The 70,897-nt window shown below is 45.0% G+C and overlaps 5 protein-coding genes across 10 annotated transcripts; 2 read left to right on the forward strand and 3 right to left on the reverse strand.

Annotated features, from left to right (window-relative positions):
* Positions 1–3,521: 3,521 nt before the first annotated feature.
* LOC117859492 (uncharacterized) lies at positions 3,522–8,387 on the forward strand. 3 transcript variants are annotated; one of them, XM_072294577.1, is made up of 5 exons: positions 3,522–3,865; positions 4,406–4,457; positions 6,001–6,050; positions 6,168–6,220; positions 7,573–8,387. In XM_072294577.1, the coding sequence occupies exons 1-5, from the start codon at positions 3,697–3,699 to the stop codon at positions 7,951–7,953; spliced, it is 705 nt and encodes a 234-aa protein (XP_072150678.1). In that variant the 5' UTR covers positions 3,522–3,696; the 3' UTR covers positions 7,954–8,387. The 3 variants fall into 3 exon arrangements, with proteins under 3 accessions (XP_072150678.1, XP_072150679.1, XP_034598501.1); XM_072294578.1 differs by having other exon boundaries at positions 4,409–4,457; XM_034742610.2 differs by lacking the exon at positions 4,406–4,457 and having other exon boundaries at positions 3,526–3,865.
* Positions 8,388–12,239: 3,852 nt separating this feature from the next.
* On the reverse strand, positions 12,240–13,794 carry LOC117861765 (uncharacterized). Its single transcript, XM_072294526.1, has one exon. The coding sequence runs from the start codon at positions 13,314–13,316 to the stop codon at positions 12,477–12,479; it is 840 nt and encodes a 279-aa protein (XP_072150627.1). The 5' UTR covers positions 13,317–13,794; the 3' UTR covers positions 12,240–12,476.
* Positions 13,795–24,235: 10,441 nt separating this feature from the next.
* LOC117860969 (uncharacterized) lies at positions 24,236–30,606 on the reverse strand. Of its 4 annotated transcripts, XR_011898436.1 has the most exons (6): positions 30,326–30,606; positions 29,986–30,217; positions 28,878–29,173; positions 28,163–28,285; positions 27,276–27,343; positions 24,236–25,150 (listed from the first exon to the last, which is right to left on the reverse strand). XR_011898436.1 is itself a non-coding variant. In XM_072294391.1 (4 exons), the coding sequence occupies exon 3, from the start codon at positions 29,143–29,145 to the stop codon at positions 28,879–28,881; it is 267 nt and encodes an 88-aa protein (XP_072150492.1). In that variant the 5' UTR covers positions 29,146–29,173; positions 29,986–30,208; positions 30,326–30,606; the 3' UTR covers positions 27,884–28,285; position 28,878. The 4 variants fall into 4 exon arrangements, 2 of the variants coding, with proteins under 2 accessions (XP_072150492.1, XP_072150491.1); XR_004641617.2 differs by lacking the exon at positions 27,276–27,343; XM_072294391.1 differs by lacking the exons at positions 24,236–25,150; positions 27,276–27,343 and having other exon boundaries at positions 27,884–28,285; positions 29,986–30,208.
* A 1,265-nt stretch (positions 30,607–31,871) lies between these two features.
* On the reverse strand, positions 31,872–39,477 carry LOC117860968 (stromal cell-derived factor 2-like protein). Its single transcript, XM_034744415.2, has 6 exons — positions 39,023–39,477; positions 38,696–38,836; positions 32,920–33,060; positions 32,498–32,547; positions 32,270–32,399; positions 31,872–32,155 (listed from the first exon to the last, which is right to left on the reverse strand). The coding sequence occupies exons 1-6, from the start codon at positions 39,128–39,130 to the stop codon at positions 32,072–32,074; spliced, it is 654 nt and encodes a 217-aa protein (XP_034600306.1). The 5' UTR covers positions 39,131–39,477; the 3' UTR covers positions 31,872–32,071.
* Positions 34,383–37,068, forward strand: LOC140223048 (uncharacterized). The gene has a single exon (XM_072294388.1). It carries the CDS (start codon positions 34,397–34,399, stop codon positions 36,923–36,925), a length of 2,529 nt encoding a protein of 842 aa, XP_072150489.1. The 5' UTR covers positions 34,383–34,396; the 3' UTR covers positions 36,926–37,068.
* Positions 39,478–70,897: the final 31,420 nt, after the last annotated feature.

A 70,897-nucleotide genomic window follows, 5' to 3' on the forward strand; every position in this document is an offset into this window, starting at 1 on the left:
TGTCATTCAACACTTGCCGTTATATGATGGTAAGTTTGATCCTAAAGCTTACATTGATTGGGAGATAAAAGTAGATAATGAATTTGATGAGCATGACCTGTCCGAGAAACAAAAGATTTATATTGCCTCTAATATTTTGACTGAATTTGCCTTACTACAATGGAAACACAATTGTAGGCGTAAGAAAGTTCTAGAATCTTGGGAAGACTTTAAATTTCTTTTTAGAGATGTATTCATTCCTGAGTATTATGCTAATTATTTGCTTGCTAAATTAGACAACTTGAGGCAAGGTAGTAGGACTGTGAAAGAATACTTCCATGATTTTAAAATTTGTATCATGTATGGTAGATTAGATGAATGCATGGAAGATGTGATGAGTAGGTTCATGAGAGGGCTCAATTCTGAAATTCGAACTTTGTTAATTAGCAAATCATGCATGCATATTGCTCAATTGTATTGTCTTGCTCTCAATGCTGAAAAGGAGATTCTTTTATCTGTGAATACTTGCAATAATGATATGACCCATAATGTCCAAAATTTGTCCACCCTGCATGCTAATGAAGAGCAACAAATAGTGGAACCCATTGTTGATTTTCCTTTGTTTCAAAATGAATTACTTGCTGTTCCTTGTGATAAAGAAGACTTGTGTGATGATGATTCTTTTACTCCTATGCCACAAGTAACGAATAAGTGTGATACTTTTCGTTTGGAAACATATAAATATGCTGAAGAAAAGCTTTTTCATCCTATTAGTTGTGCACAAGATGAACTGAATTTGCTATCCTCTTTAAATACTTTGGGTTATATTGAATTTTATATTCTATGTAATCTAAATTGTCTACAAGAGAAACTTAAATTTGATTCTGGTTTGCCAAGTTTTAATCATTGTTCGCTTCATCCAATTGGCAAATACAATAACAAAGGTGAATATTTGGTGCATAAAGTTTATATTTGCTCTAATCTGAAAGATCCTTTTGGGCAACAATACCATGATCAAATAGAGGGCTGCACTAACACTAATAATGTCTTGCAAAATTTTTCTAGTTTTTCCCATATGCAACAGGGTAAGGCCAAAGAAGGGGAACATTACTAGTTGTGGCCATGCAGCATGGCCGTCGCTCCGTGCTCCAACATCAAAGCAAGCACCTTAGAATGCCATTGGAGCAAGTCGAGGACGACTTGCAGCCAAGAATGGGAGAATGATAAGGACATAACCTGCTCGGATACAACCATATTAGTAACTTTTGATTCACAGGTGAAACAATTCTTTACCATGATTGTATTTGATACATTTGATGAATCGATGTTGCACCATGATGTGTGTTCGTTGTCAATTTCAGAAATACATACATAGATCAAAAATAGTGCTAAACATACATGGAAGGCATGGAGGACCAAAGAAGTTGATTGGGGCCAAGTCCAAGTATTCCCAACGTCCTCCACCAGGCCACCACGTCACTTTTGGCCCAAGGAAAGAAAGAGATCCAATCCAACACGTTTTGGTGCTGGATTCGGACTGCAGCTCTGGACCAACTTACAACGGCCGCCACGACCTCATCCGGACTCCGTTTTGGGCGTTCAAGTACTCCTTGGAATCCTTATGAAGTCTATTTTCATATGGATCTGGACTCATATCCATATCTATTCTGAGACGGCCGCAATCATCGAAATACTACCGAGAGATTTTCTGTCCAGAGGTGCTACGTCGTCTTATTTTGGTCCAATGGGTCGTGTATCAAGTTGGGTCCATTAGGGACATGTCCTAGGGTTGGAGCACGACCCCAACACCCCCCTGGTCATCCTCCTAGGTATTAATAAGGATTAGAGCCGCCACAAACAGATTGGGTTTTGTTTAGATCAAGTTTAGCTCTCGCTACTTGCTTGTAAGCACGCGTGCTGTATCAGCCGCCTGTCTTGCTGTCTTCGGAACACCACCTTATTGAGATTGAGTTGGAAACCTTCATCTTCATCTAGTAAATTCAATACTTGTTATACTTGTTCTTGCTAGTTCTTCGATTGCTTGCAGGACGAGTGCCGTAGTGGCCGGGTGACGCGCTCCACAAGATCGCGGCAGCCATTGGAGGTGGTGTATCGGTTGCTAAGGTGCAGCTTGGAAGGCTGTAGTCGGGCCGTGAACGTCATCTCCATCGACCAATCGAGTTATCCCACGCCTCTCATCGAAAGATCAGGAATCAACCCTAGCGGGTACATATCAAATTGTGCATCAATCAACTCCTAGACGTAATGCAGGTATATATAAATAACTAATAATTTGAACTCATGAATATAACTTCTGAAATTAATAGGTTTAGATAATCCGGGGCTTGTCTTGGGCTACTGAGATGTTAGCTTCTTCAGCAGGCCCTTCAACTTCTAGAGCTCCTTGAACTCCTGGTGATCTTCAGTTGATAATTCCAAGTACTCGACTTCCGAAGCTTCGGATTCTTTGATATGATGCAAGTCAGATATTAGAGTATACAAAATTTTAGAACACTAACTATACAACTTATCTTCGTAATAAAGTTGCAAACAAACACAAACTACCCCTTTTTAAAGGAGTAGTCCTTATTTTCCGTAATTTTAAACTAACCTTAATTATTTTAATTTATTATAAAAGGCTATTAAATAATTACTAATATCAAAATCCTAATTCATAATTATTATTTATTTTTAATTAATAAATCATTATTTAGAATTTTAATTATTTTTGAATTATTAAGTAATTAGTTAAGTACCTTAAAATAATGAAATAAATAAATACCTAAAATTTTATTATTTTTCCTAGGATTTAAGAATTTAAATGCATAAAAGAAAATAAAACAATCCTAAATAAATTTGTTTCACTATTTTTTGACATTTCTACAAATTATACTGAATTAAATGCAAAAACATAATTGAATCTAATTTCCAAAATTCTAAAACCATTTATTCCCGAAAACCCTGGAAAATTTAAACCTACCACCCTACTCTGCCCCTTCTCTCCAACTAGTGGGCCCAGGTCAAAGCACAATACCCCCGGTCAAGACAGTGGGTATCTTGCCGATGGCGAGGTTTCTAACCTCGCTCTTGCACATCGACTGGTGCGGTTATTGGCCAAGTTTGGACTCCGGAAGATGGCGAACGCCAAGGCGGAGCTCGGCGGCGTTAGGTTAGCAGCTACGCTTGACTAAATGATGACGACTCGACTCAAACAAGAGGTAGTAGAAGCTTCGCCTCGACTCAAACAAGAGATACTAAAAGCTTCACCTCGACTCACAATGCATAGTGCACTCCAAAACAGAGCTCTCCGTAGCTAGAGCAAAGCTCCTCGACTATGGCGGACGCAACGAAGTCCTCATACCACGCTTACAACTATGGCAAGTCACTCTTTGACCATATTTGCGGAATGAAAAACACACTTTTTATTTTCTTTTTCCTTATGAGGGCAGTTGTGTGATGGGTGAGGATGACTCGGAGAAATGCATTTCCACATCGAAGCGTCGATGTGTGCCGTCAACATTGCAATCGACGGCCAGGGTAATCTAGCGCGATCCCTCAAAGCTGCCTTTGGCCGCGCCGGGCCCACTACACGGCTCGAAGCGATGCTTCTTCCGGCGCTGCGGCTTCGCCGCCGGCCCCCGGTCGCGTCCCTCCGCCGCCTCCTCTCCTCCACCACCTCCTCCGCCGCCGCTGGCGGCGAGGGTGATCCCCCCGTTGATGCCGAAGCGGCGACCGCGGCCAAGGCTAAGGCCCGCGCGGAGGCGGCGGCGCGGGCTCGGATGGAGGCGTACAAGCAAGTCCAAAACTTCGACTGGAGCAGCGGCGCCGACTGGAAGACCGCCGCCAACATCCTCTTCACCGTGCCCCCCAAGCGCAAGGAATTCGGGTGAGCGGCGATCTTCCTCTCTTAGGGTTTATTATAGGTTTATTGTCGGTAGCAATTACATTGCAAGGCGAGATGAGACGGACTGGGGGTAGGGTTGGGGCAACGAGATGAGATGGATCGTGACTAGTCTCATTTCGCCTGAAATGTTTCAGTTTGCCTTGCTTTTGACTTAATATCCTGAGTTCCTGACAGCTACAGCATTGGTAGAGGAGTTTTCACAACTCTCATTTAGTTTTGCATGTATATGTTTCTCGGGGAATTTCCTTTAAATAGTCCTCCAGAGCTCCCAACGCAGCAAATTATCCGGAAATGGGGAAAATGCAAGCACTCTATGAGGAATCCAGTCAGAAATAATATCCAGACACCTAGCGCTTGCATCCAAGTTGTATGCTTCTTTGATACAAAATCACTGGAATCTTTTATTCTTGCTATGAAGCAACCGAATAGATGTTGATGTGATCTACAGTTTCAGACTTTCTACATAGAACAAAATACACCTCAGTGCCAGTTACTTTCTTTTTCCTGTTTTTAATTGTTCAGCAGATTGGATCTTGTATTGCAATGCCTGGCACACAAAAATCTTCATTTTCGGGTGAGCATCAAGCGACGGCCATCTTCCTCTCTTAGGGTTTATGGGTTTATTGATGGTAACAGTTATATTTCAAGGCGAGATGAGATCGAATGTGAATAGCCTCATTTTGCCAGAAATGTTTCAGCTTGCATTGCTTTTGCTTCATGATGCGGCTTATGATCCTGACAACTATAGCATTGGCAGCGGAGCTGCCACAATTTTACCATTTAGTTTTGCATGTATAGGTTTGTTATGGAATTTCTTTTCAGTAGTCCAGAAGCAGCTTCCACAACTACTATAATAAATGACTAAAATGCATGTAGAGGTTTATTTGGCAAACTTTTTAATCGCTTTTTTTGCTACGAATGTGCCAAATAGCCCTGGAAAGCACTTCAAAACTGAATAACGCCCAAAGAAAATTGACCCCAGATCTATGAGGAATCCAATCAGAAATAATACTATCTAGAGGCCTAGGGGTTGCATCCAAATCACTCGCTTATTTGATGCAAGGCCACTGGATCTTGCCATGATGCACTAAAATAGATGTGATCTACAGTTTCAGGCTTGCCACATATTCCCTGTCCTAAAATAAGGCATTCTTGTACCTGGAGTCCTAGACGAGTACTTGTCCAGGTACATCGCTAGAATGCCTTATATTTCAGGATGAAGGGAACACAAATTCACCCTACAGCTGGTTACTTTCTTTTTCCTTTTCTTTTTGTTGAGCAGAAGATTGGTCTTATCTGCAATTCCTGCCACAGGAAAAATATGCACTTCCAAAGAGTTCCAAATTCTCTGTGCATTCTAGCTTGAAACACTGTACCTATATGTAAAGACACCTATGTGCTGTCTGCACTTGCCCAGAGCCCATTGAACCGTTGTCTTTCTAGAACCATTGAACCCTTGACATCATCCTGAGCTAACATGGTACAAAGTTCAACACATTCATTTATTTCCACAGTCCAAAGAATTTTTGTGGCCAAAAGGTGCGCAGAACTCAATGTCTCATTCCCCCTGTAAGAGGTACATCATGTAGTCAAATATCAGCACAAGACCTTGTCTACCTGCTATTGTGAACCACATCTGCTACCTGGCCCATCATAAGGATCAGTGGCATAAATGGAATCCCCATTTGGCATGTATTTGTTCCTCAACAACTGATACCATGGGTGCTGAAAGTACTTTCCATTCTCCAGAAGGAGTTCATTCAGAAGCTAATATTTAGCATACCTAGGTGGCTGGGTCCCCTAAATCTATTGTTTGGCGTATGGCCACCCATTTTACTATATGGTATTTGAATGTCACTTACTCTTCAAAGGAGCCTGGATCTTATTGTGTCCAGTTTCTGTTGATCTCCTACTTGGTTCTCACGGGGGGTATATATATCTTATTTATTTACCATGATACTCCTATTTAACATGTACCTATAAGAAACTCAATCTGTAGAATTTGCGTTGGTTGTAAGTTTTGGAGACTACTTCCATTAGAAAGAAATTCCATCTAACATTAAAAAGAAATTCCAGTGACAAGCTTCGCTGATTCTATCTTTCGCATTCTGTTTCAGGCTTGATTTCCACCTTGTGCAGCTCTTCTTTGTCTGCATGCCCTCACTAGGTTTGTTCCATGAGAGAACTCCATTCCTTTTCTGAAATATGATTGGACTTTGGAATGCCAACTGCAAATCTTAGTTTTTTGGGACTCTTACATTGTGGTTTTTGATTTGCTGTGCAGCTGTCTATTTAGTGGCCCAATATGCACGGAGAGAGATCAAAACGATGGAGGCGGTAATATACTGTGATCTCTTATGCAGAATTTCGAATGGAATAAAATATTTAAGTTGGTACAATACAAAGGAGGACAGAAATATGAATTACTTATGTATCATAGGCTGAACATTATGTTGCCCCTCCTGTTCCCGCTAAAAAGACTTGTGTTGCAACTTGTTCCACAGATCAAATGCTCCTTAACTGATGCATTTAGCAGCAACTGTGGTAGTTGAAACTGAAAGAGCTTATTTGTTTGGCATTACCGCCTATTTCGTTGAGTTTAGCCAAGGTCATTCAGGGGGCGTTTGGATGCCACGGGCTAAACTTTAGCCCTGTCACATCACACGTTCGGATGCTAATTAGGAGGATTAAATATGAGCTAATTATAAAACTAATAGCAGAACCCCTAGGCTAAATCGCGAGACGAATCTATTAAGCCTAATTAATCCATCATTAGCAAATGGTTACTGTAGCACCACATTGTCAAATCATGGACTAATTAGGCTTAATAGATTCGTCTCGCGATTAAGCCTAGGGGTTGTGCAATTAGTTTTGTAATTAGACTATGTTTAATACTCCTAATTAGTGTCCAAACATCCGATGTGACAGGGGCTAAAATTTAGCCCCTCCTGGCCAAACACCCCTACTTGAAAAGGCATACTTCAGTTGGTTATGTTTGTGGTGCCAATTTTGACAAAGCTATCATGGAGTCTATGCTACAGTCTTGAACTGTGCAGTTTGTGAAGACAGTTTAAATGGTTAGTTGATGCACTTTAATTGTTTAAATTTTGGAGTGCTACATATGATGGTCATCCATGGCAGCCATACTGGCCAATGGTGTACTTAAAAAATGACAAACATGTGCCATCAGGTTATCAGAAGCACATTTATTCAGTTGCATCTGCTATTGATCATTTACGTTGGTGAAACAGCAACTAGATAGTCTATTTTGGATTTCACTTTCATGGCAGTATTGCCAGTATAGTTATATAAACACAGAACAACTTTTGTTACAAGAATGACACTATTTCCTGTTTCTTAAAATTTCTTTAATGGATGTCTCAAAATTGTTGATAGATTGAATTTTTGAGGTTTCTTATTTGCTCGAGCTTGGGTAATTTCTTACTACAGTTGCATCTTCAAGGATACATGTTTGCTTGAAATACTTTCTATGTTTGCAATCAAATTATTCCAATTATCAAAGCTTGGGTTAATTATTAGTTAGTTAATGCTCATGGGAAGTTTAAAAGAAATATTCATTTTTCAGATGGGCTAACTCCGAAATATTATTATAGCACTTGAAGTTTCCTATGACAGAAGGCTTATTCACTAAACTGAATCTGACTGAAATATCACGTTTCATAATTCAGGAAGCAGAAGAGAAAAGGAAAAAAGATGAGGAACTTGAGAAACAAAAGCAGCTCGAGGAGGAATCTGCTAAGGAGGATGCTGACTCAAAGCTTTCAAAGGTATTAGACAGGCTAGATACACTAGAGGGGGTCGTTAAGGAAATTGTGGATGACAAAAACAAAGTTCCTTCTGCTGATATACAAACCAAAGAAGGGGTTGTGAAGAAAGATGAAGTATCTCCAAGCAAGGCTTCCGATTTGAAAAGCAGTGCAAGTGATACTCAGCCAGTTACAGTCAAGAGTAAGGACAGCAATTGTGCTGCAAATGCTTCAGCAAATACCGCACAACCAAACAGTAAGGGGAATGGAGATAAGGCATCTCCTGCTGACTCCAAGAGTTGATAAATCATGTTTTTTTCTTGGATTTATTGGAGCAGTCACTGTTGTAGGCATCAGTCAAATGCTGACCCCCCCCCCCCCCCCAAAAAAAAAAAAATGAATCAGTGAATAGTACGACCAAGCAGAGAAAGAGCAAGTGATAATGTGGTTACATGGTTCTTGTTGGCAGGGAGTCATTTGAGGTTTCTAGCAAGACGGGTGTTTAGCTATGTAGTTTTGTCCTCACGGCTAGGTGAATGAATATATGTAATTGCAAAATCAGGGGTTTCACACCTGTTGTATGGTGGTCTTTCGAAAATTGCAGCGGGCATTTGTAGCTTGTAGCACCTTTTTGATGATTGAGGTCTGTTGGTCTTGGCCTTGACAGATCTTTCTGCTTACTTTCTGCACTAACTAGGAAGAAGCAAATATACCTGTCTGGTTGACTGGTTCTGCAACTCGTGACATGAAAATTCATTGAAATTGTCCTTGCCAGAAACGGTTATAAGAACAAACATTGCCTCTTGGCAACTCTTGGCTAGTAACAAGGAGAACTTACTAGTAAGAACAAACATTATAGACCGCAGATTCTTACTATTTTTGCACTTGTATTGTATATAATTGTATATAGCTTAGGCCAAATGGTCCAATCCCCCCATTTTGTTTTCTTTTTATATCATTCTCAGCAATTGGCGATGCACAGGGTAGAGGAGGAAGGAGCGGGACCTATAAGGAGTTGGCTAGTAACAAAAATGGCGATAATATTGATATACTTCTCAAATGTTGGGCATTTTACAATTATATCATATCGATAAAGTATAGAAACATTCGATTGCATAGATCTTAAAAAGATTAGCTAATTAAAGTCGCTAGTGCTTTTTTTAGGGCTTAAAGTCGCTAGTGCTAAGAAAACGGCATTTAATTAATCGAGCCCCCTTCATCCTTTCACGGATCCTAGTTTTGTAAATATTTGGTGGAAACATTTCAAAATGTATACCAGTCCTTGATTTTGTTAGTAGATTACCATATAATATTCTTTATTTTCTGAAATTATGTCTAGGGCAAGTCCAGTGATGAGAACAAAAAAGAACACTAGTGGGTGGCTGGTTGGATCACTAGTTCACCGGCCGGGTCAAATAAGAAGTACTTAATTGATATGTAATCCAAAGTAGAATCAACAAAAATTAGTGTTGAATAAAATAATATCCTACTTGAATTACAAACTTTTCATGTTCCACTCGGAACCTAGTTCCATTCTCCGTCTCAAATAATAATTTTGTAATTTGCAAAAGCTAATAAGTGATCCAATTCTGTGGTAAAATCACCGTTCAACCGGGTTTTGATGGTTTCAGCTCAGTTTAATAACATGGCGGATCTTTTAATTGAACCGGGTCGGTTTTTTCATACTACGTTGCTAGGCAGATGGCAGTTAATAAGGTCCCTTGATCCTTCCATGGAGCCGAGTTTTGGAATCAGTTACTCCCTCCGTTTCAAATTAAGTCGTTTTGCATGCATATTTTACTATGTATTTCGATATAGTATTTATGTAGATGCATAGCAAAAATTTATGTACCTTAAAAAAAGTTGAAATGACCCGTAATTTATGACGGAGGGAGTAGTAGAAACAAATTCAGTAATCATAGTATTGTCCTTCCATTTTTGGTAGAAAATACCAAAGTATTTCTTTTTATTTTCTGAATTTATGTTGAGGAGGCGGTACGAGAGGAAATAACCCATGGCCGGTCACACGTGTTACCAATGCATCGCATTTTGTAGTTTCTGTGAGAACAAAAAGAAAAGAAAAGAAAAGAAATCGTGGCTGCACACACCATTGATGGTGCCGTGTCTTGAAAAGTTCAGCCCCCACGCTAGCCTGCGATCCTTTAGCATGTGTTTGGATTGGAGACAATGTAGGACGAGATAATCTCGTTCCAGTTTTGTGGGATGGGACGGTCCCATCTAGTGTTTGGTTGAAATGGAATGGGATGGTCCCGTCTTGTGTTTGGTTAGAGAGGTTGACGTGGTGATACGGATGATATTTTTAACACCGTTAGCTACAGTATTTTGTGGGTCCCATATGTCATCCTCTATCCATTCTATTTCTTTTTTCTTTTTTCTTTTCCCCTTATCTTCTCTGGTTCTACCCGTCGGCTGCTGCCCAACCTCCTCCGATCTTCTCCCGCCGGCCGAGGGCTCCAGCCGCGCCGTCGACCTTGAGCCCGACCCCGCCGCCCCTCGGGACGGCTTCGCCCGCGCCGCCTCAGCCCGCGGCGGCCCTAGCCGCACGGCTTCCTCCCCGGGATTCCTCCACCCCGCGTCGCCTCTGGTCGTGCCGCCTCCACCCGCGGCGGCCCTGGCCGCACGGCCTCCGCCCCGGGATGGCTCCGCCCTGCGCCGCCTCTGGCCGCACCGCCTCCGGCCGCCCTGGGATGGCTCTGCCCTGCGCCGCCTCCAGCCACCCGCGGTATGCTCCGCGCCGCCCCCGAGATGCCTCCACCCGCGGCGGCCCCGGCCGCACCGCCTCCGCCCGCCCTGGTCCTGGCCGCCCCTACCAGCTCCCGTTCGCGAGCCTTTCAACGGCGTGAATAGGGAAACGAGGGATGACCCCGTCCGCCACTTTTGGTGGGACGGGAACGTCCCGCATTTGGAGGGTATATTCCCTCCCGGGGATGTTCCAATCCCACATGTTTGTCAACCAAACATTATGACGAAGTGGGATCGTCCTATCCCATCCCACTTCGTCCCTGGAACCAAACCAAACGCATACTTATTTTCTACGTAGGTCATTTCCTCTCTCACTATTCTCTCCTTGACTTCAAGACCAGGGTCCGAGAGACTTGACACAGTGACAAAGAGACCGTTCCCTCCCTTGCCATGACTTGCCATCACACCTGTCAGTCTCAGCTCTGTCAAACCTTTCCTGCTGCAGAGTCACAAACCAGAGCCTCTGCGGCTCTGCCCCAAGTCGAGAACCTGAAGAAAGCTCCCGTGCAAGGAATTGAAGTCGAAGGCACGTTCCAATCACATCCAATACTTAGATACTAATTAGTATAATTAGGAGTATTAAATATATGTTAATTATAAAACCAATCTAATTAGTATAATTAGGAGTATTAAATATATGTTAATTATAAAACCAATAGCATAAATGAAGGCTAGTTTGTAAGACGAATCTATTAAGTCTAATTAGTCTATGATTTGATCATATGATGCTACAGTAAATATGTGCTAATCATGAATTAATTAGGCTTAACGAATTAGCCACGGCTTATGCAATTAGTTTTATAATTAATTCACGTTTAGTCTTTCTAATTAGTATTTAAATATTTAATATGATCCGAACTAAAAATTAGTCCATGGATCCATCCACGCGTTCACAATCTGAATAAGGCAACAGGAGGAGCACCGATTAGATGAGGTGGCAGCGCCGCAAGCAAGTACGCTCGCGAAGCGCAGAAAAGGAAGCCTAGCTAACTTCCTATGAAGTATGAACTCGCATGGAGGCTGCAGCCAACTGCAGGGGAGAGGGTAATTCAGATCCAATTTATTTGCCATCTGGGATTTCAAACTTGATTCACATTATTAACTGCCGTGATCTGATCTGTACAGTATAAATTGCCCATCCATCCTCTACGGGAACAGCCAGGAAGATGCTGTGTATATATGGCATTTGACTGGGATCGGCAATGCGTATATATGGGATGCGTGTATATATGGCATTTGACTGGGATCTGCAATGCGTATATATGGGATGCTGGATTTGGCGTGAATTAAGTTCGTGCATTAAGGACGTTAACAACGTCGACCTGTATGGAAGACAGTGTTTTAATCTCGGCGACGTTTCAGGTTTTCGAATGTTGGGGCTTTGCTGTTTCAAACCTCCAACAGGAAATGGAAGGGTTTTAGAGCCCGCTTTGAATGCCTGCTTGTTTAATTTGATTGGTGTTGTTGATTCAGTTTCCATGTAAATCTTGAAATAGTTTCCATAGCTGACTGGAAACTGAAAGAGAGAATATTTGAAGCAGGGAATTGAGATCACTAGTAGTCCAAAACAAAACTGGTAGTAATAAATAACAATCAATATTCCAGATAGGAACCTACTGTCATTCCATTTAACTCGGTTTTTATTTTGTTCTACTTATCTATGACTCAGATTCGAAGCTCTATATCATATAACTCATAACATTCTTCTAAATATTTCAATTCAGTTGACTTTTATCAAAGAACAACAAGAAATGGACAAGCACACGCCAAAAAAGAACAAACACGAAATGGAAGCTAGTCCATCCAGATAGATGACAAAATTAAACTGGCATGAAAGACAGATTTTTTTAATCAGTTCCATCAAGGAACAATGCGAGTTTAAGATGGACTACATGATTACATCTACAAATCCTGGCTTAAACCCTAATCAGCTGACCATGCTGACTTAATCTGAAAGAAAATGAATCGCTAACAGCAGCAGCTACACGACAGAACATTCGCCCTCCTCGTCAACATGAGCTTCATCAACGAAGCAAGCTAATGGAAAAATGAAAACTATGCAGCTAGAGCCTCAGGTTCAGGTCTATCTTGCAACTCTGCGCCTCCTCCTGCTGCGACGTCGTCGCTTCACGAGCGACGCCGTTGTCGCCGCCGGCCGAGGCACCGTTGGCGACGCCGGCCCACCGGAGCCCGGCCATTCCGGAGTCGAGGACGGCCGGGGAAGGGGCCCTGGACGAGGCGCTGTAGCCGTACCCGTGAGGAGCGTAGACGGGGCGTTCGGCGCCGGCGTGGCGGGCGAGCCCCGCCATGGACGGCTGGGCGTGCGCGGCCCACCCGTGGTGCACGCCGCCGTAGAACGGCGCCGCAGCCGCGGAGCCCCTGCCGAGCCCGACGAACGACGACGACAGCCTGCCGCCGCCGGCGGGGTATGGCCAGGCGTGCGGGAAGCGGAGGTGGTGCGGCGGAAGGAAGGGATCAGCGCCACCGTACAGCCCGCGCCCCGCCGCGGCGGCGCCGCGCTTGGCGAGCGAGCGCTCGCGCTTGTGCGCGTTCTGGTGGCCGCCCAGCGCCTGCGAGGTGTAGAACTTCCGCTGACAGTAGTTGCACTTGAACGAGCGCTTCTTCTCGCCGCCAGTAGACGCCATCGCCGTCGCGGGCGCTTTCTCCTCCTCCGCCACCACTGCCTTCTCCTTCCCCTTGCCCGGCGCCACCGCCTGCGCCTCCACGACCTTCATTTCCGGCGCCGGCACCTCCGAGCCGAGCGCGCCGAGAAGGTCGAGCTCCTTCGCCGGCGCCTCATCCTCCTTCTCCGGCACCTGCACCTCCTCTCCTTCCTCCACGACCTGCAACCCGGTTCCCTCGACCTCCATGGACGCGGTCCGGGAGCTCGATCCCTTGTCCATGGATCTCGTTTCTTTCACTTTGCACTGGTGTGGAGTTCTTGGCCGGGGTTAGGTGCCTACTTATACAAGAAGGGAGGGGTAAATGTGGAGATAATCTCAGAGGAATGCAAGTTCACCTGCCAAATTTAGAGATCACGCGTGATCACAGGGTGTTAATGTGGTGGAGATCACGGCCTTAATGCTTAGTAATCATCCATCTGATCTCTCTTGATCTCGCTGTGTATCTTGCCTCCATCTCTATCCTTCCCTGCCACCCGGCTGTTGATGAATGCAGGATGTGAAGTGAATGCTTGCCTCTTTCAGGCTTGAATGTAGAGGTTACCAAATGCCAAAGCCGTTGCAGGTTTTGAAATGGATATGCATGCCTTGACGTCTCATGTCAGGGTGCAGGGGCGCAGTTGGCAATGGCGCCTTCTTGTCAGCTTCGTCTCTGGGCACATGAACTGCTTTTTTTTTTCTAGAGGATTGATTGAGCGAATGAAATCGACTGGCCAGGTGCGCAGATTGACTAGATGAGATATGATGTGGATGTGGATTTACAAAGTTCTCAAGTAGTTTCATGTGGCCTTGTATCAAAGCATATATATTCCGTAGCACCATCAGTACCATGAAAGGAAATGTTTGTTCCCCCTTGTGAGTCTTCTAGTTTGCAAAGCGTCCAGTTATACTATGTACTTCTAAACCGGTTATCATAAATCTTGTAGATGAAAAAAAGGCTACGCAATTAACCACATCAAAGTATGGGTCAATTGGTTGAGGTTTGGGATCATAGATGGAACTCTATTTTATTGTACTTCAAACACTATTTGGACTAAATCTTCATATATATACATGTTATACTTAATATTGTTTTGGTGACTTTTTTATAATATGAGGCACACAAAATTTCTCAAACACGTGCACATTTGCAGAATGCACATTGCCTTTTTTTTATATGACAATGACTTGTTGGTAAACTCGTTTGCGCATTAGAACTAATTAAGGTTTGATAATATATGAATTAATTTTAATCTACTCTTGATATAGCATTCATATTCTTTGATTTCCATGAGGTGCTCACATATATATTCTCATGAATGTACCCTGTAAGCCATAGGAAGAAGCCACATTCTTTCAAGAATCTCCAAATCTGGCGTCCTAAATATTGGGATGAGAATGCATTTGTGAAGACTTCATTGTGTAAATCAAACAAATAATCAAATAGGTGTTCAAAACTTGTCGTGCATGGCTTGGTACATCCCCCGTTAATTGATTTCCTATTTAAAAGTAATAACATATGTAGTTTGAATAAATCAGATTATATGAACCACACCTTGTCTACCTTTATCGAGCTAAAGGTTACATCAGGTTATTTCATAAGGAAATGAATGCTTCTGATGCATGTATTTGCACATCTATCTTGTGCATTATTTCCTAATGCGATGATCAAGATGTTGTTTTCAAGAACTTTTGTGAAGTAGTATAAGTGATAAATGAAGCGGTAAGAATATAATAGCCGTTAGGTTTCCTTGAGAGTATGTGGGGCTTCTTGTACTTGTGTCAACACTCACAAAAGCATTGCTCAAACAATAGAGATTCCATCAAAACAAGCTATTTCTTTGCTGCTCAATGTCATTATGCGTGTTATTCGTTTATGTGTGTGTAAATCTATTGCACATGTTGTTTCCTCATATTACATATAAATTTAATTCAACTCACGTCGGATATATTTCAAAAGGATCTCAGCCTCAGCATACGTTTTCAATTATTTAAATACTAAAGTTTAGTTGATGACATCAATACATAAGCTTTCATTTTCAATTTAGGCAGTGCAATGATCTATTTTCTTACATTATTTTAGTACTATGCTGTATTAAATCACTTGATGATGAGATCTTCCACGTAGTGAGCTAGAGACTTGATTAGGAACACTTGATGCCCTAATTATATTTAATAATAGAAATTATATACACATACATGTTAGGGAAGATATGCTTGCAAAATTTAATTGGACAACTTACCTAATAGTTAAATATGTAGCAAAGTGTTATAAATATACATATAAATGTTGGCCAATTGATATTTTTCTATGTATTTTCCATGTTTATTGTCCCTTTAATTTAGCAACATATTTTATGTTATACTATTATTGGTTAACGATGTTAATTATTTGGTACGAGAATCTTCTATGTAGCAAGTTGTAGACATCCATTTCAAATGCTTAACTTCCTAACTATGATAAGGCATGTTATATGTGGTGCATCAGCATTTTGAATTTGAGGGTCTAACTTATTGGCACTTAAAATGTGTAGGCATGATTTAGATATGTAGCTCAGCATCCTTTTATATTTCGTCACGTGTGCAAAATTATTCACATTCGTGTGTAGTAACAAATCCTATATTTGAATATACAGACTGAAAGCACCTTTGATGTCACGTAGAGGGGTGACTAGACAGTTCTCAAATTTTACACAAAAATTTACAGCAGAATTAGTAACTTAAGGTAACTCTGGAGATTTTTTGGATTCTCTGCTACTTTCGGATATTCCGTAGAAATCTACAAAGTATCAGAAGATAATAAAGACTCACAACACACTTATGCCAAACTCAAGCCAATAGTGGATCGACGAATTACCATACACTAGTGAGTTGTTTCCAAGCTATTTCAGTAGATACTTGCAGCGCAAACCTTCTTAAGAGGTAGATCGAGATGAAACCTAGAAATGAGCTAGGACAAGCAACAACTAGTGAAATCAACAAATCAAGCACAAGAGATGCAAGGATTTGTTTACAAGAGACACAAGGATTTATTTACGAAATTCAGATTCCTACATCTTTGTTGGATTCTTCCAAAGAAGCCAGGTTGCTATCAACCCTTTCCCCACTTCACAAACTACCTGTGGCACACGACAAGCTTGGGCGCACACCAGGCAACGCGTACCCATCTAGGAGGCTTGGGTGCACAAAGATTTCTCACTATGAACTCGAATGCTCAAGGAAGATTTGCTCACTTTCACTCAATGTTTCAAAATCTCAATCCAAATCTCTTCTCAAATCCCTTGCAAACCTAGAGATAGGAGGGCTCAAAAGGGCTGTGGAGATGTGTTTTTCATGTGGGGAACTAGCAGCCATAAATGAGATAGGGTGAGGGGTATAAATACCTAGCTCCAAAAACTAGCCATTGGTCTGTTAAGTTCTAGAATCTTTGGAAACTTCGAAACTCCAAATCTAGCCATTAGGTTCAAAAATGTCCCAAAACTTCGCAAAAACCTCTGCAATCTCCGGAGATTTTCCTTCTCTCGAATATCTACAGAATCTCCACAAAATTCTCGAAATTCTCCACAACCTACGGATTTCTCTGCAGAATTCACTGGAGTTTCCACATGTCCACTAGACAGAACAAGTCACCTAAGAGAAAAGACCGTAACATTTTACTTCGAACTCCGAATTCAATGATCTTAGACTCTACGGAAATATTATTCTGAGGACTATCCAATCCAACTGAAAAAAACCCAAATATCACTCAGTGCAAGTGTTGTGAATAGTGTTCCTCTTATGTTAGCACTTAAAAAGTTAGGTTTGAGCACCAACACATAAGCGAAGCTATCCACATCTTATTCCTCTTAATGGTACGGAATTAGCTATAATCAAGATCATAGAATAAATACAATACCAACCACTTGAGTTTGAATACCTTCACCCATCATCCTTTTCTTCAATATCACACTTTGAGGAGGATTGCAAGCATTTCTTCCTCTCTTTCTTGAGCATTATCCTCCTTGAGCTAGTGACTTCAAGGTTCCTCAACATATACGATCGATAGTCAACTTGGCATCCTCAAGTCACTTCAATATTATGATTCAACAATGATTTGATACTTTGAATTGCTTAACTCCTCATGGCTTGATTAGTTCCTCAAAGTTCTCCTAAGTACTAGCTTCTTAACCCTAGAAAAAAGTCATTGCCTCCAATCACCGCTTGCCCTTTACCCTTCCTTAGTACCTCGTAGCTAAGTCCTTTGCATCAACAATGAATACCCATTGAAATCCATTTCTTCAATAAATTGATCCATATCCCAACTTTGTGATCAAGCAAGCATACTAACTTCTCTTAAAAGATTAAGCTTGTGGTCACATTTCTTCCTTCTTGGTCAAAATACCAATACATTTCCAATCTTTTCTTGTTCATGAAAGCAAGCCACCATTGAGACCAAATAATAGTTGTTGCAACTTTGCTTCTTTTGCCCTTTTCAATTTACTTTCCCTTTTTTCGATTAGAGGTATGATATGAGTTTTATATGGTCATTTACAATGAAACCTATCCACAGCTCATCAAACTCCATTAGTCCTTTAAGTATTTTATCATTCTACCACCAAAACCCACTAGGGGGCCTACATGTAAACTAAACTTTTTCGAGTTGTTTGAATTTGACTAAAACCTCTTCCATTCTTTGAGAAGGTTTCGTAATTATTTAATTCTTAAATAAATTTGGTTCTCATGGTTCCATGATTACTCCATGCACGGAGGTGTTGCAACACCCACACGCTGAACACCATGTATGAGAAATTAAATGTGATTTTAGATTTTTAGGAGATAGTTTTTTCATAGTAGACATAGGGGCTTCTTGGCCCTCTCAAGACTTGCCTCGCCTCGCCTCATCTGCTGGCACGAACGTTGTGTTTGTTAGTCCAAGCGAGCGGATTCGGCTTTCTTGTTCTAGCAAGACAAATCTCACCCACCCAAGCTCCAAGAGAATCTCTCTCCGAATCCAAATGCCTTGTCTCGCTCGCTATATATCCTAGCTTGGCAACGGAACATAGTGCTCATCAAAGAAACCAAACACATGCATAATATGTAAACGTACAACCTACTGGAATATATAATAGTCTAAGAATAACTATTTGAGGAATTATGGTTAGTTAAATGACAAATAATACCGTGATTATTTAATTATAGAATATAAAAAAAACTTAAGGTCCTAGATGAATCTTACAATAAAAGGTTGAATTGTTACATAAGTTTATTAAGTACTCTAGAATTCCAACTTCCAAGTGATTCTATAGGTTTCATGTGACCTAAAGAAATTACACTTCTTGAGCTCATAAAATTGTATTGGTTTGTACTTTGTAAATAATAATTCTTGATTTTCCTTAGCATTGGGGATTTTTTTAGTAACCTAGAAATATTCCTATATTAGGTGAAATTTTTGTTGCTAGGTTATATTTAGGAACATTTAGTAGCATCTTAAATGTTGTAGAACAAAGTCATTTAGTATATAGTGGTAGGACTATTAGTAGTATTATTATTAGTTATATATATAGTTGTAGCAAAAGTTAGTATAGTAGTAATAGTAGTGGACTAGTGGGAATAGTAGCTTTGTTAGTAATGGTATAGTTGTACTAGTTCTATAGTAGATAGTTGATGTACTGTGGTAGTACTACTATTATTATTGTCTTGTATAAGTAGAGGCAGTAGTAGAGTATAATAGGTGGGGGTACTATACTTTGTTTCACAATAGATTATGACTGCTACCTTTAATCATAAACGTATGATGCTCCATAATATATGCAGTCAAACTTTTAAAATTTGACTACTGAGTAAAACTAATTGGATTTATCATATGAAAATAGTATAGTTTGATTTGTTATGAATTTTTTTCAAAAAATAAATATTTTTGCAAAAATATTATCATCATATTATATAAAGATTTCTTTTGTCAAAAGGTTGCATATTGAAGGCCACATTAATATCTAAGGTGTTAACATTTAAAATGGAGGACGTATTAAGTAAAGAAGCCATCATTGTTTCACATTCTTTAGGAGTACAGTACAAACTATATATGAACTATATTTGGTGGAATCTTTTTGCAGATTATATTGTAACACCCCTGGTGTTAATTACAGTCATTAACAATAAAATAAAGAAAATAAATGTAATCTAATAATTTATGTTAGCATGTGAGCACACGTGGCCACGAGTCGTTTGAAATAAGATTATTGAAGGGTTTAAGTTATTGTTGTTAGCAAGTAAATATTATAAAAAACATAAACATAAAAATTTTGCTCAAAATAGTTTCAATGTTTTATGACTCTTTCTTTTATTTTCTCATGAGCAAGTTGAATATGAAAACCAATTGAAACCCCACATTTAAACATGTGTGCTTGAAAATGTTAAGTATTGTTATGCTTCCATTTAGCTACATTTAGATGCTGTTTAAAATTAATTTTCTCTAAACACTCAACTTTTGCACAATATAAAAGTTGTACTTTGAAGTATACACTTTAACACATGTATGTTTTTCAAGTACAAATATGATGTTTAGATATTCAAAAGCATGGTCAAATCCCGGTCAAACCATGTTTCAAACTAACCCTGATTTTGCTTGTCTCTCTGTTGACCGGCATTACTCGCTAGTAAACACCCATACCATGCCCATGCCCTTGCCACGCCGCCGGCATCGCATCGCCACTGCTCGCCGTCCTTGCCGGTCCTCACTCCATTGCTCGACGTGCATGTCCGACGACTTCCTCGGCCTTATCCTCTCCAAGCCAGCCGGTCTCCGCCAACTCCCCTGCTCTCTTCTTCCTCTCTGTGTCTTTCTTCTTCCTCCCGCACAAGAAGAACCGAACGAGCTCCTCCCACCCGCCGGCCAAATCCACCGCCCCTGCCCCGCCATTTCCAAATCACCACCGCCCAAACCTGCCTCACCTGCCCAGCTAGCTCCTCCACCTCTCCTTGCCCTACGCCATGGCCTCTGGCGCCAGAGATTGAAGCCCCTGCGCTCGCCATTGCCACTCCACCACAGAGCTCCACCCGCCGGCGAAATCCACCACCTCCGCTCCACCTGAGCCCAATAACTGCCGCCCACAGCACCTCAATATCCTGCGTGACCCCCCAAAATACTCTCGACGCGCGTTGGCCAACACCCGGCCGTGAATCGCAAATTCCCCAGCCGCCCAAGCCGCCAAACCGCCATGGCCGCCCTTGCCTCCAACCACCTTCTTCGCCACCCAACCATACAAATCAAACTTCATTGAGATCCTGCTGCCTAAGCTCTCTCCGCTTCAACTTCGTAGCTAAGTTTCCATGGTCGTTCACGCGCTCACCGGCGGTGTTGCGTCGCCGCTTGCCGTGGGCAAGCTTAGGGCTAGGGTTTCGGGAGAAGAGTAGAGGGGAAGGTGCGCGAGGGTGTGGGGAAGCTCTTGGGGGAGTCGTTGAGGAGGGAGATAGAGCCGTCGCGCCGTCGCCAGCGCTATGCGTGCGCACGGGCGAACAACGAACTAGAGGAGGAAGAAAGGGGCGAGGGTCATTTTGTGAAGAGAATAGAAGTCCAAGTTATGTAGAAAAGTCTGGGTTTATGTGCAAGGTGGGTTTTCTTCTAGGGGGGCTAAGCGCAAGTTTTGGGGGGCTGGTTGTGAAAGTAAGGGCAGATCTGTTAGGAAAGAAACTTTCCAGAGGCCTCTGTGTAAAACTAGTTTGGTTGTTTTTCTTTTAAATCGGCTGAAACTTTAGAAATGTGTATAAAATTGTATAAAAAGTATAAAAATACAATTAGTTTTTTCTAGTGTTCTGGTGAGGTATAGTTTCATATAAAAACGACTTTGAGCATGTCACTGTTGTTGTTTTGGTTCTTTAATTTATCTTGTGCTAGACTTGTTTAATGCCTAGTAAATTATAGGTTGCTCCAAAAATTGAGAAACTAATTTGTTTAGCTTCCTTGAGTCGTGTATGCGTCAGATATGTAACTTAAATATGTGAAATATGTTGTTATCATACTGTTTTGGAGCTATCTCTTGTTTGTTGTCTGAATCTTTCTATTTGCATAGTAATTAGCAGAAAAATGGTAACATAATGAAACCACTTTGGTTAGGCTATGTTTTTCTGTATAGAAACTCTGAAAAATGATATCCATGCTTTTCTAGATGATTTACATGCCTTTTGTGAATTAATATGTTTTATGGTAGCTTATCTTGCTTAATTGATATCTCAATAATGGAAATTGATTTTCGGATAAAACCAACTCTCATGACCTTGTATTATTGCCCTCTATCAGAGCATTTTTTTAATTCATAATTGTCGCTCAAACCTTGAAATTAATCTTGCAATTCACGCTTGCTAATGAATTAATCAATTAAATGATCTTCTAAATAATCCTATATGGTTGGTTGCTGTTATTAGCTTAGTTTGCTAATCGTACATGTCTCAGGAACCTTTCTACTCAATTTCTTAACACCAACCATGTTCCTTGTATGGATTGTTATATGTTTTTATGCGCTATTCTTGATTTCAAATTGATGTACGATTGAGTTGCTGCATTTCCTGACATTTCATCACATCCTTGTATGCATATAGATTCCGCTGCATGCGAGCTTGTGGATATGAAACATGCGTAGTCGCGAAGACCAGCAGGAGAATCCAAAAGACCCGGCCCAAGGTCAGAAGGGCCCAAGACCTAGTTGACACTAACTCTACCACTTGGGAGGCAAGCCCCGGAGCATGACCCTTACTTTTAAAACTATACAATGTCCTTATTTATGTATCTATGCATTTAGGTTCCTTGTATGAAACCTTAGATGCATGATCCATAGGTTCCCATGAGTATACTAGTATGTGTAGGTTGCTAGTACTGCCATGCTTAATTAGGATTCGGTTGAAGTCAAGTGATTTCCGGTCACTCGCAAGATATAGATCTTTTACTAGTGATGGTTAAATCTGAAATGAATGGTTCACATGAGAAGTTAAGAATGAATCATTGAGAAAAGAAAAATGGAGACCGGGCGGAGATGAGTTTGGTTAAGGATATGAAATGGATGGAAAGTAAGCCTTCGCTTGTGTCGCTTAAGGCCCGTCCGTTTGTAGCACTGTTGATCGAGTTTGAACTGTACTATCCACATACCGAAAGTAGGGGGTATTGAAACTAGTAAAGCTTAGTACCTTATTGCGTGATTGTAGATTGAGTTGGTTCTGTTTCCTATTCATATGCTAGTCAGTAACTCATGTCTGATCCGGGAAGGTACCGGTCAAGATTAGTACTCGAGGGTCGCAGGGGTTCTCAAATGCTATCGCTCTCTAAGAGAACCGTTTGCCATAGACGGCTTGATGGGGCATGCATATGCCTTATGTATAGATCCACCTTGTAAGGTTAATAAATCGAATCGATTCGTCACCGCTCTTGGTTAAGAGAACCTTGATCACTAAGTCATATCATAGTAAGAAGTGGAATGAAAAGAAGTATGAATGTGGTTGATGTTGTTGTCTAATCAATTATTTTTCTACACTGAAAAGTTTTGAATATCTTGCTCACTTAGAATGGTTAAGTTCAACTTTAAATTAGATGCTAAAACTTGAAAGTAGAGATCCACTCTTAGCAAACCCCTTAGCCAAAAGTCTTGCATACTAGGAGTCGGCTAAGTATATACTATAGTCGGGTAAGTCTTGTGGAGTATTAGTATACTTAGGGTTGTTGTTGTGACCCCTTTTTCAGGAGGTGTCGCTTCTCCGTGATGTCATATTGGTGGGCTCGATGTGATGTCTTTTTCTCAGCATTGCTAGCACTTGTAAATAGGCGATTAGCTTTTGTTTTTGAAACTTTAATTCCTCTGTACTTTAAAATCTATATATTATTTATGTATTTGAACTCTTTTTTAAACTTCCATATCACCCTTTGTGTTGTATCCTTAATTTGTGTAAACTCTGCCATGTTTGTACTATCTGCGCTCACCTTCGCGTGAGACTTGTGGTGTATTGTTCCGATTAAGATATTCAGTGGTTTAAATGGGCTTGCTAGATTTGCGCATTGATCAGTTAACCATTAAGAGACTTGTGGTGTATTGTTTCGATCGAGATATTCAGTGGTTGCTTCGGACTTGACCCGACAGACTGCTAGATTACACTGTTTTAAGTGCATATTGATCAAATTAACCATTAAGAGGATGGTTAACGCAGTTAAGCCGGTTTAATTTGAGCGGCCATATATATATATATATATATATAATACAATTAATTTACTAGAATGTTTATGAAGAATGCAATCAATGAGCTAGTAAACGATGTAGAATTTGTATTGTATTATAAACATAGAAATATTTTTGGTAACAAAAGATTGTGATTCGCATAGTTGACAGTTATAGATTCTTATAAATCTTAGTATTAATTAGATGATTTCCCTCGTTTTTTAGATACCATCATCAAAGTATGAAATATTAATAGCGGTTAATGTTTTGAGCTATAATTATCATATTTGGTACCTTGCTTATTGAGTAGTTAGCTATGGCGTGTTATTTCAATTTGACTACTAGTTACATTTGGGTCATTGAGTAGGTACCTAATCTTGTCGGCCCCTTTTTGGCACATACTCCATCAATGCCCAAGTTCAGTGAACATTGCTATAGAGTCCTGTTACTGTTGTCTGTCGATGATGAAGTTTCCGTCCAGTGTCCGCTTTTTCTTTAATTTGTTGCCAACATGCTGCATGCCCCTCTAGAGTTCGTGTTGCTTCATCCATATTTGCTTCCGTGTTTCACTATAGAGAATAACAACGTAATTTATTCAATATAATTTTTTTCATCTTGTTGAGGACTGCACGACATTATGAGCATTTCGTTGCCTCCTCTTTAATTTGAGAATAACTTTATACCCTTATTTCAGGCTGAAATGGACCATGCTAGTTCATGCTACGGCGACTGAGCTCCACCATAAGCCAACTCTTGGGCAGCCAGGCCTTGCTGACAGCTATCAAAATCAGAGTGATTCACTGATGGAGAATTCTGGAGACACCTCTGTTTGGTGTTTGCTTATCCGCAAGACAATAATGATAGAGTATCCGCGAAAAAAAAAAGACGGTTAGGATAGAGTACTCTTGGCCTTTGCTCATTGTCGTGCACCAGCATGGTGCATATTCATGTACGTTTTGGACTCATTCACATGTAGAGGTATTTCCGTAGCATGAAAGATCTCATATTTGATTAAAAAAATGCATTAACTGTCCCAACAAATTAGCCAATTTACACAAAGTGATTCTGATTAACAGAAGATTGAATTCCATGGGGGGAAACAGAATTTAAACGGAAAGAATGATAAACCAGATCCTTGCCAAATGCACCTATATCGGAGCAATTGTTATCTCTAATTTTTCATTGTCTCTCCATACAGGGAGAAGATTGTGTCAAGCTCAATGCTTTGCAAGTTTGCATGATGTGACCACCTGTGATCCGCAAAAGCTTGGTACACATAATCCTGTTTCTTTGGCGCTACTTTGATGATATGACCAAACTCAGGGTCGCACACAGCATACCGTCACCATGGAGCAGTGCTGCATTGTTCCCTCAACTACTTATTCTGTTGAGCAGCTGGCTTTGGATTTGTAGTCCACTAGGGGCTCCACATGTCTTAAGAAAGACTTAAGGCTGCAAACAAAAGATGGTTTGTGATAAGGCCAAGAGGGAGATCACTCAAGGCCATTTGCCTGCTCAAGCCCTACACATGCATCATATATCCACATCTCGTCTCATCATCCATAGTGGAATGATTGACCAGGCCTTCAAAAGCCAGAGAAACAAGAGAATGTGAGGAACTTGGGATGTCCAGAACCACAGGATCTTCTAGGAAAATGTTGGGCCTTTTTCCTGTTCTAAAAGAAAGCAGTGACTTCTTTTCTCACTCTTTCTCCTATCACCGAGACATTCCTATCAGGAACAGATGGGCATAACAAAATCAAATATCCAACAGCAATGGAGATTCGACACGGCATCAACAAGGTAAAGGTATCTAGATTGACAGGGCATGAAACGATACATATCCAGTACCAACAACCATGATGTCATATTGAAAGAAAAGAGCCGTTTTGCCATAGCAACCTGCAACATCAAAACAGCACCAATCTGAGACTTCAAGGGGTGACAAAGCATGTAATAGAGCCATTATCTCCAATCACCGAAAAGCATAAACCTGTCCCTCACGTAAAGAAAAGGACAAGACACACTCACAAAGAACAGATGATTTCAATTTGACAACCAGAACAAAAGGAGGAACCATTCACAAATAAAAATGACAACCAATAAATGGATCTAGTTTGGAAAGGAGGAACCATTCACAAATAAAAATGACAACCAATAAATGGATCTAGTTTGGAAAGTTACTGTCAGACCTCAGAAATACTGTTCAGTCTTTAGATGATGTGCAGAACAGGATGCTAGAATGCAACAAGCATCAACAACATGCAGGAAGTGACTCAAGGTACAAATCAATCAGTTTCACAATAGAGATAAGCATCTCTTTTCCATGTGTTTGGAAGATCCTGTATGCTATACCCCAAACTCAGCACATATATTCAGTTGCCGTTGCCTCAGAATTGCTATGCTTGAGCTGCTTCTAAGAAACAAGCAACGTCCAAATGTCCTATGAACTTTACAAATTGACTAAATCGCATACATAGGCAAAAATCAAGGAAAAAGGTTAGTCAGCTATGGATTTAGGCTACTTCTGATGGAGATAAGATCAGCAGGAACTTAAATAGCATTGTAGCAAATTATTTGGACATGGGAATGACAACAGAAGTGTCCAAACTCCGTCTGAGCTCTGCCTTCCAGTCCCAAACGGATGGCCAGTCCGAGGTGACCAATCGTGTCCTCGGCGTCTACCTCCGTTGCTTGGCAGGACCCCGTCCGCGCAGCTGGCTCTGTTGGCTTCCCTGGGCCGAGTACTGCTACAACACTTCCTACCAGTCCGCGCTCCAGACCACGCCGTTCAGGGTGGTCTATGGCCGCGATCCGCCGGCACTGGTGATGTATCAGCTGGGGCTGGCCTGGGTCGCCGTGCTGGACAAGCAGTTGTTGCAGCGGGACGAGTTCATGGCGGACATCCGCGAGCAGCTTCTCCAGGCGCAAGACTACATGAAGGCCGTGCACGACAAAGCCCACCGCGACTTGGAGTTTGACATGGGTGAATGGGCATGGCTGCGGCTTCACCAGCGCTCCGCGGCGGCCATCACAGACAAGACCAATGCCAAGCTAGCGCCACGCTACGGCCCGTTCCAGATCATCGAGAGGATTGGCCCTGTTGCCTATTGGCTTCGGCTTCCCCAGAAGGCCCGCATTCACGACATGTTCCATGTCTTCCTGAAAAAGCATCATGGCGACCCGCCAGCTGAGATCGTCACCCTTCCTTGCATGGCTCATGGCCGGACTGTACCCACTCCTGAGGCAGTGTCGCGCGCGCGGCCAACAGCAGACTCTTGGGACCTCCTGGTCTAGTGGGTCGGCTGTGGCCCTGCTGATGCTACTTGGAAGCCACTGACCCAGTTCAAGGAGAGGTACCCTGAGTTCCAGCTCGAGGACAAGCTTTTTTGTCAGGGTGGCGGAAGTGTTGTGGACACCTTCTTTGGGAGGAAGTTCCACCGCAAGAAGGCCCAGGCGTCAGCTAGCAATTAGGAGATTTGGTTTGTTTCAGATTTGGCTTAGATTCAGTTTGTTAGCTCCGGCTTAGGATTTGTTAGACCGGCTAGATATTATCAATAAGTTGTTAGGGAGCTTAGAGCTCTATGTGTACTAGGACCCCGGGTTCATCTGGGGGTCAAGCAGAAGATAAACCTCTAAGCTCAGAGCCTCCTAGGGAGGGCGAGCAGGTTGTTTATCCATCTGCTAATCGTGTGCTTAGCCAATAAACTAGCCATATCAGCAGCTAGCAAAGCTAGGGAAAATCTTGCCTTTAAAAAAAAGCTAGGGACAATATTTACTAATTCATTAAACAATTTTAGCACCATTTTATAAACTAAGCTAACAGCTTTTTTTTCCGAAAAACATATATATTCAATGATTGCACCTGAATCCTTGGATCACACAGGCCCAGTATGAGGTAAACATTTTTCAGTAACATGTCTAAGACATTTGTTTAGAAGAAAGTGTCATTGCCACCATCATCAAAGGTACATGTATAGTAAAAATGGAGTACATGAGCATTCTGACCACATAATTAAGTATGCACCTTTTTAGGAGAAAAGCAGGGATATGACCACATAGTAGTTTATGGTAGACCAATTTGATGTTGGATCACTAGCAATTGACAAATAATAAATAAAATAAAACTGCTGCAGTATTAAAACCAAGGTATACAGACACCTACTTGTACGTTGTGTCCATAAATTAATCTCTCAAATAACCATTAAACAATCACAAAGTTCAAATGGAGAGTACTAAATCTGATTTATGTATCTAGCATACTACACTTTATTGCTAATATGCTGTTACAAAGTTCAAATGGAGTATGTTTCACTTTCATGCATTTCCTTGTGATGCTGCTATTAAAGAGAAATTGCCTCCATGGTTTAACCCAACTCAATGCTTTCTATCTTCCAACACAAGTCAGAATTCCCATGCACCTATTCGTATCAGGAAATTGAAAGAATGTCCTTCTCAAATGTGGGATTAAAACATGGAAATGAATACCAAAGATGCTGTATATAGCATGTCCAATATAATATTTAGCTGTCTGGATTGTGAACTCAGTAATATTAACAGCAGTACATTAAAGCAAGGTCATTACTTGTAACAGTTGCGTTGCTGGTGAGAAACAACATAAGTGAAGAATTGCGCTAAAATATACTACATATCATGTTGAATACGGCAGAAAATTCCATTAAATAATTACTACAGCATGTCTTCTGAGTTGAGTTGAATCACATGCTTAAGATCAGGCACAAACAATTTCAGAATTCAGACCATTCACAAAGAATTTTATTGCTAATCTCTGGTTACACCAAAAAACAGTAAAATTGGTATTACTATCAGAATAACCAGGCAGGTACTACAAGATTTATCTTGAGATTCCCCTAGGTTAATTAAAGGACCCCAGAAAGTCACTGCAGAAAAAACCTTTGATGTATGGTCATATTTATGTTACTTTGACATCATCAATGGCAGGTCCTTGAGGTTTCCTAATCCTCCCATTAGAAACGCCCATATCATGAGGATGCTTTGTTCTGGTAATGAAGAGGCCTGTAAATTGCCACAAGAAATGATGTCACAGAAGTGCTAGAAGAAGAAAATTTGCTGAACATCCATATATTGTTACTAACCTAGATAATAATAATAATATACAGCTATCAGATTATGGTACTTTAGATTATGAACAGTAGTAGAAGGCACAAACCTTAACCTTTTTCAGACTAAAAGTGAAGCATGTAAAATAGCTGTCAGATAGTTACATATAAAATTAAACACATGTTCTTGCCATAGCCATAAAAAAAAGCATGTGGCTGCTATCCTCAACAGGTAATCCAATCTTAGCATTTTCTAAATAAACCGTGATTTCAGGTCATAGTTACTTAACAGTTTACAAGATCACTTCCTGTTTCAACATTCATAAGTGGAAAACAGTAAGTACTTTGTGAATAGCTATCAGCGTTGTTCTAAAGGAAGAACTGGTTCAGAAGACCACTTAAAGTTTAAAATGGTAAGTACTTTGTGGGTAAATGTCATAATTGTTCTAAAGGGAAACCAACTGGTACTTCTCATATTTATAGCTACAAAAGATTTCTTAAGCATTTACAGTACTGAAAAATTGCATGGTTAGTAAAAGACTATATACCTCATTTCTTTACTTCAAGGGTAGCAAGTCCAGTAATATCAGGATTCTTGAGCTGCTCAAGCTGCCTCTTCCCTCTCCTCAGCAAGTACTCTATGTATACAAAGTTCCTACGGTCAACATTCCTTGCGTTGTCACGGAACTCTGCCGAGACAACAGACTCGATCCTGCGCCGCTCTTCTGGGGCCTTTAGACGTGCTGTCCGAAGGAATCCCCTGTACAGTGCCAAGACCTGCTTCTGAATACCAGATATCTTTGGACGGGATGCCATCTCATCCTTGTGAAGCAATCATCAAAGCCTGATACAAATACAGATTGAGTTATTCCATATGCTCTCATGATGGAGAGACACTAGAAGAATTTTCAATGGGTCAAGCATCAAGCATTGCTCTTCTTCAGCTTCTCTAACATAAACCAGGGATGGAGACAGTTGGGGGCAGGCAGGGGCCATGGCCCCCCCATACTTGATGAAACTCCATGTATACATACATGTAACTCCATAGTTAACTTGTACTCCCTCTGTCCCAAATTACTATTCGTTTTGGCTTTTCTAAATACATAACTTTTACTACGTATCTAGACATAGTATATATCTATGTGCATATCAAAAGCTATGTACCTAGAAAAGCCAAAACGAATAGTAATTTGGGACGGAGGAAGTATAAACTAAAGATTATGCTTAAGATCTGTGCTAATGGCCCCCCAATTGTTTCATCCTAGCTCCATCCATGACATAAACCACCTGGAATGCATCAAAATTAACTACCACAGCAAACAAACCATAGCAACAGCAGCTTTTACCTACAACCAGGAGATACTTAACGGCCTAACGGAGCATGGAAATTACAAAAAATAAATAAATAAACTACAGCCCCACTGGCCCCCACCTTAATTATTGGGTACCAGGAACTAATGTCAGTCTTGGGGCATTGACAAAGAATGGCCTAATCAAACTACGGGTAGATGGATTGGATAGGGAGATCAGTACGCAGCAATGAATCAATAGCTAACTGAAGGGAGAATAAAGATTAGGATCTAACAGCAATAAGAGGTCCCTAAGAACAGTACGAACTCTTGGTACAATACATCACAGCAATCTAGGGATACTTACCAGGAAAAGGAAGAAATCAATCCACGACCGGGTGGATCGCCACTGGCCTGCAAGGTACCGGCGGATGAGCGGCGCTGAAGCAGCAGCTGCGGGCGTAGGCTCCGGCGGGTGGAGGACTGGAGGTACGGACCGACGGAGGGGGATTCGGCTGCGTCGCGTCGTGTTGTTGGTGGGACTTGGACTTGGGCAACGGGGAGGGTCCTTTGGTTTGGCTTCTACAAGACTACAAGTGCTTTTGTTTAAAAAAAAGTCAAAAGTCAATAAAAAAATATCCTATCTTTAAAGTCTACGAGAGAAATCAGCTTTGCCTAGTTCATTTTTCGCAGCAGGTTTTTCTTACTTTTTACAGCTGCCGAGATATTTTCTCATCGAAGCTACCCGCCTAGCAGGTTATGGTACCAATTCGTTTTCTTTTTTCCTCGATCCTTCCCGCCTCACTGCTCTCCTCTCGAGGCATGGCAAGGGTTTCGCCTCTCGCCGGTGGCGCCCTCAACCGAGCTCCAGCGGCACTCCTCTTCCATCTCCGGTGGGGCCCTCCTCCCTCCTTCTTCAGCGCGGCGCCTTGACGGGCATCCCTGCCGGACCGGCAGCAGACACCCGTAGATCCACCCCCAACTGTCTGGACTTGGGAATGGTAGGCTCTTGACTGGCATGCTTCTTCATAGTGCTTAGCCCATGAAAGTTGACACTTTGGGATACGGGAGTGACTTGACGCTACACAACTACCCTATTTCCCATGTAGAAATGCAAAAATAATCACACAAAGTGATTTGAAGTTCAACATTCTCTTCATAATTTTATTTTGTTCCAAAAATCCATTTCCTATTCAATTTCGATAAAAACACCTCAGTACCCATGCTTAAGCGATGGAAATTTTTTTGTTTTATAAATTGCAAACCGTCAATGTAGTCTTTACCAAAATTATATGTTCTAAGAGTACAGTCTTGATACTCCATCTGTCCATATACTTATATGATGTTTAAGATAGGCTGTTTGTCCTAAGTGTGTCATATATTTACATGACGGAGGTAGTACTTTTGAAGGTTCTGCGTATAGAACTGATGAGAGTTTAAATGTTACCAAAATGAATTTAGCTATTTGCAAAAAAGAATTCAATGCAACATGATGAATAAGTTGAACAAGGTTGACTCTGCTAGCTTGGCTTGCGGTGTGGTGATTCGCCACGAAAACAAGTTAGAGGGTGTTTGGTTACTTTTGCTTATTTTTAGCACGTGTCACATCGAATGTTTAGATACTAATTAGGAGTATTAAACGTAGACTATTTACAGAACCCATTACATAAGTGAGGGCTAAACAACGAGACGAATCTATTAAGCCTAATTAATCCATTATTAGCAAATATTTACTGTAGCAACACATTGTCAAATCATGGACTAATTAGGCTTAATAGATTCGTCTCACCATTTAGCCTCCACTTATGTAATAGATTTTGTAAATAGTCTATGTTTAATACTCCTAATTAGTATCTAAACATTTGATGTGACAGGTGCTTAAAAATAAGCAAGTGAACCAAACCAGGCCTTAATTCAGGTGTGCACCGAGGGTTTCACAACAGAATTGGCAGGGATGGGCATTGGCAACAAAATGAATCTTGTTTATACAATTTTACCATTGACACGTGTCCACGTCCAAGAAGAATTTTTTAATTCTTTTAATCCATTATATCATTAAGCATCCTAACATTCAGGCAGAAACTGAAGCGCAGGATGGAAATTTTGCTTTGGGTACGACACCCTCACACCCAAGTACCCAACCAAACAGGCTTCACATACATTTGTACTACATTTCCAATCTCGCTGTAAATTCAAGCACACCTAAACCGATCAGCAGCCACCAGCCAACATAGCCAGGTAGAACTTCTATACTGGGACCGAAGCCGAATCATCTTTATACTGAGGAGCAAATCAGATGCACTGTGTTTTGATCTCTGAATACACAGCAATGTTACAGACAGCACAAGTAGATTACAGTAAAATGTTCTAACGGTTACAACACTGTGCAGTGAATCAGCCTAAGCACCATAGAAACTTCTTTTAACAATGGCATTTCTCATCTAGCAGTAGAGCTATTTGCGCTGGATTACCGGGAGGTAGACACCCTCAGCTGCCAGCCAGAGGTTGTCTGGGCGCTTGTCGCCAACACCGCATACCTGCAAAAGCAGAAACAGATAATCCAGTTAGCTTTACATAATTCTGGTAGCAAAACAGAGCTCTCGATCACAAATGGATGAAAGAAAACATGAGAACAACTCAGATGAACCCACCTCTTGCTGCCCACCGGCAATTCGTGTGTACTTCCTGTCGTGGCTGTGCAGATAACCACCAGTATCAACATGTCGTAACCGAATTCTCTGGTCTTGCCGCCATGTTTTCCCGCTGCCCTCAATCTCGAGCCTAATAAATTATTTGGTAATAAGAGACATGAGTTCAGCTAGGTCAAGGAAAGATATGACAATAGCTTGCTGAACTACATTTCTAACAGAAGTGCTAACCTCCAGTAGTCTCCAGTATCAGATTCATTCTCTCCACCAAAGCAGCTGACCTGAGAGTACAGGTACATACATTTAACATTATGTCTTGAACACATAAAGAAGTAATCTCAGGTAGCAACACAATTTTACTCAGAAAAAAGGTTTAGTTGGCAAAAGTAGCCATGAATTCTGTGCATAAGTTCTCATAAGAGGCAACAAGAAGCAAGTACTACAATCATATTAATGGGAAAATTTCAAAATAGGGGGAAGATATCACAAAATTCCTTTAGTTCCCAAAAACACCTTTTTGCAAATTATTCTATTTCACAAGGGATGAAAGAACAACTCTGACAGTTTCTATAACATTAACATGCGAACTGTATTTCGCAGAAACCACCTTTTCTATAGAGCACAAAAGTACAAGAAAGTAATTAGTTGCTGACCTCCAGATTTCCTGTTATGGGGGAAGCATGCAGATGGCTGTGCAACCACTTTCGAGTTCTCATATGTTGAAGCCTTATTATAGTTCCATGTGCAATTGGATCACCTTGTTTCCCCGAAGAACCTGGTTGAGGTCTCACTATCTGCATAACAAGATGTGCCATAAAAGTTGTCAAGAAAAAGGCTTGGATCAGAACCTTTAACCATGAGTTACCTATGTTCAACCATGAAGCAACTGGAGAAAAGTAATAGTGTAAGGCAGATATCAGAAGCATGTCACTATATGTTCTATTGTCATTTCATATGCATATTTTCTTTAAGTTGCCATTAAGAGCAGACGAGGAAGGTGTCGATACTCTACTTTCAATACTATTATCCAAATGGGCGTTTTTCAAAATGCAGAACACAAGACACAATAATTTTCAACACAAAAGTCACAGTGAATAAAACAGTCCGCGCATAACTAAGCAAGATGTCCCACCCCAGCTAGCATCACAATCACAGATAAGATGTGGTGGCAGTGGCGGGCCCACTTAGATTCAATGGTATTCAATTGAATACCCATTATTTTTGCAAAAAAATTTCATATATATAGTGTATTTTAGGTATATGTATGAAAAAAACAAAAATACAAAAGCTAGCATACACATTTCACTCGAAAAGGCCGACCGGAGGCCAACTTCGCTCTCCCTCAACTGGCCCAACTGGCCCATCCGGCCTGCCCACGCCCCCAGTCCCCCACCGGCCACCGGCCCACCCCCACCGAAGCACATTCACGCGCACGGCTCCAGGAGTCCCTGCTCCAGGCGCGCAAACCCTAGGCCCTAGCGAGTAGCGGCGGCGGCGGCGGTGGCGGCGGCGGACCGGCGGTGGCGGCGCCCGGCGGTAGGCCGTGGCTGGCGCTGGCGGGCTAGCCGCTAGGAGGGCAGCGGCCGGCGGGCGGCCTGCGGCAGTGCGGCCGGCGCGCGATTGGCGCCGAGCGGCGAGCGGAGGCGCCGCCCGCGGGGCGCGGCTGCCGACGGGCCGGCGGCGGCGGGCGCGCAGGCGCTGCTCACTGCTGCGGCTGCTGGTGGGCGAAGGGGCGGGCTGGCGGCTGCGCCCGGCGGGCGGCGGCTACTGGACGGCAGCGCCGCCGCAGCGGGCGCCGGGCGGCCTGTGCGGCTGCGCCCTGCCGGCTGCCGCCCTGCGGCCCGCACGCGCGGTTGGGCGCCGCGACGGCCGACGACGGGCCGCCGGGCGCCGGCGGCCGGCGGCGGGCGCGCCAGCGCCACCAGCAGACTGTGCGCCAGTGCCAGTGATTGCCTATTTGCCTACTGTCTACGGAATACTGATTGCTAATTTGCTATTCCTGATTGTTTCTGAAAATCGAGGTGAGCATTTTCAATTGTTTGTCAAATTAGGATAGCACATCAACTTGCAAAATGTGGATGCTCATGAATTTAGTTCAATGTGAAATTGTGTAACTTTTAGGTTTGAGCCATGAAGAGGAAGGGTAGTGCCGCTACTGATTTGAGGATTTTCATGGCAAGAGCTGCTGCAAAGAAGAGACAACCTGAACCGGAGAATGTTAATCAATCTTGCAATGAAAGCCAAATGCAACTAGTGTTATTCCAAGGGCAGAGTGGTAGTGAAACAAGCACGGTACCACATGAACCAGTGAGATACAACCAGCCTCCAGAAAACGGTACAACAGAAGATGGTGAATCCATACCTGTGGAAGAAAATGATTCTAGTGATGAAGACAAGAATGATTATGGCATTGAGCATGATCCTAGATTGAGGGCTCCGATCTCAAGCTATGATGTCAATGACCAAGATTCAGTTAGAAGGGCATACATTGCATTGGGGCCATGTCAACCAAAGATGAAGAGGGATGCTTTTCCGCAACATGATTGTGGAGGTATGCGTCGCTTCCAACATAAGTGGTTTGCTGAATTTAAGTGGATTGAGTACAGTGTGGATAAAGATGCTGCATTTTGCTTTGTTTGCTATTTGTTCAAAGATAACTGCAAATTTCCTGGTGGAGATGCTTTTGTTGTTGAAGGGTTTAGAAATTGGAATATGAAAAAGAGAATTCATAGGCATGTTGGTGCTATCGATAGTGCTCATAGTGAAGCTGAAGAGAAATATAGATTGTTCACGAGACCTAAGGCATCAATCCATGAATCTGTTGCATCAAACACTGCACAATTCAAGGCTAAGTATCTAGCTCGCTTGACATGGTCACTTAAGTGCATAAGATTTCTGTTGCGTCAAGGGTTGGCTTTTAGGGGTCATGATGAAACAAAGGATTCACTCAACAAGGGGAATTTTCGGGAACTTTTAGCATGGCTAGCAGGAAACTTTGAAGAGGTTAATCTGGTGGTACTAGAGAATGCACCACAAAACTGTCAGATGATAGATCACAAGATCCAGAAACAACTCATTGATGCTTGTGCTCATGAAACAACTAAATTTATCATTGACGAACTTGGTAATGAGTGTTTTGCAATTCTTGCTGATGAGTCAAGTGATGCATACCTACTGGAACAATTGGCTCTTTGTTTGCGTTTTGTCAATAAAAAAGGAGAACCAGTTGAGCGGTTTCTAGGTCTTGTCCAAGTTGAAGATACTACATCATTGACTCTTAAAGAAGCAATTCAATCCTTGCTTATCAAATATCAATTGCCCCTATCCAAGGTACGTGGTCAAGGGTACGATGGAGCTAGTAATATGAAGGGTCATGTTAATGGTTTGAAGAAACTAATTATGGATGAGTCACCTTCTGCTTATTATGTTCATTGCTTCGCCCATCAACTTCAACTAACACTTGTAGCAGTTGCTAAGGAGAATACTGATTGTGATTGGTTCTTTGGGCAACTTGCTTATTTGTTGAATGTTCTAGGGATGTCTTGTAAAAAGATCCGCATGCTTCGCATTGCTCAAGCTGAATACATGATTGAAGCATTGAATTTGGGTGAAATTGAAACCGGGCAAAGATTGAATCAAGAGATGGGCTTAGCAAGGCCAGGTGATACACGATGGGGATCTCACTACAGAACTGTAATGCATGTTATGTTCTTGTATCCTTCAATCAAGAAAGTTCTCTTTAGGATTGGGAATGAAAGTAAAGGGGCTGAGGCTAATGGAGCTCAAACTATGCTCACAGTATTTAAGTCCTTTGAGTTTGTTTTCCTGCTACACTTGATGAATGAAATATTTGAATACACAAATGACTTGTGCAATGCTTTGCAAAAGAGGGAGCAAGATATCGTAAATGCAATGGATCTTCTGGAGTTCACAAAGGTAGAACTGGATGTTTTGAGACAAGATTCTGGATGGCAAGAATTTCTTACCAAGGTCACTTCTTTTTGTGAGAAGCACAATGTTAAAGTTGTTGACATGAATGGGAAGTATATTCCTATGCAAAGATCAAGGCAATTCTACAGAGGTGCCATTAATTATCACCGGTTTCATGCTGATATGTTTTTGGGTGTCATTGATAGACAAGTTCAGGAGCTCAATAATAGGTTTGATGAGGTAAACACAAATCTACTTAGATGCATGGCATCATTCAGTCCAGCAAATTCCTTTTCTGCTTTTAATGTTGAGAACTTGGTTAAGCTTGCTGGGTTCTATCCACATGACTTTGAATTTCAAGAAATACATCAGCTTCATTTTCAGTTGCACCACTATATCAATGATGTCAGAAATGATGAAAACTTCAAAAATTTGAGAAGTCTAGCAGAGTTGTCTATGATGCTAGTTAAACAAGGAAAGGTTTCTCGGTATGAAATTGTTTATAAACTTCTCAAATTGGTGCTTGTTCTCCCTGTTGCAACTGCTGGTGTTGAGAGGGTCTTTTCTATAATGAATTTGATAAAGAACAAGAGAAGAAGTAAGATGAGGCAGAAATATTTGAATGGTTGCTTGGTCACATTGATTGAAAGGGAATTCTTCATGCAAGCTAAGGATATGGACATCATCGCTCATTTTCAAAGCATGGCAGAACGGAAAGTTATCCTATAGCTTGTAAGTAGTAATCTTTGTTACTATTTTGCTGTTTTAGCCTCTATTTATTTCACATGTTGCCACTTTGATATGTTGATCATTAGTAGCTGGACAATTTCAATTTGTGATCAATTTTATTAATCAATGATGCTACCATTTAATTCTGTGTTATAAAACTATAATTTATTCTGTTAAATTTTTTTTCTTGCCATCTCCAATTTTGAATACCCATAGTCCAGATCCTGCGCCCGCCTCTGTGTGGTGGGTTGAAATCATCTCACAGTTGCCAGTAAACAGAGAATAGAATGACAGAATGGACTGATTTATTGCTCGTCAAACCATGGATCAACACCTCTCTTTTATATGGGAATTGCTTAACATGATGGCTAGCTGAATATACCAGGTTTTCAACTGTCCACTTCATGTTATAAGAGACTCCCTAAGAGATCTGACTTCTTATTTCTCTACTAAAGCAACCATGACCAATAATCAGACTCTGCCAAGTACTAAAACTGGTCTGGTTGTCAGACTGCTACAGCATTGCTTCTTTTCCTCTGATAGCAGTCTCCCACATGGCCCCACATGACAGTTAGGTTAAGTTGTCGCTTGGGCCTGGTTTGGTTCCGGTTGCTTATTTTTAGCACCCGTCACATCGAATATTTAGATACTAATTAGGAGTAGTAAACGTAGACTATTTACAAAACCCATTACATAAGTGAAGGCTAAACGGCGAGACGACTCTATTAAGCCTAATTAGTCCATGATTTGACAATGTGTTGCTACAGTAAACATTTGCTAATGATGGATTAATTAGGTTTAATAGATTCATCTCGCCGTTTAGCATCTACTTATGTAATGAGTTTTGTAAATAGTCTACGTTTAATACTCCTAATTAGTATCTAAACATTCGATGCGACACGTGCTAAAAATAAGCAAAGGGAACCAAACGCCCCCTTAGTTTTAAGCTCTGAAATACGAGTTTTCCTGTATGGGGTAAATCATTGAGCCTGAAATTCTAGCACCATCGCTACAGAATTCTGGCCACTGATTGGCTTAAAACTGGAACCATACTGGAAGTTAGACTGCATTTTCAGAAAGCTTGCTTGATGTTTTGGAAACTGTAATGGTTAATGTTTCTGTACAGGATCTCCTCAATCATTTTTTTAGTGCGATTTGCTGTTTTCTGAAACATACTCTGAGCTGGTTAGGCCTTCCTGGTGAGTGGTGACTCTTAGCCTAGAGCATACATTCTCTCCTTTATTTTGAAAACTAGTATTTTCTAGATATTTAAATTTACAAAGAAAATAATTGAGTAAACTTTGACCCTAGCATACATACCGTGCTGAAGATTGAAGCTAATGTCTATTTTTCAAATAAACTTTGAAAAAGGCAAAAACGTGTGACAGTTTGAGAGAATCCGGAGACTCGACAACTCAATCGAATCCCAAATGTTTCTTGGTCAAATAATATCACAAATGAATGTAAGAATGGTTTGGCAGATTCAAAGTGGCCTGCTTTCTTATGATAACTAAGTTGAGTAGCACGGGCATTGGAATGTATTTTTGAATGGATATTGATATGATATGTTAGAAACGTGACTTGTGCATAGGAAAAGTGCTTAAGAAAATAAATCAACTTACAGATGAACACACAATTAAATTACCATATGAGAAATTCATCATAAACACAAATTAAGATGACAAAGTAAATTTAGTGCAAGGGGATCAGCTGCTAGTGCTAAGCACATGATCAAATTGATCTAGTGAAACAAACTGGAGAGACACGTACCCAATAGCTATTGGCGTCGTCGACGTTGGGAAAGCTGGTGACCGACTGCTGGCCGCTGCCAGATCCATAGGGAACGTCGTGAGAATGTAGCCGAAACTTGGTCCTCTCATGCATCAACTTGATCACTGAACCGTAGGTAATCTGTCGACAAATAAATAGGAGAAGCAATCGTATCACTGCTCCAATCAACCAAGCACGGCAATGGTGAGAAAAATAATTAAGCACCAATCCCCCAAATCCGAAACGTGGAACACTAACCCAACAACCTAAACCCCACTCGAACACAAATAGAAAAACGCAGGACATGAACTGCGAAGGGCCTCGCACCTCAACGACCGTATCCGGGTCGGCGGCGTAGGACTGCGCCGGCGCGGCCTCGGGGAGGTCGAGGCCGAGATAGAGCAGGAGCGCGAGCGCGAACGACGCGGCGGCCATCGCCAGCAGCAGCGCGAGGAACCAGGTCTTCTGCCAGAAGGGCAAGGCCTCCTGCCCCCCCGGGCCCGCGTCCGCCTCGCCGCGGCGCCTGATCCGCTCGCGCGTGAGGGCGCCGGCGAGGCTGGCAGTCGCGGCCCCCGACGTATTCGGCTGGTTGTCGGCGGAGGCGGCGCGGCGGCGGGAGAGACCCTGGGGCGGCTGGGGCGTGGACGGCGCCACCGCGGCGGGGTCGTGGCCTCGAGGAGGCTTGGCTTCTGGAAGGTTCGCTTCGGGTCTCTCTGCTTTAACGCGCTCTGGGCTGCTCTGAGCTCGCGAGAGGGGGAAGTGGGGAAGGCGAATGCTCCGCGTTTGAAAGTGGGGACTGGGGAGGAAAACTCTGGCCAGTGGCCACGACGACGAGCGACGCGTGAAGCACAAAGCGCCAATGACATGTCGGGTTGTCGGGGTAGCGGGACCTACTGATCATTGTGATGGGCTTGGAGTAGCCGCGGCGGGGAGGAGTGTTTTTCGCGGCCACGTCTTGAGAGGGGGTGCCCGGCGAATGAGGAGGTGCCAGCGTGGCTGGCGTGCTGACCTGGCGCGACGTTACTGGTTGTGGACCCTGTGCCCTCGTGGCAACGGCTTTGACGGGTTTGAGTGGGTCTTCTGTGCTTGTCTACTCCGCCGGTCGTGCAAAACTGGTCCGACATGCTTGCATCTTTGACGAAAAAAATGCCATGTATCTCATTCTCATAGGCTAAGGAGGTGTTTGAAACATTTAATAGTGTTAAATCGGATATTCGATGCTAATTAAGAGAACTAAACCTGAGCTATTTATAAAACTAATTGCAGAACCCTGTGCTAATTAGCGAGACGAATCTATTAAGCCTAATTAATCCATCATTAACAAATGGTTACTGTAGCACCACATTGTCAAATTATGGACTAATTAGGCTTAATAGATTCGTCTCGCGAATTACACTTCATCTGTGCAATTAGTTTTATAATTAATCTATGTTTAATACTTCTAATTAGCATCTAAACTTCCGATGTGACGGGTGTTAAACTTTAATGGGCTGGAGCCAAACAGGTCCTAAGGCTTGGTTTGGTTCCTCTTGCTTATTTTTAGCACCCATCACATCGAATATTTAGATACTAATTAGGAGTATTAAACGTATACTATTTAAAAAAACCCATTACATAAGTGGAGGCTAAACAACAAGACGAACCTATTAAGCCTAATTAATCCATGATTTGACAATGTGTTGCTACAGTAAACATTTGCTAATGACGGATTAATTAGGCTTAATAGATTCGTCTCACCGTTTAGCCTCCACTTATGTAATGGGTTTTGTAAATAATTTACGTTTAATACTCCTAATTAGTATGTAAACATTTGATGTGACACGTGCTAAAAATAAGCAAAGGAACCAAACGCCCCCTAAGTGTTTGGATATTAGCGGCTAAACTTTAGCAGTGTCACATCGAATGTTTGGATGCTAATTAGGAGGACTAAACATGAGCTAATTACAAAACTAATTGCACAGATGGAATCTAATTCGCGAGACGAATCTATTAAGCCTAATTAATCCATCATTAGCAAATGGTTACTATAGCACCACATTGTCAAATCATGGACTAATTAGGCTTAATAGATTCGTCACGCGAATTAGAATCCATCTGTGCAATTAGTTTTGTAATTAGTCTATATTTAATACTCCTAATTAGTATCCAAACATCCGATATGATGGGTGCTAAACTTTAGCACCCTGGAGCCAAACAGGCCCTAAACTTTCAATTAAGGCCCTGTTTGGGAGGAAGGGGCTGGGCTAAACTTTTGCCCCCCCAAATAAAGTGCTAAACTTTAGCCCTTTGGGTGTTTGGGTGAGGGGAACTTTAGCACATGTGTTGACAAAAGACTCATTTACCTCTGCTTTCTCTCATCTCCTTTACCCCTCCTATACTCTTCCTTCTCAACTTCTTCGTGCTCCTCATCCCCAACTCCTCCGCCGCTCCTGCTGGCGAAGTGCGGCTCCCTGGCACCCGATGTACTTGTTGTGGCCGCTGCAACGCCGTCACCAAGCTCGCGGACGCTGACCCGGCCGCCGCCGCCGAGCTCCGCTTCCTCGGGTCACGCTCCAAGACCGAGCATGGGGAGTGAGGATCCGGACGGCCGCCCTAGATCCGTAGTCACGTTCGCCAGGAAGAACGACCTATCGGAGTATCTCATGTAGCAGCCGGTGTCGACGGCGCGTCCATCGGAGTTGGGCGGGCACCCATCGATGTTCCCCACCACCACCATGAGGCACTGCGCAGCCGCGTACACGCCGTTTGCAGAGCCGTGTGTTGCCCAGGAGGCGCGCGACAGTGGCATCGAAGTAGGCAACGCAGTCATGGCCCGCAACGTACGGGCGTCACTGCACCATGGCGAACACCGGGGCGGCGGCGCACGGCTCTGCGGGGGAGAGGTGAAGCCAGAAATCGTAGAGCTCCTCCTTGCGGAGGTGAAGCGGGCAGTGCCAGAAGAGGAGGAGCCGAGGCCCGTCCGTTGCGACGGCGGGCACGGCGGCGGGGCTGGCGGAGGCCGCGGGGGTGGGCGGAGGCAGTGAGGATTTTTTGCGGGAGGCGCGTGGAGGAGAGAGAGGAGGGGGCAAGGGAGGAAATTGGTCCGGGGGACCACTTTTAGCTCCCTTTTGTCCATTTTAGCACCCCTTGGAGGGGCTAATGGATTTGGGGGGGCTAAAGTTTAGCCCCCCTGTTTTAGCCCTCCTATTTGAAGGAAGGGGCTAAAATGTAGCTAAAATGGAGGGGCTACAGCCCCCCTTCCAAACAGCCCCTAAGACGAGCAAATTTTAGAACACTCGAACTCAAGGTCCTGCTATTGTTGTTGTTATCTTACCCTATCCAGTTTATAATGGTTCATAACAATTTCAAAAAAAAGTATAAGGTATAAGACATATATGCAACTCCAAACTTGTAACATCCCGTTTTTTGAACATTTAAAAATACGAATATTTTAAATTTTTTCTTTAAATTAAACATATTCTCTTTCCTCAATAATTCAAAACCATTTTACAAATAAAATCTGCATAAAATACTGGCACGTGTGTTGCATTTGATTGCTCTAACTTCCTCTCTTTCTCAACCATAAGAATATTTTCTTCCTTTAAAAACCTCAAAATATTATTTAAATCTTATTCAAATATTAATTTCCAATTCAAATCCACGAACCTATCTATAACAAACCCTCTTGCCACCAATTTCTTAAGATCTCCTAAACCCTAGGAATGAAATTCCCATAATAATCCTTTTCTGAGAATCATGAAATTAATATTCTATTTGAATTTGAACATTAATTCCACATCCAACCTTTTTAAGGGGTCACTATTCAATCTTAGACACATTCAAGCACCTTAACTCCCAAATCCTCCCAAAATATTCCATTTTTATATCCAACTCAAGCTCACACCTCAAACTTCCTTCAAATTTGAAACCCTTCCCAAACAAATCAAAAACCTTTTTCAGCATTCACAGGCTGCAAACCTCCCTTCTGGCCCGTTTCTTCCTTTCGGCCCAGCTTGTCCCACCTTCCTCTCCTGCCAGCCCAGCCTCCTCTCCCTCTCCTAGCCTAGCTCCTCCTTGGCCTGGCCCATTCTACCACCTACGGCCTGCTCCCTCTCCAGTCCAGTTTGCACACCAACCGGCCTACGTGGCCCAGCTTGGCTCGCTCAGACAGCACTGCCGCCGCCGGCACCCTTTCCCCCCACGACTCGCGCAGGCTGGATTCGGACTCTAGGACAATACCAACTTGTGATGGTCACCACGGTTGCATACAGACTTGGATTGGGACATTCAAGTACTTCATGGATTTGTTATGAAGTCTATTTTCATATGGATCTAGATTTAAGTCCATATCTTGTCTGAGACGGTCGCAATGACCAATTTACTACCAAGAGGTTTTCTGGTGCTGCGTCACCTTATTTTGGCCCAATGGGCCGTGTATCAAGTTGGGTCCATTAGGGATATGTCCTAGGGTTGGAGCACGACCCCAAGACCCCCGTGGTCATCCTCCTAGGTATTAATAAGGATTAGAGCCGCCACAAACAGATTGGGTTTTGTTTAGATCAAGTTTAGCTCTCGCTACTTGCTTGTAAGCGCGCGTGCTGGATCAGCCGTCCGTCTTCCTGTCTTCAGAACCCCACCTTATTGAGATTGAGTTGGAAATCTTCATCTTCATCTAGTAAATTCAGTACTTGTTATACTTGTTCTTGCTAGTTCTTCGATTGCTTGCAGGACAAGTGCCCTAGTGGCCGGGTGACGCGCTCCACACGATCGCAACAGCCATTGGAGGTGGTGTATCGATTGCTAAGGTGCAGCTTGGAAGGCTGTAGTCGGGCCGTGAACGTCGTCTCCATCGACCAATCGAGTTATCCCACGCCTCTCATCGAAAGATCGGGAATCAACCCTAGCGGGTTCATATCACCCCCCACCGCCGCATCCACTGCCGCGCCACCCTCTCGCTCCACCGCGCTGCCGCCGCTACCCAATCCACCTCCCGTTGCTGCTTTCGCACCCAAGCACCCTATCCCCTCTCCCTTATCCTCCACCGCCACCTTACCACGCTGCCGCACTGCCACCCTACCTGACACCACTGCCGGCTGCCACCTGCCATTAATGGCGTGGCAGAACAGCTCCCCCTGCCATCCTTGGCCGCCAAGCAACGGTCACCTACAACAACGCCAGTTCGTCGCCCCTGGCCGGCCTGCTCTAACACTGCGACTTGCCATCCCCTTCCGCCGGCCTCCTTGCCTCACCCTTGCCACCGCCTTGCGCCACGCTGCCAACCTGCTGCCATGCGCCGCACCAATGCTCACCCCCTTCTGTCGACATGCGTGCACCTGCTACCAGTACATGTGCCTGCCCCCGCCAGTGCCCTTCTTCCCCTTCTTTTTCTTAGCCGCGAAGGCAAGCGTCTAGATGCATCACCCCCTCCTCTTTCACCGGCCATCCTCATCCGCAATCGAGCGACATCGTGCCACCCTCTCTCCCCCTTATAAATACCCTTCTCCCTGCTCCACCAAAGCTCGCACCTCCTCTCCTTCTCCCTAGGTGGGATGGCGTGCCTAGCGCACCAAAGTTCTGCTTTCCCAGATGCCACCCGACCACAAACTGAGCTCCAAGAGCTAGAGGTCCTGCCTCCCCTAGCCAATTGTTGATGACAGTTAACACGCCAATTTGTGAACCACAAGTGTACGGATCAGTTGTACCTCTTTCCTTAGACTAATCCCCCAAGGTTTATCAATCCGTGGAACAAGTGGATTTGCATGCTGTTGGCGCTAGAAATCAGCTGATTGAATCCCCAGTGTCGGACACACGACCCGGGAGAATCTGCTTAACTCCTGTTCGGGTGATCGCCCTGGTGCGGTTCGCGCGGCGTGCCAGCCAATCTGACCTGCTGATTGGCAAGGAAAGAAACGTGTCAGATCCTAGAGGTTGCAATCGGCTAAGGTTCCGATCTCGAAAAAGCTTATCAGGAAATCGACCGATTTGCTGTAATAAAGAAATCGGCTATAATGCAGCCGATCACTGGGCAGCGTTAATAAAGAAGACTGCTAGAGTAATCTAAACAACACTTACAGTAACAACACTAGGAATAGATCTAAATCGGCTATGCGTAAAATAACAGATTGAATAACAAAGCACAAGAAAGCCGAAAGCTCCAATTCCTAGCTGGATAACTGGTGATAAAACTAGAACGACAGGTAAAACCTAGAATTCTAATGAATATCGATAACTAGTGAATAAATCTAAACGAAATGACAGCGATGCGCCCGAAGTTAAAGCTTAGATATTACTCAATAAACGGAACTTACAGAAATCGGCCGGAGATCAAGTTGATGTAGCCCCGCCAACCCGTATGAACTCGTGAAAAGAGGAAAAGTACTGGCGAAGTCGCCTGCTTGAAAGTAAGTACGAGGAAATAGTAGTTTGTTGTATTGATTTGATGATGATTACAGATCTACAAGGGTGGCTATTTATAGCCTTTTACAAACGACTCCTTAACCGACTAGAACTCTATCTCTAATTTTAAACGAAAACGAATATTTACAAGTACGATTCATACTGGAGTTAATCATTATGCTTTCACGGGCTGACTCCCTTTTTATCTTCATAATCCACTTTAAGCCCATACCGGCCCAATTGCTCCAGCCTCCTAATCGGCCGATTTCTACCAACTCCAATCGGCAAGGGACAGCCGATTACGGCCCACATGTAGGGGGCTCCGACTACTCCGACCTTGGGACCTAAGGTTGGGCGAGGCGGAATTCCTCCCTCGGATGGTCGGGCGCATCCGACCCCAGGACTCAGGGGTCAGGCGAGGCGGAGTTGCACCCTTAAAGGGTAATCGGCCGATTTGCTGTAATAAAGAAATCGGATATAATGCAGCCGATCACTGGGCAGCGTTAATAAAGAAGACTGCTGGAGTAATCTAAACAACGCTTAGAGTAACAACACTAGGAATAGATCTAAATCGGCTATGTGTAAAATAACAGATTGAATAACAAAGCACAAGAAAGCCGAAAGCTCCAATTCCTAGCTGGATAACTGGTGATAAAACTAGAACAACAGGTAAAACCTAGAATTCTAATGAATATCGATAACTAGTGAATAAATCTAAACGAAATGACAGCGATGCGCCCGAAGTTAAAGCTTAGATATTACTCAATAAACGGAACTTACAGAAATCGACCGGAGATCAAGTTGATGCAGCCCCGCCAACCCGTATGAACTCGTGAAAAGAGGAAAAGTACTGGCGAAGTCGCCTGCTTGAAAGTAAGTATGAGGAAATAGTAGTTTGTTGTATTGATTTGATGATGATTACAGATCTACAAGGGTGGCTATTTATAGCCTTTTACAATGACTCCTTAACCGACTAGAACTCTATCTCTAATTTTAAACGAAAACGAATATGTACAAGTACGATTCGTACTAGAGTTGATCATTATGCTTTCACGGGCTGACTCCCTTTTTATCTTCATAATCCACTTTAAGCCCATACCGGTCCAATTGCTCCAGCCTCCTAATCGGCCGATTTCTACCAACTCCAATCGGCAAGGGACAGCTGATTACGGCCCACATGTCGGGGGCTCCAACTACTCCGACCCTGGGACCTAAGGTTGGGCGAGGCGGAATTCCTCCCTCGGATGGTTGGGCGCATCTGACCCCAGGACTCAGGGGTCGGGCGAGGCGGAGTTGCACCCTTAAAGGGTAATCGGCCGATTTGCTGTAATAAAGAAATCGGCTATAATGCAGCCGATCACTGGGCAAGGTTAATAAAGAAGACTGCTGGAGTAATCTAAACAATGCTTATAGTAACAACACTAGGAATAGATCTAAATCGGCTATGCGTAAAATAACAGATTGAATAACAAAGCACAAGAAAGCCGAAAGCTCCAATTCCTAGCTGGATAACTGGTGATAAAACTAGAACAACAGGTAAAACCTAGAATTCTAATGAATATCGATAACTAGTGAATAAATCTAAACGAAATGACAGCGATGCGCCCGAAGTTAAAGCTTAGATATTACTCAATAAATGGAACTTACAGAAATCGGCCGGAGATCAAGTTGATGCAGCCCCGCCAACCCGTATGAACTCGTGAAAAGAGGAAAAGTACTGGCGAAGTCGCCTGCTTGAAAGTAAGTATGAGGAAATAGTAGTTTGTTGTATTGATTTGATGATGATTACAGATCTACAAGGGTGGCTATTTATAGCCTTTTACAAACGACTCCTTAACCAACTAGAACTCTATCTCATATTTTAAACGAAAACGAGGCAAGGGACAGCCGATTACGGCCCACATGTAGGGGGCTCCGACTACTCCGACCCTAGGACCTAAGGTTGGGCGAGGCGGAATTCCTCCCTCGGATGGTCGGGCGCATCCGACCCCAGGACTCAGGGGTCGGGCGAGGCGGAGTTGCACCCTTAAAGGGTAATCGGCCGATCCTTGACTATAGCACCAATCGGCCGATTTCCAATCGTGACCTCTGTGTCTTGCCGCATCTCCTGATTTCTTCCTTTCCTAACACCGATTTCATACGTGTCAAAATCTGGCGTCAACACATGCCCCCCAGTTTCGGAGTAAAACATAGTCTTTACTTCAAAATTCTTTTCAACTTCCCTTCCGAAACAAACGGTCTCCAGCCTGATGATTGCAATCTTTTCGAAACGGGCGCCCACGACAACCACTCCTCCTGAAAAAATCGAAACGTCGGCGCGGTAAAAATTCCGCTTTTACCCCTTCTCAGACCACCTTTAAATATCAGCACGTCCCGTACTCCCCTTACGAGCTCACGTCTTCCTTCTTTAGCGCACGGGCTTTCTTCTTCCTCTGGCACCTTCCTTAGCTTCCAGCTTTTTTCCCGGCGTCTCCTTCCATCTACATTCCCCCCTACTTATCCAATGGCGGCACCTTCAGGCACTTCACCACCGCCCGAAGCCCCGGAGATGGCCCCACCGACGAAAGTTCCAGCGGCAACGGCGACGGCTCCATCGATGGGAGAAGGAGCTCCATCAGCGGGAGTTGGGGCTTCAACCGAAATCCCATCGGTGGCTTCAGCATCTGCAGCTCCATCGGCGATCCCGCCAACTACGATGAGCTTCATCCCAGAGGTCATTACCGAAACTTTCCTTAATAATGCATTTACTTTTAGATCCGTTCTTACTCCCGCATCCTCTTTTTTCTTTTTAGGCGGTTAGGCATCAAATTACCATTCGTCTCACAGAAATTCCCGGCCTTATCTGTCTTGGTCCTATGGGAAACCCGGATCCAACTGGCCTAATCAATCTGGAAACCCATAGGATCCCTTTTAAGCAATCAACCATGGACTTAGATCACTCGTCAGGTACCTTCAGGTCATGGTCGAATGAAACCCCCGGCTGGAGAGAATGGTACCAACGGATAGCCTCCTCCAAGAGAGTCCAATGGGATGAGCGCAAAATCGGCCAGTGCATCAACCTGTCTTTATCCCAAATGGAAAGAAACGAGCCATTAGTGATAGCAGCCTCTTATTTCTGGTTCGACGCTCTAAATGCATTCTTCTTCGGTCACGGACCTATGACTCCTACCTTGGCTGATGTGGTCATGTTGACCGGCCTTGACATCTCCTCCCCAGATATCCCTTTTCGCCTTTTGGCCACGACATCTCATCGGCTGGACACAAAGGGAATCGGCAGATGGAAGGGATTCATTAGATGCAATAGAAGGGCCTTCCTGATGATGTGGCTAGAAAAACATTTTTTCTGTGGGAGAGCAGCCGGTCCATCCACCAACACACAGGCTCTGGCCGAGGCATTATCGACAGGGGCCTCTGTTCCCCTTGGAAAGCACCTACTGGGAGCAGCCTATCATATGTTCCACCAAATCGGCGTTAAATTATCCCAAGGGGAGCCGATTGGAAACCCTGGTGGGCCCTGGTGGTTTATCAACTTGTGGCTTAACCTGTACATGAGCAAGATCTCTCAGCAGCGAGTGGAGCACATGACATTCCCCAACATTGAATCGGTAGAGAACCCCACTGTCCGATGCCGATGTACATCTTTCGGCGAAGCGGCATCGGCCTTTTCCGGCTGCTCATATTCTGCTACCAAGGTGGCCGAATACTTCAGGTGCTTTTATAATGGCTTTAGCGAAGACGTAACCAGCTGGTTTCCTTATCAGAGGGAGGACCCAATCTTTGAACTCCCTTCTTGTTTCAACTCAACCACTGGCCGATTCGATGAAGACCTCACAGATGAACTAATCAAACTGGGGATCTTACCGGCAAACTTTTTCTCGGGGAAAGATTCCCTTACTTATGAGTTCTACAATCCTTCCGTTGCAGCGAATTGCCGATTTATGCATACTTCGCCGGCCGAGCAAAGTTCAGAGATGAACTCACCAAGGGTCTTGACTATAACCGGCTGCGAGATCGGATTCCAGACTCTAGTACCATAGATCTGAATGGTTGGATAGTAGCCCCTTTCGTCGTTCAGCAATTCAAGCTATGGTGGGCCTAATGGAAACAATACCTGTTCTGCGCTTCTGCATCGATATACTGCAACCTCCTGGATCCAGCCAACATCGATCCGAACGTTGAGGTACTCTTCTTTTCCCTAGCCAATTTTCATTTCCCCTTATTTTTTACACATATATACTAACTCTTGCTGTTGACTCAGTCTGAAAGCTGTGCTCCCCCAAAACGCAGCCGGAGTGGTCGGCCGATAGAGGACCGTTATCCATACATAAGATTCCCCTTCATCGGCTATCATGCCCCTTCTGTAGACGACATCGCCGGTCGAGTAAAACAGGCGCAGAAGAAAGTCGTCAAGAAAACCAGCCGCCGAGTGCGTGCTCGTACAGAATCGGCCGATCCACCCATGATTACATCGGCAGAAACTTCGACCGTGTCGACCCTTCCGACTGCTGAAGAGGTAGACATTCAAGTCGCCACAGAAGCTGGAGCAGCCGCCACGTCATTATTGGTGGAGGCCATGCAGGTAAACTCACTGTCCGATCTCCTCGATTGCTATTTCCATACTGACTCCTCTTATATTAGGCTGCACAGACTACCCTTGTGAACCCTCAGCAATTGGCAGTAACCCAAGCAGCTAATGAAATGCTAGCGCTCCCTCCTGCTGAGGTATACAATCCTTCCACCCGATCTTCTAGTATTTGGATGACGCTCTTACTAACTTTGACACAGGTTACCGGTACGCTAAGCGCATTGCCTGATCAACCATTGGCCACCCTTCAAGAAGCTGGCTCGAGCAGAGCGCCGATTGTCGTTGAGTCCTCTTCTTCTGACGAGCCAATGGTGCTAGTCCTAGAGTCGAGGGTGATGGTCTCGCAAACGCAGATGGAAGAAATCCGTCTTAAAGAGGTAAGAGATCTCCCACCCTTGATTGGCCAATTTGCCACTACCATCGGCTGACTTGTTCTCTTTTCATTTACCCTTTTACAGGAACAGGACACCCCTAATAACAGCCTCTTCTCATTTGCGGTCGCACTTTCTGATGACGAGGAAGTTGCTTCCCGTCAGGTCACTTTGAGCTCCGTCCCTGACGACGTCCGTGCCAAGCTTGAAAGAGTACGATCCCTTCTTCAAGAGGACATCGGCTGATTGGTAGAAGATTCCTTGCTGATTCGGCAGCTCTTTGGTGACGTCAGCGGGCGAGTACCAGAGGAGGCAGAAGAAGCCTTGGCGCCGGCCGCGTATATTGAGTCAATGCGGATTCCGGTCTTCAGGGCGCTTCGTCAGATGGCCGATCGCGCCAAACTGACTAAGACTCGTGAAGAAGAAGATTCATACAAGCGTCAGGCTCAAGAGGTACATCAATAGATTCATTTTCTGAAGGACTCCCGCCCCGGACTCGTTGGCACGATAGACCGCCTCAAACACCGAAGAGTAGAACTTGCTAAGGAGATGGAGCAGGTGACCAAGGAAATAGCCGCCGAAGAGAAGAGGCTTCAGGAGCTCCCCTCCGTCATCGCCGATTTAAAGCGGGAAAGGCAGCATCTGGCTCACGAAGCCCTTAGACTCCACCGCCACATGTCAGAAGTCCGGGTCAGCAGAAGATGACCAACGGGTTCTGGACTCGGCCGATCAGATCCGACGTCGAGCGATTGCGGCCATCAACGCTCTTTTGGGCGATCTGTAAAAGTACTGGTAGTTTTGTACGAACATTAATGCCTCTTTTGACCGTCCTTCGCGGCGCCCCCTTATTTATTGCCCTTTTTACTTCTGATGGGATGCATCTTACCAAACATCCACGCTTTCTTTTCTTATAAATGCCAGTCTTGGTCTTGCCTTTGAGAGAGCCCGTTCCACTTGATTCCTTTTCCCTGACTTGTTTTTCGTCGGAGCGTTCTGCGGTCATGTCTTCTTCATCTTCTTCCTTTTCCTCTGTTAACCAGGTAAGAGATCTGCCTCCACCTTATCAGTTCGATTCCTCTGAAACACCTCATCTTAGGCGGTTATATGCTGTCTCTTTTCCCAGCCACGGCGCCTTAGTCCTGAACTCGAATGAGCCATCGGGCTCGTATATTCTGACGAACCATTATCGCAAGAAGACAAGGACCTAATCAGGGCTCACCGTGAAGAACTCAAGGAACACGTCCCCGCCGGCATCCAACGGATCTGGGACTTCCTCGACGGTAACGACCATAGGCGACCTCGAGTTGACAGAAGCCACCCGCTTCCTCGTCAGGTTGCCTTTGAAGATGCCGCGGCAGGGACATCGCGCCCGGCAATGGACCGGAGTCATCCTCTTCCTCGTCAAGTTGAAGCGGAGGCCGCAATGAAAGACATAGAAGAATGACACATCCGTCTTCTGATAGAACTAGGCCGGGTTGAGAGAGAACTCAAGAAAAGGTGTGGTTGATTATTTTTTTTCGTTCTAAGGGTGATTTGTACTGCGTCGGCCGTGTAACCCATCGTCCGTACCGAATGATAAATCGGCCGATTTGGACGATTATGTTTTCTCTTTAGGTGATTTTCTCTTGTATCGGCTGTGTGTTTGTTTATCATATTCTGCGGTCGATCCTTATGCTTCGACCCATATACTAGGATAGTACCTTTCCAAGTATCTCTCATTCAAAGCCCTAGTAAACTCTTCTCCTTCGATCGTTTCCAAAATCTAAGCATTTCCCGGGGCGCATCGGCCGATTTTATACGACCCTTCCCACATGGGAGACCACTTACCGAATTTAGGATCCTTTGACCCAATCGGCAGCACTAACTTCCATACCAGGTCCCCTGGAGAGAACTGTTTGACCTTGACCTTCTTGTCATACCATCTGGCCACTTTCTTCTTATTTTCCTCGATACTGATCAAAGCTCTCAATCGTTGGCCTGCCAAGTCATCAAGTTCCCTTTTCATGAGTGAGGAGTAATCATCGGCTGTCAGCTGATCTTGGAGCGACGTGCGTCTCGATCCTGTCCTCCATTCCCACGGCAATACTGCCTCGTGACCGTACACCAACTGATAAGGAGACATCTTGGTGGCCCCGTGGCAGGCCATCCTGTATGCCCATAGAGCTTCGGTCAGACACAAATGCCATTTTTTGGGTTGTTCTTCTATCTTCCTCTTGATTAACTTAATTATCCCTTTATTGGAAGATTCGGCCTGACCATTAGCTTGGGCATAGTACGGAGAGGAGTTTAGCAGTTTGATTCCCATATCGGCCGTGAACTCTTCGAATTCTCCTGATGTAAACATCGTTCCTTGATCGGTCGTGATAGTCTGGGGAATGCCGAATCGGTAGACGATATGGTCCCTTATGAAATCAACCATGGCGGCCGATGTTACGGCCTTTAGCGGAATCGCCTCCACCCATTTGGTGAAATAATCTGTGGCTACTAGAATGAATTTATGCCCTTTGCTTGACGGAGGATAAACTTGTCCGATGAGGTCTATTCCCCAACCTCTGAACGGCCACGGTTTGATAATAGGATTCATGGCCGATGCGGGCGCACGCTGAATATTCCCGTATTTCTGACAATCCTGGCATCCTTTATAATATTTGAAGCAGTCTTCGAGGATTGTCGGCCAGTAGTACCCATTATTCCTAATCATCCATTTCATCTTATGTGCCGATTGGTGGGCTGCACACACTCCTTCATGGATTTCTCCCATCAGAGTCTTCGCCTCCTCTGTTCCTAGGCACTTGAGTAGGACGCCATCAATCGTCCGGTAGAACAAGTCGTCTTCTAGTAACACATATTTTGTGGCCTGAAATCGTATCTGCCGATCCACTTTCTTGGATGGATCTTTCAAATAATCGGCGATCTCTTTTCGCCAGTCGTTGGCCGCGAGCTCTAGAGTCATAGCGCCCTGAATCGGCCGATATCCGGACGCGTGTTGGGCAAGTCTGTTGGCATCCTCGTTATGATTCCTCGGGATGTGCTCAATAACCGCGGATTTGAATTCTTTTAGAAGTCGAAGGCAATCCTCGTAATAAATCCTTAATACATCATCCTTGCATTCAGACCTTCCTGTTAATTGATCCACGATAAGCATGGAATCCCCAAAAATCTCGACGACGTCGGCCTTGATTTCCCTCAATAATTGTAACCCCTTCAACACAGCTCGGTACTCTGCTTGGTTGTTAGTGGCGGATGCTTCTATCGGCAGAGAGAAATCATAGCTTGCTCCCCGAGGCGATATGAGAACGATGCCAATTTCTGATCCGGCCTCACATTACGAACCGTCAAAGTATAAGGTCCACGGCACTGGTTCCACGAAGGTAGTCTCTGGTCCGCAGTGCTGGGCAACAAAATCGGCCATAACCTGACCCTTGACGGCCTTTGCCGATTCATATCGTAGATCGAATACCGATAAGGCCAAGATCCATTTTCTGATTCGTCCTTTCAAGATCGGCAATGACAGCATGTATTTTACCATGTCATCTTTGCATACGACTACACATTCTACCGATAACAAATAGTGCCTGAGTTTGGTGCATGAGAAGTAAAGGCATAGGCATAGCCGCTCTACTGGGGGATACCTTGTTTCGGCATCCAAAAGTCTTCTACTAACATAATATATTACCTGTTCCTTTCCCTCAAACTCTTGAACCAGAGCCGACCTGATAGCTCGTTCATCGGCTGATAAATATAGTTTAAACGGCTTACCAGTTTGAGGTGGGACCAATACTGGTGGCGAGACCAAGTACTGCTTGATATCTTTTAGTGCCTTGCATTGCTCTTCTCCCCATACGAACTCTTGGTCGGGCTTCAACTTTAACAATGGTGTGAAGGCTTGGATACGCCCGGATAGTTTAGATATGAATCTTCTGATGAAATTTACCTTGCCGATTAGGGACTGCAACTCAGTCTTATTTTGCGGGGCCACGACTTTATTGATGGCCGCTATGGTCTTCCGGTTGATTTCTATCCCACGTTCGTGAACCATGAATCCCAAGAATTGTCCGGCGGACATGCCGAAAGCACACTTGTTCGGGTTCATCTTCAGCCCATGTTTCTTTGTGCATTCCAGTACCTGCCGCAAATCAGTTAGATGTTCCTGGTGTCCTTTTGATTTGACTACGACATCGTCGATGTAAATTTCCACCAGGATGCTGATAAGTTTGTGAAATATGTAATTCATGGCTCATTGATACGTAGCGCCGACATTCTTCAAACCGAAAGTCACTACCACCCAGTCGAATAAACCAAGGTGACCCGGGCATCTGAAGGCCGTTTTGGATATGTCTTCTTCGGCCATTAGTATCTTATTATATCCAGCGTTTCCATCCATGAAACTAATAACTTTGTGTCCCGCGGCGGCATCTATCAACACATCAGCCATCGGCATTGGGTATCCGTCCATTGGCGTGGCCTGATTGAGATTCCTGAAATCGATGCATACGTGGAGCTTTCCGTTCTTCTTGTATACAGGTACAATGTTGGAGATCCATTCGGCATAACGGCATTGCCGAATAAATTTTGCTTCAATTAGCCTCGTTATTTCGGCCTTTATATCAGGTAGGATTTTAGGATTATACCGCCGTGCAGGCTGCTGATACGGCCGATACCCCGGCTTTATGGGTAACCGATGTTCGACAATAGATCGGTCTAATCTGGGCATCTCATGGTATTCCCAAGCAAAGCAATCCTTAAACTCTCTTAATAAATTTGTCAATTTACATTTGTATTCCAGATCCAAATTTGCACTAATATACATCGGCCTTGGCTTGGTGCCATCGCCTAAATCTATCATTTCTAATGGATCGGCCGACGTGAACCCGTGTCCTAGCTTTCCATCTTCCCGGGCGAACTGATCCATTTAGTCTGAATCTTCGGAGCCGACTGCTCGGATCGGCTGTAGACCAAAATCGGACACCTTCAGGAAATCAGTGTCCCATGCCCTCCCGGATATGCACTTGACATTCTCGCAGCTCCATTGCTGTGTATCGGCTGCCGCGACGCTGTATGCAGAATCGGCGGTGACCACTTCGATGTTGTCGCCGACCCACTGTACGAGGCATTGGTGCATCATAGACGGGATGCAGCAATTTGCATGTATCCAGTCTCGGCCGAGTAGCATGTTGTAGGACCCTTTGCCATTAATAATGAAGAAAGTAGTGGGAAGGGTCTTACTGCCGATGGTGAAGTCGACGCAGAGTGCGCCGCGGGCGGGAGACACGTTGCCTTCGAAGTCCTTTAGCATCATGTCTGTCCTAGTCAGGTCATCATCACTCTTCCCTAGCTTCCGGAATATGGCGTATGGCATGATGTTAACAGCAGCTCCTCCGTCTACTAGTAATCTGGTGATGGGTCGGCCGTTGCCATGCCCTTTGAGGAACAATGCCTTTAGGTGTTGTCGTTTGTCGTCTTCGGGCTTCTCGAACGTGGCTGTCATTGGCTCCAAAGCCAATTGTGCCATCTGCTCTTCTATTGCCGACATGTTCTGTCGGTCGGTAGGAGTCATGAATTCCATCGGCAGTATGAAAACCATGCTGATGTCGGTTGCCGATTCGTCATCCCCCCTGTCATTTCTTTTGGGGCGCCAGACCTGAGACCTGCCGTTTTTCTCGTCCACCGTATGTTGTTGTTCTTCTTCCTGTTGTTCCCACTGGCGGAGACGTTGGATTCTTCATTTTTGAGACTTGGTCAATCCATCAGGGCACCACCTGGGGTTCACCGGTTTAGTCCGTGGCCTGGCGCATTCCCATTCTGGTTCGCGTCCTAAGGGGTTCTCATCTGATACCCGAGCATTGGCCATCCCTTCAAGTCGATCGTGAACGCTGACCTTGTTTTCTGGTTGGTTGTGCCGATCGAACTTGCCCCCCGGCCTATCGTTTCGTTCGCGCCTGTCTTCCGATCGATCATATCGGTCACTTCTGCCCCCCAGCCGATGACGCATTGGAGGGCGCCGGTCTTCTTGGTCGCGCCAGTTCCTACTGATCGGCTCTAGTCTTCCATCTCTGGAGCGAGACCTCTTGAATGGCCGATTGTTACGATATGGGCTGTTGCACTCAGGGCAATTATCGGCCGATGGCAACCTAAGGTTGCTTTCCCAGGAGTGGATGAAGAATGAGCATCGCCAGTGATCTTCATGTCGCCGCATCGCCTCTTCCCGGGATCTTGAGTGGTCTTGTTGCCGTTGATATTTGTCGAGCAAAAATTTGGAAGTGACAGGCCTGCGTGGTTCTTCTGATCCGTCATATTCATCCTCCATCCGCCGTATTCCCTTGACGTCTTCGGGCGTCGCTTGATTTCTAGGGTCCACGGCGCCGCTTTTCTTAGCCGATTCAGATGTCAGCACCTTGGTTTGGAGCGAATTCTTCCCCGTGTCAACCATGTTGGTGGGGAAGGTGTGCTGGTCGATCTTCATCGGCTTGGACGGCTTTGTTGGGATTTCAAATTTGAGCCTGCCTTGTTCGATGGCTGACTGTATTTGCTGTCGGAAGATTTTGCATTCATTTTTATCGTGGGAGGTGGCGTTATGCCACTTGCAATATTTCATCTTCTTCAGCTGTTCGGCCGACGGGATCGTACGGTATGGTGAGAGCTTGATCTGTCCTTCCTGGAGGAGAAGATCGAAAATTTTATCGGCCTTTGATGTGTCAAAACTGAATACTTCCGGCTCCTTTTTCCCGAATGGACATGATATCGGCTTTTTCCCTTTAATCCATTCCGCCAGGCCGATCTCTGTTTCTTCTTCGGATTCAACCTCCTCTAAGTATGCCACCTTCTTCTGGAAGTTCCTTCGTGGATCAAAAGGGCGTATTTCCTGACCAGACAATCGATGAACGATTTGGCTCAAGCTCTCAAACTCCTGCGAAGCGTATTTCTCTTTGATATGAGGCATGAGACCCTGGAAGGCTATGTCAGCCAATTGTGCATCAATCAGGGCTAAGGAGTAGCATTTGTTCCTGATCTCCCTGAACCTCTGCACATACAAGGATACTGGCTCATCACTTCTCTGTCTGAGGCTGGTTAAATCAGAAAGCTTCATCTCATGGACCCCCGCGTAGAAATACTTGTGAAACTGCCTCTCCAGGTCAGCCCATGTAATTATTGAGTTGGGTGGCAGTGTAGCGAACCATTGGAAGGCCGACCCGGACAGGGATGATGAGAAAAGGCGCACTCGTAGAGCATCTTGCGCCGCTGCCTCTCCGCATTGGATGATGAATCTGTTCACGTGCTCTACAGTGGAGGTGTCATCCAACCCTGAAAACTTGGTGAAATCGGGAACTTTGTACCGATGGGGAAACAACAGTAAGTCATATGTAGGTGGGTATGGTGTCTTGTATGTGTAGGTCTGCATCTTTGGTTTTAAACCGAATTGCTCTTGAATCACCTCCGCTATGCGTGCCGTCCAGTCTGGTTGTTGCTGATGGACTATCGGTTGGGGGACCATCACGTGTTGGTAGACCGGCGGCGGGATGACCGGATGGTGGGCGAGAACGTGGGGTGCTTGATGTGACATGGCTAGTTGCGTAGTCGGGATCGGCTGTCTGAGTGAACCGACGGCTTCGTCATATAGCACGATCGGCGCAACGCCTCGAAGTGCTTTCGTTGCTTCTGCCCCCCTGCTCATCTCCGGCACGACGGGCTGATATTGTGGCATCATCGGCCGCGTAGCCGATTGGAAAGGTTCTTGGATTGGAATGTTTCCATAGCTGGCCAATTGATCTTGGACGACCGACGCCGATGGTGCCCCCAAGGCATTGAATTCGAAGGAGGCAACTACGCGGAGGACAACTGAACGGATTGCGGCTGGAGATACGGCGCGCTGTTAGGCCCCAGAGGGATTGATAATGAGGAGGTGCCGGGACCTCCAATTGGAGCCTAGATCGGCTGAGGAGCCGAGTAGGGTGTATTTGAATAACTCCTGATCGAGGGTGTAATAGGTGGGGCATACACCGGTCCCTGGTACCCTTGGGATACGCCGTTGGCCAAGGAGCTGATGACGGCATTGTATACCGTATTAGAAATCACCAGGGATTGATCAATGAAAGCTTGATAGACAGATTGTTGAACCATCTCGGACATCTTGGCCGAGTCCTCGGCGATTGTGATCTGGCGGGGAGTTGGAAACGGGGTCTTTTTGACAGTTTCCCCGCTCCTGGTATGACTGAAGGATTGTAGACACGTCTTCCGGTAGTATGCCATCTGCTTTTCCAATTCTTCCTTCTGGTCGTCCCTGAGGTCTGCTTCCGTCACTTTGATGACGTTGTCTTCCGAGACTTCGGCGGCTTTTGACATAGTGGCGGTTGTATTTGTCCCACCGGGCGTGCCAAAAGTGTGTTGGCGCTAGAAATCGGCTGATTGAATCCCCAGCGTCGGACACACGACCCGGGAGAATCTGCTTAACTCCTGTTCGGGTGATCGCCCTGGTACGGTTCGCGTGGCATGCTAGCCAATCTGACCTGCTGATTGGCAAGGAAAGAAACGTATCAGATCCCAGAGGTTGCGATCGGCTAAGGTTCCGATCTCGAAAAAGCTTATCAGCGAATCGGCCGATTTGCTGTAATAACGAAATCGGCTATAATGCAGCCGATCACTGGGCAGCGTTAATAAAGAAGACTGTTGGAGTAATCTAAACAACGCTTATAGTGACAACACTAGGAATAGATCTAAATCGGCTATGCGTAAAATAACAGATTGAATAACAAAGCACAAGAAAGCCGAAAGCTCCAATTCCTAGCTGGATAACTGGTGATAAAACTAGAACAACAGGTAAAACCTAGAATTCTAATGAATATCGATAACTAGTGAATAAATCTAAACGAAATGACAGCGATGCGCCCGAAGTTAAAGCTTAGATATTACTCAATAAACGGAACTTACAGAAATCGACCGGAGATCAAGTTGATGCAGCCCCGCCAACCCGTATGAACTCGTGAAAAGAGGAAAAGTACTGGCGAAGTCGCCTGCTTGAAAGTAAGTATGAGGAAATAGTAGTTTGTTGTATTGATTTGATGATGATTACAGATCTACAAGGGTGGCTATTTATAGCCTTTTACAAACGACTCCTTAACCGACTAGAACTCTATCTCTAATTTTAAACGAAAACGAATATTTACAAGTACGATTCGTACTGGAGTTGATCATTATGCTTTCACGGGCTGACTCCCTTTTTATCTTCATAATCCACTTTAAGCCCATACCAGCCCAATTGCTCCAGCCTCCTAATCGGCCGATTTCTACCAACTCCAATCGGCAAGGGACAGCCGATTATGGCCCACATGTCGGGGGCTCCGACTACTCCGACCCTGGGACCTAAGGTTGGGCGAGGCGGAATTCCTCCCTCGGATGGTCGGGCGCATCCGACCCCAGGACTCAGGGGTCGGGCGAGGCGGAGTTGCACCCTTAAAGGGTAATCGGCCGATCCTTGACTATAGCACCAATCTGCCGATTTCCAACCGTGACCTCTGTGTCTTGCCGCATCTCCTGATTTCTTCCTTTCCTGACACCGATTTCATACGTGTCAAAATCTGGCGTCAACACATGCTTAACTAAGCACTAATGTATATAACCGAAGGTTCTTTCTATAAGATAGGATTGAACTAACAAAAGAACAATGATCCAGATTAAAGTAGACAGAGAGTATGAATGTAAATAAGATAGATAAAATACTTATCCTAGGGATCTAGGATCACTTGTAGATGTAATCGCCATGCATTAAAGAACTAGATCTAAGTGTTGTTGTGAGTTGATGTGAACCATGCCCAATACTTTCCCTCTCGCACATTGTCACTAAACGAGGGTACTCAATTATCAAACGATAAGAACATGACATGATGATCGTTCTAGGTAAGCAAATACGTAGCCCAAAGTAGCACTAACCAACCATTACATGAAAGAGCATCATCAAGCTATGATAGATAACAAACAGATCATAAACAAGTGGTTCAATGATTACAAATCGAGATCTCCATACAACCCCGAGGACAAATAGAGACTTTACCCCATGATCTTAGACATGTTGATAGAATTCTGGGTAAAGATCACCCTGTAGATCAACTGGACTGAAGACGATGATGTACGGGGGCAGGAAAGCCCTAGGCCGATCGGCCTAGGCACCTCCAAGCTGATCGGCCTGGGAGGTTTCTCTCTCCTCTGGTGCTCCGCTTCGCGTGGCTTCTTGTAGATCCAATCTTCTCTCCGTTTTCCCTCTTTATGGCGGCGGTGGATGATGTTTATGTGGTGTTTTCTCCTCTCTTTCCAACTCTCTTTCCTTAAAGTCCATGAGGGGGTATTTATAGTCTCCCATAGGCGGCGGCTCTAGGTCAGTGTCGGTGAAAAAAACCCTAGAGATCATCGTAGACTTCACGCTGAAGAAATGGAAGGTCGACCGTGCCTTGGAATGGGCTAAGCTGATCAGCCTAGAGGGTCCCAGGCCAATCGGCCTGGGCCTTTCCTAGCCCTTCTGCTCCTCTCCTTCCTTATGCTGGCTTCCCTCAATGACCCATGTCTAAATATCCATTAAGCTCTTTATACAAACCCCCTTGATTATGTTGTATTTCCTGTCAAAATACAATATGCTCCAAAATACAACACATATGCAATAACGAGGTTATTTCAGGTGCCAAGTGGGGGTTAGTATAATAATAAGCATGAAAATATTAGTGAAATAGCACAAAAATTATTTCAATAATGAGCGTCAACAATCCCCGCACGCTTAGCTCTTGCTCGTTCTCAAGCAAGTCAGGTGACTATAAACTTCTCCAGCAGGGTTGAACAAAGATCTTGAACTAAACTTGAGCAAGCGAGTCAAGTACCTAGCCTTCAAACAAAAGATCAAAGGAGCAGCAAAGATAATCAAAGTATGGGTGTTCAAAGATTTATCTAAGCAAAGATTCTCCGCAGCTATTATTTAGAACCAAGTAACTTCAAGAATCAACTATACTTATTTTCTAGCTTTCTTCAGAGGGTTTTCTTTCGTCATAAAACAATCTCCCTGCAACAAAATTGAAACAAGAATTCTATAATTATTTTCTAGCTTTCTTCAGAGGGTTTTCTTTCATCATAAAACAATCTCCCTACAACAAAATTGAAACAAGAATTCTTTTCCTGGTGCTTACATGTCGCTCAAATGAATGGTGGCTATCCTACTTATTTGCAAGCTCTCATCTCTCAAAAGGTCACTCAATTATATGGTGGAGCTTGGGTAAGGCTAACTAGAATCAACACTTATATTATCAAATTAAGAAAACTCTATAACTGTTGCCTACCTGCTGAGCCATTGATCATAAGAATATCCACATAATGTGATGTTTTTCAAGGATGAGAAGACATAGAATGGTGGACATGTGCAAAGGCAAATAAAATAGTGACTCCGAGGCTCAAGCGATATCCTCATCGTCGGATTGCACATGGTTGGAACGAAAATCTGTTCCGTAAACAAGTTTATCTTTTCTTTGCACCTCTCTTGATCTTCATGATAGTAAAAACTCCTCCTTTATTTCTTTCTCTCTTTTCCTATTATTTCTTTTTCTTTTTCTAAATACTTTTGCTTCTTTCCTTCCTTCCTTCCTTCCTTCTTTGTTTCTTTATTTTTAATCTCTTCTGAACCTCCTCAAATACCACACCATAAAAATCAGTTTTAGATCCTTCCAGAGACCTTCCAGGAATTTGCTGCGTGAAAACCAAGGCAAGGAGACCCTAGGTCGGGCTGATCAGCCTAGAGGGACCTAGGGAAGATCCAGCTTATAGGTGACCCTCTGGCCACCATTGATATGGAGGCCATGATCATGGAGATGCATCGCCATGTGGGTGAACTTACAGAGGTAAGTTTCACTTATGTCGTAGTCTTTGTCTTGAAATTGGTACTCGGTGCTCTGTTTTCGCAGATGCTGATCCAGCACTCCCGTGAGAAATCCAAGATGATCTAGGGGTACGGGGACACCATCATGCGGGCCCAGGTGCTGGAAAAGAAACTAGCTGAGGAGAGGTAGTACTCCTCTCGGCTACTCATGAAGTATAATGGCCAGGCTGCCGAATACCGGAAGCTTGTGCAAAAAGCTGATGAAGAAAAGGACCGTCTCCAGAAACTCAGCAAGGTCCTGAGAAATTGAAATGAAGGTAAGTTGTTGTCCTCCGTTGTCTTCGAGTACTCATTTTCCCTTGGTGATACTGGCTTGTCCTTTGCCTTTGTTCTTGCAGAGCTTACTAAAGAGAATAACGATCTCCAAGGTCGTGTTGTGGACTGGCAGAACTCATACTACCGAGTCACAGACCAGAACAACAAGCTGAACGCCATGTATAATGACCTGGAGCAAAAGCTGGAAAAGGAGAAGAAGCTGTGCAAAGATGGAGAAGTCCAACTTGTAGATCTGATGACGAAACTTTGAGCGCAAGAGGCTGAGTTGGCAGCCAAAGATCTTTCTCTCAAGGAGTTAACAAAAGCCGCTCCACCCATCGCTGATATGGTGGAGCCCCTAGAGGAAGGCGTGAAGCCTTGCCCCTTGGCAGAAATACTCAAGGAAGTACCCATGAAGATCACCGGCTACGTCCAAAGGATGACAGAGTCCGTCTTCAAGCAGTTGTTGGCAATGGTGAAGTCGTTCTACCCACAAGCTAGCTTGGCTCCTGTGATGGAAGGTATCGCCGAGGACTGCTCTAATGAGCAGTTCCAACAGTATTTGGAGGAGATGGCTCCTGTTGCCAAGGAAGTAGCCGATCAGATAGACCTTGAGTAGCTGTAATGTAAAAGCATTAAGTTATTGTAATATAAACAAGTCATGAATATGAAATGTAAATTATTTGAAGTCTTGTCTCAATTCTTGTTTGCTTTTTGACTTGTTTGAATCTCTTCGGTTTAGTGCATCTCATGGACTACCCTGATGTTTGCTGATGTGGTAGTCGTGGGTGTTTGTGCACAAGGCTGCTCCTGTGAGCCTCTTCAGATACACAATGTTGAGTGCAGTTAGGATGCAACCCCTTTTGTGGAGTACAAGTACTCTAGTATCTGGGTAGTCAAACTCCTTAGACGAGTAGACTCTTCGGGACTTCGTATTTTGGATCCTACCTTTGTAGCCTCTCTAGGTTGTTCGGGTGTTATGCTCCGATGGCCTGGAACTACGAAGTTGTTATTACAAGTTGCGACTAGACATAGTTGTCGAGATAAGGTCTTGGGTAGTATAGATAACTCCAAAGTTTTACTGGACGACTTCTTTTTGCAAAGACCGTTGATGAACAGATTTGTCCAAGGAGCTGTCAAGCTCATGAATGTGTGCGTAGACTTGCTTTTTTGCAAGTTGCTGCTATGAAACAAGTTGAATAACCCGAAAGATATGTGTGCAGACTTGTGAATACAAGTCGCAAGTAGGCAGAGACTAGTCGTTTACGACAAAATATAACTCTGCTTTATTGAATTGTAATTATGGAACTAAGGCCAGTGGCCAATTTACATGAGTAAACTATGGGTAGAATCGACACAAGTATTCAATGTTCCACAAGTTGTCAACTTCTTCACTAGTAAGAGTTTGGAGCCTATACGACCCAGGTCCAGTGACCTTGGAGATGATGAAAGGTCCCTCCCAAGGTGAGTTTAGCTTGTGCAGCCCCTTGGTGTCTTGAATACGCTTAAGGACCATATCACCTGTGTTGAAAGAACGTTCCTTGACGTTATGATCATGATAGCGGTGAATACCTGTAACGCCCGTAAAATACACCCGGTTAAATCACCCGTTAAAAACACTTTCCAAAATTTTTCCGACCGCTGAGCTCCGTCAAATCTTTTCCCATCTGTCGGACCCGCCGTCCTGGCCCCGACCCGTCAATCCTCCATTTTCCACTCCCCGTAATTTTCGCCGCGTGCCCGTCAATCCGTCACCGCGCGCAGACGAATCCCGAAAATTTCGCCATCTTTTTCCCCTCCCTTCCCTCTCTTTCTCTTCCTTCTTTTCCTTCTCCTTTTTCCTTCTCCTTTTTCCTTCTCCTTCTTCCTCCCCTTTCTTTTTCCTTTCTTCTCTCTCTTCTTTTACTTCCTGGCACCCCACCCACTTGCACCGGCCCCCTCCCCTGCCTGGCACGGGCGCCGAGGCGCCGGGCCCCGCACGCGCGCGCCGGGCCGCGCGCCGCGTCGGGCCGCGCGCCCGCGCGCCGCGCCGCGCCCGCGCGCCGTGCCGCGCCCGCGCCGCGCCGCCCCGCCCCGCGCCGCGCCCGCGCCCGCCGCCGCGCCCCGCCGCGCCGAGCCCGTGCCGCGCCGCGCCCGCACCGCGTCACGTCGCCCGTACCGCGCCCGCTCGCGCCTTGGCGTTTAGCGCTTGGCTCGGTGCGTCGCGTCGTGTCACCGGTCACCGGTCGCCGCCCCTGTGGCCTCGACGACCACGCCGTCATGCCATCCACGAGCTCCACCACTCCGGCACGCCACCGGTCAAAAGTCCGGCCGCCATCATCACCCCGGCCCTCGCCCGCCCGCGCGCCGCCTATAAAAGGGGAGAGCCGAGCCTCCACCTCCACACCCTCACCACGAGCACCTTGCCCTCCTCACTCCCACCACTAGAACGCCAACGGCCATTGCTCTTCTCAAGTTTCTGGTTGTCTCCAGGAAGAAGAAGGGGTAAATCCCTCTCCTCGCGAAGTTTCCCTTATTCGCGAATAGGCCCTTCCACCATTCCAAAGATATTTACAGATAGGCCCTTACTCTCGCGGTTCGGTCCTAAACCCCGTTTTAAAGCCCCTAATACTCCCTTAACCCGTCATTTCATGTGGCCAAACCTCCTCCGATTAACCCCAAACTCGACCACGGCCTCCTCTCATATATTTCCGCCGAGGCATATCAAAATCCCACGAAAATACCCTTCCTACCTATTTTCCGTTCAGGTTTCCTGTTCGGAGCTCTTCGGGTAAAACCCTTTTTCCTTTTATTTATTGTGTGCTCGTTTGTGTGTGCCGTAGATCGCGGAGTACCCGAGGAGGAGCGCGAGGAGGAGTTCGATCGCGAGCCCGAGCCCGAGGACCAGTACCGCGAGCAGGAGCTCCCGGAAGGCTTTGAGAACGGCAAGTCCAATCTCACCCTTTGATGCATATTTTAATACCCAGTTTTTCAGACACAACTTATTGGCCCGTTTTATAAAATGCATATTGTTTTATCGCAAGACATGGTTGGATAGCCACCCCTTGATTGTTATGACTATTCCTTGTTGTCCCATATTTATCTCTAAATATGAGTTGCTCTGTTTAGATGGTAAATACTGCTAGAATGCTTAGGAACTCATTATCCAAATTCAAACATGACTACACCTGTTTACTCGGAAAAGAAATGTGTGAGTATGTTTAACTGAGGAATTGGGTTTTCGGGTGTTAAGAGAGGTGGTGGATGAGATGGATGGATGTTTCTTGTGTGGAACTCCGGATTGATAGGCTCGTACCTCAGTGGTTGAGCAGTGTGGGAGATATCCATCTTGTCATGGCTAAGGACCGAGTTGATGTGTCATCCTGCCTAATTCCCTCATCGTACAACCACTCGACCGTTGTATGGGCAACGGCTTAGCATAAATCCCACTAGCTAAACTACTAGGCTTCAGGTGTGCTGGTGAGCAACGGGAGGCCTTGGAAAAGGACTAAGCTCTTGGTGACTTAGGTCCCGGTTACGGCCCCGTGGATGGGTTGCTAACCCCTTGAGCGGTCTCGCGATGACTAGTCAGTGTTGGCTAAGGTGGGTAATGGCTTTGTTAGGATCCGTACCGACACTAAGGTGTTCGCGATACGGTACCCTACTTGTGGGAAAAGTGTACAACCTCTGCAGAGTTAAAACCTATCCGGGTAGCCGTGTCCACGGCATTGGACGAGTTACGGCTCGGTCACACAACTAGCTTTTGAGGATGACTGGTATTTTACTGCGTGTGTGGGTGCGTGGAATTTTGGAAGTGTCCGGCAGATGTGCCGTGCGCTACGGCGGACGGGGAGTCCGGTAGCGATAAAACTTGGATCCTTCGTGTAGGATCAACCCCACTTGATATATATTGTGTACTAAAATGTTTTCAGGAAACTTCTTTGAAATGGAACCTTGCATGCGTCTAAAATTCAGCTTTACTGCAAATAAACCCCAGCTTATTCCTTGATTATTCTTGTGCATACTCTGTTGTATCCCCCTCCGTGGATGGGGTTGGACTTGCTGAGTACTTTTGTACTCACCCTTGTGTTGTTACTTCAGAGGAGGATCCGGACTTCGTCGCCGAGGACTTCGAGTAGGAGGTTGCGTCTGCACCCAACGCTGCCTGTGGTGTTGGCCCTTTTGCAGGATGCTTCCGCTGACGCTTAGCTCCGATTGCAGCCCGGAGTCCGACTGGACTGCAACTTGGATTTGTGTTGTTATTGCTTTAGTCTTGCTCTGGGTGTGGCTTGCCCGCCCGCTCCTTCGGGAGTTGTACGGTTTCTGAACTATCTGTTGAATAAATGTGTTATCAGCCTCCTGGGACTGATAATTTGGATCACATTTAGTCTCTACTTATGTGGGGACGCTTCAGGTGGTATCAGAGCCGTCGTTGGCCGTAGGACGTAACCATTAGGACCGGAAAAGCCTTTTTGACCAAATTAAATGATTTACAAAATTTCTTGCTACCCCTGCTCAATTGCAAAACTGATTTACACCCCGATTCTTTCCAGATGGCCGAAGATGGATGGACCAACAGCCACTGCCTGGAGGACCCCGGTTTTCCCAGGTTGCTGTTCGCCTGCATGGACCGCCTCGGAATTTACGAGCGCCCGGAGTACTCCAGCAGGGAGTATGAGGACCGTGGGACTCTCCGGTGAGAGATGACCATCTTTGTGGGCAGGAGCAGCCGCTTCCCCGACATTCAGCCTTGGAATGTGTCTGCCACTGGTTTCCGGCGGAAAGACACTTACCAGGCGGCAGCTCGGAAAGCCCTGCGCTACCTGTGCCAGATCTACGAGCGGCACATCGGACGCACACCGATGAGGTTCTACCCGCCTGTCAAGAAGAACCGCCCGGTTTGGCTGGCCCGGGTGAGGACTTTGGAAGGACGTGGGCAGCGCGAGGATGACCCCACCGTGCTCCATATGGCTGCCTACCTTCTCACTTTGGATGAACTCTGCGATGAGCAGGCCGCTCATTTGAAGCAGCAGATCCGCAGAGCCGAGGACGCCGAGATTATGGTGAGGAGGCTCCAGGTGAGATTGGCAGCAGCTGAGGCCCGAGCCGCGGCCGCCCAAAGCAATGAGGCCCTCGCCATCGAGGCCCTCAAAGAGGCCGAGGACCGGCACGCGCAGGCCCTGAAGGAAGCCCACCGCTCGGACCGCACGCGGAGGAAGATGCGGATCGTGGAGGACGACGAGGCCCCAGTATTGGATGGAGTTCCTGTTGCCCAGGGGTCCGGGAAGCGGAAGAGCCCCGATGCCACACCAGCACCACCGCCTTCGGAAAGGAACTCTGAGGTGGCCAATGAGCTCCCTCCCGCGGGTGAGACCTTGAGAGATGAGGTGCTGGCCCTCCTGATTCCGCCAGAAGACCACTCCGCGCAGTGTGCAGATTCGTCCCAGGAGTAGAGTGCCCGGCCCAGAGTTGCCCGAGGGAGTGGAGTCGTCATGGTCCGTAGTCCAGAGTTGTACTCCAGAAGCCGTCCCGAGTCTAGATTTGTACCCCCCCAGTTGTGTTGTTGTACCGGTCGTGTAGCACGTGTTTTGGCCCTACCCCAAGTGTTGTAACCGCCCCGGCAATTTAATAAAATCATTTGTGCTTGTTGTTTGTTAGCCTGTGTGCTTGTCGACAGGAGGTGGATTCTGTCTCTTCGAAAATTCGAAATAATTAACTAAACATCACCTTAATATCCAAATCCAAGTCTCATGAAAGTTCACTCAATCTGCAGATGCCTCCCAAGCGTGCCACCAGGACCTCCCCGAGTCAAGCACGTGCCACTCCCAGTGCAGAAAGACAACAGGAAAGGCAGGGACCACCACCAATAGTGCACCATGAGGAGCAGGAGGTGAATCAGCCCGAGGGCAGGGGGGAAAGTCAAGTGGGAGCACAGGAGCCACCGCCCCCACCGGTCATTGACCTGGTACAAGTCATGAACAACCAGACCCTTCTGCTGGAAGCCTTGGCCAATGCCATCACTCGCTAGAGGCCCCGCGGACAGGGTATGAATGAGAAGCTGACAGACTTCCTCCGCACCAAGCCACCCACTTTTGGCGGGTCCATCAACCCCCTGGACGCGGATGACTGGCTGCGGGTCATTAAGAGGAAGCTAGAGCCATTCGGCTGTGAGAGCAGGGACAAGGTTCTCCTGGCTGCACACCAGCTCACTGGGACTGCTTTAGCTTGGTGGGAGAACTACTGCACGGCCGCCCAGGATGCCTCCACTATCACATGGGATGAGTTTGTGACAGAGTTCCGCCGCTATCACATTCCTGCAGCTACCATGAAGCGCAAGGCGGATGAATTCCGTGAACTGCGCCAGGGCAACAAGTCTGTGGAAGAGTACACCTATCAGTTCATGGAGTTGGCCCGCTATGCTCCAGAAGAGGTAGACAAGGATGAGAAGAAGCAAGACATGTTCAAGAAGGGCTTGAACGCAGAACTGAGGACCCTGCTTACCCCTCAGATTTACCCTGACTTCAACACCCTGATGAACATGGCCATTCTGACTGAGAGGGCCAAGGCAGATGAAAGGAGAGACAACAAGCGCCGGTTCCTGGACAGCAAGACCCACCAGCAGGACAGGTTCCAGAAACCAAGAAGCTTTGGTTACCCCATGCCCAGGTCCCAAGCTCCCATGCAGTACAGGACCCAGTCTCAAGCCTCCGGTTCTCATCAGACCAATGCCCCATTCAGAAGCCAGAACCCTATCAAGGTCCCACAGAACAGCGCCAGTCAGGTCACCAACAACGGCAGGGCATGCTTCAACTGCCGTGAGCCAGGGCACTTCATTGCCAACTGCCCCTACACCAACAAGCCAGCTGCGTCAGCCTTCTCCAACGCAGTGACTGGGCCAAGGGCAGCAGTGTCAGGAGCCAACCGTGTTCCCGTCCGCAGCAACAACCCCGGCCACAACAACAACAACAACAGCCAGCAGATGAGGCAGCCCCAGCAGTCGTTTGGACGAGCTCGCGTCAACCACAGCAGCGCGCAAGAGGCTCAGGAAGCTCAGGGCGTTGTACTCGGTGAGTTTCTAGTCAGCTCAGTATTGGCAACAGTACTCTTCGATTCTGGAGCATCACATTCATTTATATCATCAAGCTTTGTGGATAAGCACCACATACCTACAGTACTACTAAAGGTACCCCTAATAACCCGGACGCCTGGAGCCGACATCCAGTGTCGACTAGGTTGTTCCCGGGTAAGGATCAATTTAAGTGGGGTAGAATTCCTAGCCGATCTAGTAGTACTTAAGTCTAAAGGAATAGATGTGATCCTTGGAATGGATTGGTTAAGCCTACATGATGGACGCATAGGATGTGCTGATAAGGTAGTGCGCCTAATTAATCAGGATGGCGTGCAGGTAACCTGCCACACCCGGGGAAGTGGGCCTGACCCAATGGTTTTTAACATGGAAGCCAAAGCCATAGAAGGAGTTCCGGTAGTGAGTGAATACCCGGATGTTTTTCCTGAGGAACTACCTGGAATGCCCCCGGATAGGGATATAGAGTTTGTGATCGACCTTATCCCTGGAACCTCCCCTATAGCCAAGAGGCCCTATAGAATGGCCGCATCTGAGTTAGCAGAGCTGAAGAAACAGCTAGGTGAACTGCAGCAGAGTGGCTTTATCAGACCCAGCTCATCCCCGTGGGGAGCCCCAGTGCTCTTTGTCAAGAAGAAAGATGGAAGCATGAGGATGTGCGTGGATTATCGCGCACTAAATGAGGTCACTATCAAGAATAAATACCCCCTTCCCAGAATAGATGACCTATTTGACCAGTTAAAGGGGGCCAAGTATTTCTCCAAAATAGATTTGAGATCAGGGTATCACCAGCTCAAGATTAAGGAAAGTGATATCCCGAAGACAGCTTTTGTTACCCGGTATGGCCAGTTTGAATTCACAGTGATGTCCTTTGGACTGACCAATGCCCCTGCTTATTTCATGAATCTCATGAATAAGGTGTTTATGGAAGAATTAGACAAGTTTGTCGTGGTCTTTATCGACGACATACTTATTTACTCCAAGAGTGTCCAAGAGCATGAGCAGCATCTGCGAGTAGTGCTGGAGAAATTGAGAGCCCACCGACTTTATGCTAAATTCAGTAAATGTGAATTTTGGCTAGAGAAGGTGGCATTTCTTGGACACATCTTGACTGCAGAAGGAGTAGCAGTCGACCCCGAGAAGGTGGAAGCCGTCTCCAACTGGCAGCAACCCACCAATGTTAGTGAAATCAGGAGTTTTCTTGGTTTAGCTGGGTATTATCGGAGGTTCATTGAGGGATTCTCCAAGATAGCCCGACCTATGACAGAGCTACTCAGGAAGGATAAGAAATTCAGTTGGACCGAGGCATGTGAGAGGAGTTTTCAGGAACTGAAGGGAAGATTAACGACCGCCCCAGTGTTAACCCTACCGGATATCCAGCGGGACTTCGTCATTTATTGTGACGCTTCTCGCCAAGGGTTAGGGTGTGTCCTGATGCAGGATGGAAAGGTAGTGGCTTATGCCTCCCGTCAACTTAAGCCCCATGAACAAAATTACCCCACCCATGACTTGGAATTTGCAGCCGTAGTGCATGCCCTCAAGATCTGGAGACATTACTTGATCGGGAATAAGTGTGAGATTTACACTGACCACAAGAGCCTAAAATACATCTTCACCCAACTAGATCTGAATCTAAGGCAAAGAAGAT

Source organism: Setaria viridis, chromosome 6, assembly GCF_005286985.2.
Source record: "Setaria viridis chromosome 6, Setaria_viridis_v4.0, whole genome shotgun sequence".
In the NCBI taxonomy this organism is placed as follows: domain Eukaryota; kingdom Viridiplantae; phylum Streptophyta; class Magnoliopsida; order Poales; family Poaceae; genus Setaria; species Setaria viridis.

Bases quoted from the DNA above. Each gene is read 5' to 3' on its own strand.
- LOC117859492 (XM_034742610.2), top strand. From the start codon at position 3,582: ATGCTTCTTCCGGCGCTGCGGCTTCGCCGCCGGCCCCCGGTCGCGTCC. The intron at 6,051-6,167 runs GTTTGTTCCATG...TTTGCTGTGCAG, and splicing joins TGTCTGCATGCCCTCACTAG to CTGTCTATTTAGTGGCCCAA. The intron at 6,221-7,572 runs GTAATATACTGT...TTCATAATTCAG, and splicing joins AGATCAAAACGATGGAGGCG to GAAGCAGAAGAGAAAAGGAA.
- LOC117861765 (XM_072294526.1), bottom strand. From the start codon at position 13,316: ATGGACAAGGGATCGAGCTCCCGGACCGCGTCCATGGAGGTCGAGGGA.
- LOC117860969 (XM_072294391.1), bottom strand. From the start codon at position 29,145: ATGGCATCCCGTCCAAAGATATCTGGTATTCAGAAGCAGGTCTTGGCA.
- LOC140223048 (XM_072294388.1), top strand. From the start codon at position 34,397: ATGAAGAGGAAGGGTAGTGCCGCTACTGATTTGAGGATTTTCATGGCA.
- LOC117860968 (XM_034744415.2), bottom strand. From the start codon at position 39,130: ATGGCCGCCGCGTCGTTCGCGCTCGCGCTCCTGCTCTATCTCGGCCTC. The intron at 32,400-32,497 runs GTTAGCACTTCT...ATAATTTATTAG, and splicing joins GATACTGGAGACTACTGGAG to GCTCGAGATTGAGGGCAGCG. The intron at 32,156-32,269 runs GTGGGTTCATCT...CTGCTTTTGCAG, and splicing joins TTGCCGGTGGGCAGCAAGAG to GTATGCGGTGTTGGCGACAA.